General features: G+C 40.6%; 2 protein-coding genes across 3 annotated transcripts; one reads left to right on the forward strand and one right to left on the reverse strand.

Annotated features, from left to right (window-relative positions):
- Nucleotides 1–11490: 11490 nt before the first annotated feature.
- On the reverse strand, nt 11491–44496 carry cdca8 (cell division cycle associated 8). Its single transcript, XM_048557797.2, has 11 exons — nt 44369–44496; nt 40775–40880; nt 39997–40125; nt 30999–31039; nt 28957–29044; nt 27166–27248; nt 23061–23134; nt 13896–13982; nt 13531–13648; nt 13329–13415; nt 11491–12393 (listed from the first exon to the last, which is right to left on the reverse strand). The coding sequence occupies exons 2-11, from the start codon at nt 40872–40874 to the stop codon at nt 12358–12360; spliced, it is 843 nt and encodes a 280-aa protein (XP_048413754.1). The 5' UTR covers nt 40875–40880; nt 44369–44496; the 3' UTR covers nt 11491–12357.
- Nucleotides 44497–48664: 4168 nt separating this feature from the next.
- airim (AFG2 interacting ribosome maturation factor) lies at nt 48665–58318 on the forward strand. Of its 2 annotated transcripts, none has more exons than XM_048558231.2 (5): nt 48665–48766; nt 51303–51593; nt 53420–53599; nt 54963–55081; nt 57278–58318. In XM_048558231.2, the coding sequence occupies exons 2-5, from the start codon at nt 51322–51324 to the stop codon at nt 57358–57360; spliced, it is 654 nt and encodes a 217-aa protein (XP_048414188.1). In that variant the 5' UTR covers nt 48665–48766; nt 51303–51321; the 3' UTR covers nt 57361–58318. The 2 variants fall into 2 exon arrangements, with proteins under 2 accessions (XP_048414188.1, XP_059510245.1); XM_059654262.1 differs by lacking the exon at nt 48665–48766 and adding an exon at nt 48773–48960.
- Nucleotides 58319–72089: the final 13771 nt, after the last annotated feature.

Consider the following 72089-nt stretch of genomic DNA (forward strand, 5'->3'; position numbering starts at 1 on the left):
CACTGCCCTCCAACCCCACCACACCCGGCACCTTCCCCTGCAACCTCAGGAAATGCTACACTTGTCCCCACACCTCCTCCCTCACCCCTATCCCAGGCCCCAAGATGACATTCCACATTAAGCAGAGGTTCACCTGCACATCTGCCAATGTGGTATACTGCATCCACTGTACCCGGTGCGGCTTCCTCTACATTGGGGAAACCAAGCGGAGGCTTGGGGACCGCTTTGCTCAGAACACCTCCGCTCAGTTCGCAACAAACAACTGCACCTCCCAGTCGCAAACCATTTCCACTCCCCCTCCCATTCTCTAGATGACATGTCCATCATGGGCCTCCTGCACTGCCACAATGATGCCACCCGAAGGTTGCAGGAACAGCAACTCATATTCCGCCTGGAAACCCTGCAGCCATATGGTATCAATGTGGACTTCACCAGTTTCAAAATCTCCCCTTCCCCTACTGCATCCCTAAACCAGCCCAGTTTGTCCCCTGCCCCCACTGTACCACACAACCAGCCCAGCTCTTCCCCCCCACCCACTGCATCCCAAAACCAGTCCAACCTGTCTCTGCCTCCCTAACCGCTTCTTCCTCTCACCCACCCCTTCCTCCCACCCCAAGCCGCACCCCCATCTACCTACTAACCTCATCCCACCTCCTTGACCTGTCCGTCTTCCCTGGACTGACCTATCCCCTCCCTACCTCCCCACCTACACCCTCTCCACCTATCTTCTTTACTCTCCATCTTCAGTCCGCCTCCCCCTCTCTCCCTATTTATTCCAGTTCCCTCTCCCCATCCCCCTCTCTGATGAAGGGTCTAGGCCCGAAACGTCAGCTTTTGTGCTCCTGAGATGCTGCTTGGCCTGCTGTGTTCATCCAGCCTCACATTTTATTATCTCTTTATGTTTGTTGTGTCTGGTTTGAGACATGGTGAAAAGATTAAGCATTTAGCGCCATCTGCTGGCAGTTAGAAGCTGGGTAACTGTATTGCACAAACCACTTTAAATTTATTATTTGATTTTTCAATTAATTCATGCAGAATTTTTTAAAAGCAGATCCATATTTCACGACGTAAATTGAAAAGAAATATTAAGAATGTTAATGTCTTGGGTTTAATCAGTGAAGGAGACTGATACCTTTCAGAAACAGTTGGAGAAAAAAGGAGAAAAACATATATTTTCAGTGACACCACCGAACCGGTGATATATTTTGGAAGAGTAAGCAGAAAATGGCTGACATAAACAGACATAGCCTCACAAATAGTCGATGAAGTGAACAAGTTGTTAATCCTCGAGACCTTTGGCTTGGCATCCAATTGAAACTTGGAGCAATGTTCTACTCTAAAGTCTTTTAATAAAAGCAAACTGTTGTATCTATTTTAGTGGTTACAAAGTAAGAATGAATGAATCCTCTTTAGTTATATTTTATACTGGATTTTAGCTGGGTAGGCTTCTGAAAGAAACTATTTGATCATTTTTGAACTCTGACTACAAGAGATTACTTGAAAGAAATCTCCCTATGTCTGTGTGGGTTTCCTCTGGGTGATCCAATTTCCTCCCACAGTTCAAAGATACGCAGGCTGGATGGATTAACTTCAGGAAATGCGGGGTTACAGAAACAGGGTAGGGAATAGGTCTGGGTGGGATGCTCTTTGGAGGATCATTGTGAATCAGTGGGCCGAATGGCCTCCTTCCATACTGTAGGGATTCTATGAACTTGTGAAAGACTTCTCTGGGTGTTTGATTCTTGTGATCTGAGCCTATTTTCTGTTGTACATACTCCTCCTTGGGCAATATTTATTCAGAGTGACATGGGTCTAATCTGCTGACTGGTGAAAGTTCTGCGTTGATTACTTTTGGGAAGGATGCCAAGCTCAATGTGAATCAGGTAACTTACTGGGCAGAGGCAGATTCCTCCAGGACCAAAGGCCCCTCGCTGTGCTTTGCTCCACTACTGGATGCACTGAGTACTGTGAATAATGCACCCACCCGGGACCCCAGGTGCGTGTTGATAAAAGGGAGCATTGGCAACAAAAGCAAGGGCATGGCTCGTCACCATTGGACCCCAATCTCCTTGTCTGGGCTGTCTTGATTAGGAAAAGAGAGCCTTTGAACAAGGAACCCTCTGGTAATCTGCAAGCAACACTGACAAGATTTCCTTCCTGCCAAGGTGAGGTCATTAAGTGGGCATTAACTGGCAGTGAGGTAGTAGGTTGCTCAAAACTCTTCCTGCTTTGACCACCCTCTGTGTGAAAAGGTTTCCCCTTAGGTCCCTTTTACATCTTTGCTTTCTTAACTTAAACCTATGCCCTCTAGGTTTGGACTCCCGTCCTGTGCGGGGAAAAACCGTGGCTATTCACACTATCCATACTGCTTATAATTTTAAAAGCCTCTATAAACGTTCCCCCTCAATGTCCAATGCCCCAGAGAAAATAGCTCCAGCCTATTCAGCTTCTCCCTATTGCTGAAACCCGCAATCCCTGGCAACACCCTTGTAAATCCATTCTGCAACCTTTCAAGTTTCACAACATCTTTCCTGTAGCAGGAAGACTAGAACTGAACACAATATTCCAAAAGTGGCTTAACCAATGTTTTGTACAGCCACAATATGCTATCCCAGTTTCTAGACTCAATGTACTGACCAATAAAGACAAGCGTACCGAATGTCTTCTCCATTATCTTATCTACCTGTGATTCCATTTTCAAGGTCAGAAGACATACGACATCAGATTATGGTCAAACAGGTTTATTTGAAATGTCAAGCTTTCAGAACGCTGCTCCTTCATCACCAAACCAAGCAGCATCGCATCAAAAGCTTGTGATTTCAAATAAACCTGGTGTCATGTGACTTCTGAATTTGTCCACCCAGTCCAACACTGGCACCTCTACATCAAGTCTACCTTTAAGGAAATATTAACAAGCAATGTAAGGTCTCTTTGTTCAGCAACTCGCCTTGAACCCCACCAAAACTCCATCTGCCACTCCTTGCCCTACTGGCCCATCTGATTTCATCTAGGCCTTTCCTCTTTCAAGATACTTCATAAAATGTTACTATTAACCACTGCTCTTATGGAGTAGTGGGAATGCGGATGGTGGCACACCCCCATCCCACACCAAGAACTAAAACCAAAACACCCAAAGAGGAGCACCTCGCATTATAATCTGTTAACAAGGTGCGAACAGTGATGTAACAAAGTGTGGAGCTGGATGAACACTTTGTTATCGCGTGTTCTCAAGCATCTGCAGTTCCCATTATCTTTGAACAGTGATGTAACCTGCCTTTCAGGAACTTCTGGTGGTTAAATAAAACAGATCCCTGACACTCACTTTACATTCAACATGTACCAATTTATTTATCTAACTCCAAGCGTGAACAAATTAACTAAATTATTAACAAACTGAATAAACACCTTCTAACTATTCTTGAGCGCATGCTGTTCCAATAAATACAAATCATATTTAAATAAAATAAAATTTAAAATAAATAGAATTTAGTGTCACTCAGTTACAGCTAGGTCATGTGCCTTCCAGAATATTCTGTGTCTTCTCTGACAAATGTTCCGTGAGGAATTTTAGTTAGTTGTGCCATTGGTACCATTGATATAGAACATAGAACATAGAACAGTACAGCACAGAACAGGCCCTTCAGCCCACAATGTTGTGCCGACCATATAGATGGTGATTTTTCTAAAACTCAGAGAAGACTGTGAGATCCAGCGATTCTCTCGCGAGCTGAAAGCAGTTAACTCTGGCAGATTGCTCTCCCGTCTTTGCCCTTTCTTTTATACATTTGCTGACATAATCAATATTTATTGCAATAGGATTGGTCCTGCGTTGTCAAAACCATAATTAAATGTTTACAGGTTTTTTTTGGTATCTAACAAAAAAAACTGCTGCTTGGCCTGCTGAATGTACAGTTTTTTGATACAAATGTTTCAATTCAAATGCTCTCTGTGTACCTGCAAACCCACAAGCTGCAGCCCAGGCATTCATTTTGAAACTCGAAGCATAGAAAAAGCATACCATCTTTTAAAGGACCAAACACTGCTTTTACCCCAAACTTTTACAAACACCAAATTTTAACACCCTGGCTCCCAATCTGTAAATACTTCACAACAAATAACACTGCTCTAGTCACCCAGAACCACTGGGTTAATATTTCTGGGACACAGGCTCAAATATTACTGTGGCAGATTGTGAAATTTGAATTCAATGTAAGTCTGAATTTTGTAAAAAAGCTAACCCAACGATGACCTCTTAGGAAGAAAATCTGCCATCTCAACTTGTCTGACTCACGTGACTCCTGGTTCACACTAATGTTGCTGATTCTTAACTGCTCTCTGGTCATGAATGTTGTCCTTGCCAATGATACATATTCCATGAATAAATAAAAATGTTTTTTTTTCCCCAAATCTATTCTTGTGTCTGTGGAATGCTTTGGGGATTTTACGTCAAGGGTGATAATTGCAAGTTGTTTGTGGAAGGGTTCAGTTCTACATTGCTACCGATTGCTGATGGATTTGCGCTCAACTTGTTGTGACTGTGTCTTGTACTTCAACTTGCCTCACTAGCTGAATTGTCTCAATATTGAAAGCTGTTGTATTTAATGTCTAGATGGATCATCAAAGTAAATCAAGTCAGTGAACTGCGAATAAAACAGTAACACATTCAACTGGTCAGTTATACTCTACCTGTTGCAGTTCCAGGAGCAATTGCCTGTAACTTCCTAGCCCAACGTCATTTCCTGCTGCACTTGTATATGTTCACTTGGTCACTTCCTCTGAACTTATTGTTGCCATTACACTGTGCGACCGTGTATTTTAAAATAATGGCAACTTGATTAAACAGGTAAAGAACTCAATTGTTTAATTATTAATTGTCTAATTATTTGATACATTTGTATCAAAAAACTGTTTGTAGAGCATTTTCAGTAGGAAGAACATTGGTTTGTTTTATTTTGTTTAACGGCCGAAGCTAATGAACATTATTGTGAAGACACAAAGTTTATTGGCTAATCACAAGACAAATGAACTATTGCTTGTTGTGGTTGGTTGGCTTGCCGAGCTGGTTTGTTGTTCCGCAGACGTTTCATTAGGCTGTTGGGTAACATCATCAGTGCAGCCTCCGATGAAGCGCTGTTGTGTTTTCTCACCTGTTATTTAAACTCTGGTGTCTGTTGAGCTGGATTACCTCACTTACAGCTTTCCTTCCCCGTGGAGTAATATATAGGGTCTAGCTCGATATGCTTGTTGTTGGCTTTCTTAGTGGAGAACCAGGCCTCTAAGAATTCCCATGCTTGTCTCTGCTTGGCCTGTGCTTTTAAAAAGCCAATCCTTTTTAAAGTGGATGCAGCTTTTATTTTGGGCACAGTTCTGTATGTTTTAAACTGGTTTAAGTTTTGTAAATTAATTGGTTTGTGACACAAATGTTGAAGTATATGAAAGGCCTTTGGGTATGCATGTGTGCACATGTACACATTACATTGGTAGTCATTTCTGCAGTGATCATTATTATCTTGACCTTTTTAAACTGGGTTGACTGAAGACACAAAATAATACATTCAATATGCATTCTGTTATGTCTGGAATAGTCAATATGTTAAAACAGTATTTTATTGTACACATTACATCAATTTTTAATCAGCAGTAGCTTGGACTTGCCCGTTTTACTTAAACTTGTCTTAAGCACTAGATTTGTGGTCAAGTCCAACATTGATAAATGGTTCTTTCAATTAAAATATTGATGGACTTAGGGATTTCTAATAACATTAAGATGTATTTGTAAGGAGATCTGAAACTATAGTTACTATGAGTGAACATTACATGATCTAAGGCAGGCACAATTGGCACATTATCAGTATGCAAAGTCGTGACATGCCAACCTGCAGATTGACATGGACAAGCAATTACAAAGGGAACATTCTTACAAAGTGATGTGTATGTTTAAGAATGAATCAAGAGACATGCTCAGGGAGCAAGGCCAGCAAGAGATAACAGGAGGTGATTTCCATTGCTTGAGTGTACGAGAAAGAAACAAACAAAAAAAAAATCAAGATGCTTTGCCCAATCAACCAGTGTCACAAGCCGGTGTTTTGAGAAGATTGACTGAAAAACGTTGTTTTTATTAAGTGTCACGTATTTTGTACTTATGATAAATTTAATAAACTCTAAGTATGTAATATACCAGGATTATTTAAACCTCTAAATTGACTCTCTCAACTCTCTATAGCTGTAACTAAATCTTTAACAATTAAAGAGATCCTGAAAATATTATCATTGTCTTACATTGCAGCTATATTCTATAGAGTCCTATAGCACAGAAACAAGACCCTTCAGTCCAACCAACGCATACCGACCATAATCCCAAACTAAACTATTCCCATCTACCTGCACTAGGCCCATATCCCTCTAAACATTTCTTATTCAAGTATTTATCCAAATGACTTTTAAACATTGTAACTGTGCCCGCATCCACCACTCACTCTAGAAGTTCATTCCACACATGAACCACTCCGTGTAAAAAAAAAATTGCCCCTTCATGTCTCCTTAATCTTTCTCCTGTCACCTTAAAAATATGCCGCCTAGTCTTGAAATCCCCTACCCTACGATGAAGTCAGCTTGTTTATACTCCTCCATTTTATAAACCTTTTTAAGGTCACCTCTCAACCTCTTGTGCTCCAGCATCAGCTTAAATCTCAAGCTGTCTATTCCCAGAAACTTCCTGGTAAATCTTTTCTGAACCCTCTCCAGCTTAAATAACATCCTTCCAAGAAAATGGCGACTTGACTTTTTCCAACTTTACAAATTTCGATTCATATGAAATGTGACACCCCACCCTTTTTACAGCACTTACTTCAGCTCTTGCCCGATGATAGTTCTACTATTTTATTTTTCATTTAGACTTCCTTTCAAAAAAGTGTGTTAATAGTTTTGCAGTGACAGTTCCATGGTACTCTACTGCCATCTACAAGCGAAATAATGGAACAATTTAGCCCTGGGTTCCTTCAGCTCCATTCATTTCAACAGGTTTATTAAGTTTGCAACTTCTAGCTATCTGTTCCAAACTGAATGTATAGAAAAGACCATAAGACTCAGAATGAAGCCATTTGGCCCAATCTGCTCTGCCATTCAATCATGGCTGACTTATTTCTCAACACCATTCTCCTGCCTTCTACCTCATAACCATTGATCCCCCAACTAGTCAAAAATCTTTTCTATCGCTGTCTAAAATACACTCAATGACTTAGCCTTTCAAGGTTAGCACATTCTTCCTTAGATATAGGGCTCATGATATTAAAAATACGATCTGAATAGAGCCTTTTACAGCCTCAGAAGCACGTCCCTGCTTTTGTATTCTTGCCCTCTCAAAATGAATGCTAATGTTACATTTGCCTTCCTAATTGCCAACTGAACCTTCTTGAGAATCTTCTATTAACTTCTAGAGAATCCTGAATTAGGACTCTCTCAAGTTCATTTGTGCTTCAAATTTCCAAAGCCTTTCTCCATTTAGAAAATAGTCTACACCTCTTCTTACCAATGTGCATGAACTCATTGGTCTTTCCCACACTGTATTTCTCCTGCCACTTCTTTGCTCACTCTCCTAATGCAGGTTCTTCTGCAGCATCCCTGTTTCTTTAACACTACCTGTCACTCCATCTACCTTTGTATCATTCACAAACTTAGCAACAATGCCCTCAGTTCCTTCATCCTGATCATAAATAACATGAATAGTTGTGGTCCCAACACTGACCCCTGTGGAACTCCACATGTCACCAGCTGCCATTCTGAAGACGATCCCTTTACTCCCACTCTGCCATCTGCCAATCCTCTATCCATGACAGTGCCTTGGCTCTAAAACCGTGGGCTTAAGTAGCAGCCTCCTGCACAGAACCTGGTCAGAAGCCTTCTGGAAAACTAAGTAGATAGTCTCCTTTCTCTAATTTTCTTGTTACCCCTTCACAGAATTCTGAGACTTGTCATGCATGACTTTCTCTTTAATAAACCTGTGCTGACTCTATTCACATTTACTGTGCACTTTCAAGTACACCGCAATTTCATAATTAATTGAGGACTCTAAAATCTTACCAATGAATGCAGGTCAAGCTAACTGGCCTATAACTGGTAGCTAACCACCTACTTCAAGCATAACTAGGTATGGGCAATAAATACTGGCCAGCTGGTAACACCCACAGCTCACAGAGAAAAAAAATGAATATATTAAAAACAAAATCCTCTGTTCAGCCTTCCTCCCTTCTTAAACAGGTGTGTTACATTAATCATTTTCCACTCCTCCGGAACCCTTGTTAACTCATAATTCCTGAAAGAGCACCACCAATGCCTCTCCAATCTTCTCAGCCATCTCCTTCAGAGGCTTGGGGGATAGTCCATCTGGTCCAGGTAATTTAGCACCTTCTGACCTTTGAGCTTCCCCAACACATTCTTCTTGATGAACATTACATACACTTCTGCCCCGACTCTTAAAGTTCTGCTATGCTGATGTCTTCCACCATGAAGACATGCAAAGTACTTATTCAGTTCCTGTGCCATTTCTTTGTACCCCATTGCTACTTCTCCAGCCTCATTTCTTTGTACCCCATACTACTCTTCTCCTGTCAAAAAAATGGACAAATGGACTATTTGTAGAAGTAGAGTGTGTCTCTGGACATCGAAGGAAAGAGAGGCCACATTTCCAGTTTTATTCCTAGATGTTTAAGAATCTTTATGGTACAATTCCTGTTATATCTTCAGCAATTACTCTTCTGTTAAAAGTGCAAATTCATCTTTCTGTAGCAATCAACTTGGCTCAGGGAATGGAGCCACCAGATTGAATGATATTCTGTGCTATAACCATCTGTTTTGCCTGTGCAGTTTCTTCACAACAACAACATAGCTAGATTTAATCCACCATGATTTCCCCAAAGCCGTGCAAGTGAATTTTTCTTCAGGTGTTTATCCAATTTTCTTTTGAAAGCGAAACTGAATGCTCTTATTCACTGCATAGATTCCAATCATCCCCATCAGTTATATTCCTGTTGGGTTTTTTGTCATTAATTGTAAAATGGCAATCTCTGGTTCTCAAACCTTCCACTGTGGGAACAGTTCCTATGCGTGGATTCCTGAAGTTTTATCACATCTCCTTTAGACCTTCTCTGCCAAAGGAACAATCTCAACTTCTCCCGTCAATCCATCTCACTGAAGTGATTCAGATGAGGGAACTAAATATAAAATCTCCAAGCTTGCAGGCCACACAAAGCTGAATGGGGGAGTGAATTTAAGAAAGCAGAGATGCTACACTGTGATTTGACCAAGTTGACAGACAGGGTGAATCCAACAAAAGTATAAATGACAATAAACACAAGGCTGCAAAAGCTTTGGCAGCAAAAACAAGAAGGCAGCTTACCTAAAGAGTGGGAAATTAGGAAGAGGGGAGATGTGGAACACACAGTGATGGAGGCAAATGGTATATTGGTCTTCACGGTGACAGGGTTATTTTCTTGATGCAATTCTATACATCCTTTGTAAGGCCACAGTTGGAATATTGTTTGTGATTATTTTTTGTCTCCTTATTTGAGGGAAGGTAAACTAGCTATGGACAGAGTGCATTGAAGGTTTATTAGACTAACTCCTGGTATGGCAAGACTGATGTATGAAGACTCTGGATTGGGTAGGACTATTCATTGAAGCTTAGAAGAATTAGAGAAAAGTTCTCACAGAAACCATAAAATTCTAACAGGACTAGACAGGGTAAGTACAAGACAGATGGTCCCAATGACCAGGCTTGTCCACAACCAGGGTTCATGGTCTAAGAATACAGGCGGGCCATTTAGGACTGAGATAAGGAGAGAGAGTAGTCAGCCTGTGGAATTCTCTGCCATAGAAAGCAGTTGAAACCAAAACATTGAATGTTTTCAATAACGTTAGATATGCTTGCTTGGACGAAAGGCAATAGGGAGAAAGCAGGAATAGGGGACAGAGTTGGACGATCAGCTATGATCATAGCGTAAGGCAGAACAGGCTTGAAGGGCTGAATGGTCTGCTCCTAATTTCTAATGTTGTTAAGTCTCATCTCTCTGGAACCATTCTTTCAAATCCTCATCCTGTCGAACTTTCAGATCCTCCTCAAAGTGCAGAGAACAAGACTGGGGTCAATTGTCCAGTTGATGCCAAATCTGTGTTTTCTGAAGATTCTTCACAACTTGTATTTTTGTAATTGAGTCCTCTATCCTTGCTGCAGGAAGGATGTTGTTGAAATTAAAAGAGCATGGGTTGGAGGGTTTGAGCTCAAGGGAGGCGCTGAATAGGCTGGGGCCATTTTCCCTGGAGCATGGAGGCTGAAGGGTGGCCTTGTGGAAATTTATAAGGTCATGGAAGGGCAATGGATAGGGTGAACAGCCAAGGCCTTTATCTCAGGGTCAGGGGAGCCCAAAGCCAGACGGCATGGGTTTAAGGTGAGAGGAGAAAGATTTAAAGGGGACCTAAGGGGCAACTTTGTCATGGAGAGGTGCATGTATGGAATGAGTCGCTACAGGAAGTGGTGGAGGCTAGCATGATTATAATATTTAAAAGGCATCTGCACGGGTACATGAATAGGAAGAGTTTAGAAGGATATGGGCCAAATGGGACTAAATTAATTTTGGATATCTGGGCAGTATGAACTAGTTGGACCGAAAAGTCAGTTTCTGTGCTGTACAACTCTATGACTCTTTAAAATAAAAATCACTTTTCAACCTTGCCAGATATCTTCAAAGACTAATGAATAAATAACCCCTCTGCACAAATACTCCTTTAGAAATATCTTTGATTTTCTAATGCTTCCCCTCATGCTTTGTACCAAAACATATCACTTCTCTGTATTGAACTGTCTCTGCACGTGCCCATCCATTCCCTCTAGGTTAATCACTGTCCTTCACCATATCTCTAAAATGTTATGCGCACATTTTGAAATTACGTCCAACGCATGAGTCTAGACAATATTAACAGAAACTGTGGTCTTTGTGCAGATGCCTGGTGAACTATATTCCAGGAAGGTTTTTCTACTGCACAGACCTCTGAGGATAATGAGCAGCGATATCCCGAGTTGGAAATCAACGGACTGTCACGTTCATAGGGATATGGAAACCTCTTTGAGGCTGTGTAGCTAAGAGGGAGCATTGCAGATTGATCTCAACGTACCTTCATCCAGTCTGAAATCACTGCTTCTCTAGTACACAGTTTCTTGTCAGTCAACCACCCTGCGAGCCTCATTTCTTTTGTTTCACTTATCTGATATGCCATTTTATTAAACATTCTTTGGGAGTTTGTATACACCATATCAGCGCTCTCTATTCACTTATCAAAATTCTCATTCAAGTTTGTTAAATGCATGTGGCCTGCAACAAATCATGCTGGCTTTCCCTAATTAATCCACACTTATTTTATTCGAGTGACTGCAAATTTTATTGCTGGAGTATCACCCCAAAGTTTTCCCACAATCAAGGTTAAAGAGACAAGTCTCTAGCTTCAGGGTAACGCCAGCTTGTACATGCCTTTGAACAACCGTACAACATTCAGTTCTCCTATCTTCTGGCACCAGTCCTGTTCCTCAAGGCAATTGCAATTTTATGGTCAGTTCCTCTGCAGTTCTTACCCATACCTCCCTCAGTATCTTCAGAAACATCTCATCTATTCCAGGGGAACCTTTAATTACAAGTGGTCTTACTAATGCTTCCTCCAAAAAGTGAGGAAATAGAATGCATACAAAAATTGAAGACTTTGTATCTTAATTATTTTACTCACAGGAGAAAATCCAGGGAGCAATGCGTCACTGGATTAACATTCTAGAGACTGACTTCAATTCGCACCATTGGTTCAAAATTTGACTTTGATAGGGAATGAAACTTGCCACCATTGCCCAGTCAGGGTTATATGCAATATAATACTGTAAAAAGACAGCATATTCTAAATTGCTCAGAGAAGTGGCCTAGAAAGAAAGTATAAAAAGATCAAACTACTAAGTACCTTCACCACTTGGATTGGTGGTGTGGGAAAATTCCCACAATCACCTTTCTAAATGAGGCACGGACAATGAATTCTGGTATTTAGAATAATGTACATTGAATCCTTAATTGCTATGAATTTAGACAAAGCTTTGCACCATAGTGAACACATGAACCAGTCAGAACATAGATATGGCTTGAAATTCAGAGACACAAACAGTTTCTTTGCGCAGTAGTGGAACCAGTAGTGGGCAGTTTGATTATGTAAAAAAAAAGGATTATTTATTAACAAATACAGTTTTAACAAAAAAAAAGACAGCTTTAATCACTAAGTACATGTAAATGGTATACTACTTAAAACCAGTATGGAAGGCTGGCACTTGAGCTTTCATCTTCGTGTCTTCAACACTTCATTGAGCTGACGCTACAGGGTAAAAGCAAATGCAAATTAGATTACTGCACATTTATTCCACACCTCTTCCCCAAAGCCCACCTGTGCACTCAACAATACTGAAATTAAGAGAAATCTGAGTAACATCATTCAATTATATAAGCAATGATTCAAGTTGTTCATTCTTTAATACATACATGTTATAATGGATTTCAGCACCCTACATTAGTCAATTTGCCGGAACTGGTAAGAATGGAAAAGAAAAGGAGGAAATCTTCATGGTTCTAGTATCTGGCCTCTTAAGTTCCTATTCTTCAAGGATATATTTTGATACATAACAATCAGGTGTTTTAAAAGCAAGGTCCAATTGCGGAAATTGGTAAGTTCATGGCCAGGTGCATGCAAACTCAGAAGCAGTATTTCTTTATATGAGGAGAGAAAGAGTTGCTAATGGGTCAACCTGTTTATCTCAGAATTCCCCAAGTGTGGAAAGAACTAACCTTACAGGCATGCACTTAGAAAAATATTTATTTTCTCAGGCACTTTAACTTCAACAAAGCAGACAGTTAGTATTAAAGACAAAACTGTTGAAACCCAAAACACTGGTAACTCAACAAACTACAGTGTAAGTTTGTTAGAATGTGGTTACAGGCGTCTGGAAGACAAGGCCATGTCATCAATGAACAATGGATGAATAAATGCAAGAATAGTGAGCCAAAAGGTACATTGGGGTCGGGGGAGGGGGTTGGTGGTGGGAAAACAAGAGGACCCAACAGCCAACGAGCGAGAGAGAGAGAGAGGAGAGAGAGCACGCGAGAGCGAAGTTGAGGATAAAAGGTAAGGACTCCGCCTCCCAATGGGGGCATCATGTTAGTAACATTTGCCCTCATCTGGGAGCTATAAAGATCCACATGCTACAAGAAAATTCACGGTAAGCCATAAAACCCACGTGAAAAAAAAATACTTACAGATAGTTGCTCAAAACTTTTAAATGTCCTGTCATCCAGTTGAGTAAAATCTGTATTGTTTATTTTGCTGGCCAGAAGTTGAATATTCTAAGTCATAGGAAAAATTTGATTCAATCTTCACTAGATCTCTAAAAATCTAATTTGCACATTGAGAAACTGCTAGAGAAATGATAAAGAAAGTAAGCAAGTCTGCTCAGCTCACCTGTCCATCCTGAGTTGGAATATTGATGGTCATTTCTTTGGGTTCAGATAGTGGGCTTCCAGAAAAACTATATACACGCTCCCCCACTTTTCGTAAACGCATTGTCGTCTTTGGCAGTCTGTGAACCATTTACCAAGCAGATGGTCTCAGCTACATAATTATGTTTTTGAATGCTTTTGTACTAAAACAGATCTAACAGGGAGGGAGGTAGAGGGATATTTCACATCTTACAATTAAATTAATAGCTCAAAAAAAAACTTTTCACACCAAATGTTTCTGTTCAGATACCAGAATATAAAGTTTCTTCAGCTTGCAATTCATAGAAACTTCAATGTTACTATCAAATAAGCTCTTAATAAGCCGACCTTGAATCAAATTTAGGCGTTATCAGTGGTGTGGGTCCCCATATATCACTGTTGCTTGTAGAATGTAGGCCCTTGGTTCGGCTATTCCTGTATAATTGAACAAACAATAATTTGTGAAAAGTCAGACGGGAAAAACTTATTTACCCATTTTCAGATACCAGATCAAATCTAGTGCCTGACAGATGTATACATACAGGAAATTAAATTTTTCAGACTATAATTCAATTTTACTGAGCTTTTCAAAGCTGTATCTTTTGTTTGGAAAATTTCAGAAAAAAAATCAGCAGTTCGCTAACACGACCGAGTACTGCCACAAAGGTGCGTATTCCCTTATCAAAGTAAATCAAAGCAGGTGTCAGTTAAAAGACAGAATCATTCTATTGTCCAATATGATCAGAGCCAAACAGTTATACTACTACAATTCTTCAATTTTGTTACTGCCCAAAAATCTATAAGCATTAGTTTTGGGTATAATTAAATCAACAGTCAGTTGTCTTCAGAAATTCCTGGCCTTGGAATGAAGAAATTTCTCATCAGTCCAAAATAGCTGACACTTAAACCCTGAAATGAAAACCCCTTGCTCTAGGATGCTACAGCCAGTGGAAATAGCTTATAAGCATCTACTTACCATCCGGAGGAGATTATTGTCAATAATAAAGTGGACATCACAGCTTTGAAACAAACCTGCCGAGCATGTGATGGTACATTTTCTCTAAAGAAAACCCTGTCACCCCTCCAATTTGATTATGTATTCCATCTATTTGCCCCTCAGACTATTATGGGACTGCTGTGGTGATAATCTTTAAATCATCATCATCAGAGTTCAACCTTCCTCTTGATTTATTATATTCCGAGTTTATTGTACTATCTTAATCTCTCCCATCACCAGAGCTTCCCAACACACAATCATGGCCATCAACTTTGAACTTGCCATCACACATTGCCTAGTTCTTCCTCCCCCTTCCCAACCTTTGTTTTCTGCCCTGGAAAAATCATTTAACTCACTTACAACCATAGTTTCAAAATTTCTAAGTGCCCAGCCTTTTGTCCGCCATTCACAATTTCTTCAACTACTGATCTTGTGTACTACATTCTCCCTTCCACCTCAGATGCCAGTCCCCAGTTAAACTATTACCCTGGCTATTCCACTTGGTAGTTTTCATTTGTAACCACAAATGCAAGGGATGCAGACTTCAACAGATTTGATGTGGAGGGCAATTGGTTTAGTCACTCAGATCTGGCTGGACTATATTAAGTATGATTGGATCTTGTTGTTATCAGCCAAAACTGCTCAATATTCCAGGATCATCTCAGAATGCCAAAGTTGAGACCATTTAGTCAACTGTTATTATTGCTTTCCTTCCGCCTTTTCCCTCACTCTCAGCCACACTTCATGATGTGCCTGCCAACCCTACTCATGAACTCAATCATCCTCTAGGTTTTCCCATATTTCTTTGTCGTCTTAGAGTTCAGATTACTCATACTATAACTGGCCTACTGCCAAGCATCCCTTTCTGGTACCAGCATTAGTTGATATTGTGAACAGCTCTCTCCTCTAAGGTACTATCTTCTCTTTCATATCTGTTATTGTCATGTTTCCCCTTTGGTATACCAAAGTTTTTTTTGAAAATTAATACTCCACATCCAATGTTCTTTTTGTCTTCAAAGCTCTTGATTGTGTTATCACCTCTAAATCTTTCCTTCCCTTATCGCAGTCCATGTTTCAAATCAGACTTGCATTACCGCAACAATTTCAAGAAGGCTCTTAACTTGTGTGGCTCTGATAAAATCAAACTATCTCCCAAGTTCTTCACATCCTTTCTGCAGACCTTGATATAATCAACACTAGCTTTATCTTCAGTTTTATTCCATTGTCTCAGTGACGTTACAGCAGGATAATTTTGCAGTCTTCTGTAACTAATCCTAGGTGCATCTTACCTTCCTGCTTCTGCAGGAGTAATTTATTCTTGTAAACTTCTGACTGGCCTTGCACATCCTACTCTTTTTACAACTCTGTTTCAGCCAAAACTCCATTACCCTTATCCCAACTCACATCTTTTCCACTGATCTCTAATCTTCTCTAGGACTACACCTCACAGCTGTACATCTCCATTTCCAGCCTTAAACACTTGGATTTGAATTGTCTCACTGCTGTTGACGATGCTTTCTATTGTCAAGTTCCCAAGAACTGGAATTCCCGTTTTCCCCCCCTTTTAATCTGCCCAGGTTTCAACTGGGAATATGTTTCAAAAAGCGATTCATTAGCTATTTAAGCATTTAATGTCCATTTATGAAAAAACTATGCAAAGGCAAATTTTTCGGTAAGATGGCTTTTAAAACATACAAACAATGCAAATGGTATGTTGAAATTTATTGCAAGAGGCTTAAGGGCTGGGGTAAAGATGCCTTGCTTCAATTGTATAGAAACTTAGACAGCATCCAGAGTACTTTACAATTTTGGCCTCCTAACATAAGATGTATTAGCTACAGAGCTGTAAAGTGAGATTCATCAGACAAATTCCTGAGGTAATGGGATTACCTAAGGAGAAGTGATTGAGGAAACTGGGCCTGTATTCTAAATAGTTTGGAAAAATGAGAAATCATCTCAATAAAACTGACAAAATTCTTTAAAGGCTATACAAGAAGCAATGGTGGTTTCCCTGGGTGGGTGGACGAGGGGATTCCAGAACTAAAGGATACAGTCTCAAAATAAGCATATAGGACTCAGATAAAGAGGAACTTCTTTAGAGGCTCTTTGGAATTCTCAATCCTGGAAAGCTGTGAAAGTTCAGTCATCAAGTATGCTCTAGATAGACATTGACAAATTGCCAGAAACTGACGTGCAAGATATAGGGATAACACAAGAAAATAGTATGGAGGTAGATGATCAATTTTGAGCTAGAATGTCAGTGTAGACCACAGGGGACTAATGGCTTACTTACATTCCTACGCACCTTTTTGAAGCCACATGCCCTAAAATCTCACATGGCTTGGTCCCAAGTTTTGTTTTGCAGTGCCTCAGAGCATTTTATTACATCAAAAAAGTTATATAAAAGGAGATACAAATACAAGTTGATTTTCTCCTTGGAGTTATTGCTTGCACATCATGGAAAAAACATTGGATTTATGAGGAAAAACTGCACAACCAATCATGTCTCAGAACTTGAAACTAGTTGGATACAGTTTTCTGATATTTATTAACCCTACCAGTTTATCATTCCACATCATCAAGATTCATAGTACAGACATTGTGAACTGCCTTTAGGAGCTTTTCACTACTTTAAAGTTATGAAAATTGAAGAGGTTCCAACAAAGGTGAAGTATCTCTGTTGCCAGATGCTGGAGCGTAACAACTAGATCTTAGGGACTGATCTTATTTACATCTTTATAAACATCCTTCTTGTCATCTACTATTATCTTTGTAGATGTATATTTAGCTAATAGCAGGGAATTTTTCCTACATATCTATAGTAGTTTTGAACTAAACTAACCTTCATTTTGTTTAAGTATAAGGCCGTGCTGCTGGTTATTTTTAAAATTGAAATAGTCAAATCCATGATAGGTTGGTGCAAAGGAATGGACGTGTGATAGGTAAAATGTACTGCAGTCAGCCATAGCTCAGTTGATTGCACACTCAGCCAGTGAATCACAAGGATTCAGGTTCAAGCCCCACTAAATGGCTTCAGCATAAAAATAAGCCTGACATTCCAGTGATTTATTAAGGTCGTGTTGTATTGTCAGAGGCGCAGTCTTTTGATAAGATATTAAACAGCGGCCTCATCTGATTACAAGATGTTGCAAAAGATGGCACTACTACCAGGGCCCAGCACAGTCAATGATCAATCTGAGTGCAGACACCTTCCTCACTCCTCCAAGTGAGACAAAGGCCAAATGAGAAAAGCTGGGAATTTAGTTCAAAGCTGGCAACTAGTCAAAGGGAGATAGAGGTGCTTTAACAAAGGTTTACTGCAAGCAGCAAACTCTCCAGAGGCAGGGGAGTGGGAGAGGGTTAAAAAATTGCAGATCCATTACAACCACGATGTGATCAATGCTCCCTTTGGGTTACACAAATGCTGCCTCTCCAAGCAGCTGACATGTAGACACACTGACTTTCAATTCTAGAAGGCATCTCCACGTGTGGATCTTGAAGATCTGTGCAGCAGCAAGAAAAGTTAGAGAGAATGTAGAACATGGTACAAATGCAGGAAAAGCAGCTGACTGGCAAGCAGAATTGATGAATCATTCTAGTTTCAAAAGTAAGACCCCAACTTCTGACTAAGTTTCTGATCTATTTTCAAAAATAGCTTAAGTACAACATTTAATTATATATTTAAAAAGAACTAAAATTGTAAAGAGCAAGGAATCTAGAGCAATGATTATATAAACTCAAATAGGACAGTGATGGCAGGACAGATGATGTGCTGCTGCTGCAGTGGGTGGAAACTGCTGGACACATCTGTATGAAGTATTCGCAGCTTGAGGAAATTCAGATCTGAGTCAAGGACCTGGAGTTGCATTGCAGATATTGCGCCACTTCAAGGAAGTAGCAAGTTACCTGGACACTTTGCTCTGGGGAGGTCACTTCCTTCAAAAAAGATAACTGAAATCTAGTCTTTGATGAAGCAAAAAAAAGTGACCAGACGGGAGGCAGGAATGGGGACCCGGGGAGCACGTGAAGAGCCTTGGCCCCCGCAATTGAGTCATAGAGCCACACAGCATGCAAACAGGCTCTTCAGTCCAACTAGTCCATGCCAACCATGCTCTAGAACTAAGCTAGAGACTGCAGAGAGGATGAACAAACTGACCATGGCACCAGGAGCTGAAGGGACAAAAATTGGAACGTAGTAACAGTACGGGCACAGTATAATTGAGGGAATAAGCCTGTTCTCTGTAACCATGAATGCCAGTCCCAAAGTCTGTGCTGTCTGTTAAGTGCCAGGGTAAGGACATTTCCTCAGGGTTGGGTGGGGGGGGGGGGGGGGAAAGAGTCGTGTTAATCCATTTTGGTACTAATGAAATTGATGTGCCAAGAAAGAGATTGATGGTACCATCAAATTGAAAGAAAAAAAGCAGATGGTAACGAGTTGTGGAAAGCCAAAGGTTGGGATATTTTAAAAAAAGCCAAAGGATGAACAAAAAAATATACCGGGGTAAGAAAATAAACTTTGAGGGTAAACTTGCCAGTAACGTTGGGATAGACATATATTCTTTAAATATATATGAAGGAAGAGCGACAAAGTGAACATGGGTCTCTTAGAGAATAAGGAACCAGAAAATAGCAGAGGAATTGAATGAATACAAAACAAGGGACATAAACGGTAGGGGGAAAATAAACAATCATCACTAGAGAAACAAATTGGACTGTAAGTTGAGGAGTTCTGTAGAGCTGTGGAATGCATCCTAGGGTGCGAAAGGATGTAACTTTAGAGATAGTGGATGCACTCGTAGTGACCTTCAGAGAATCCTCAGATTCTGGCAAATTCCATTGGATTGAAAAACTGCTAACGTAACATTTTCGTTTAAAACTGAAGGGAATCAAAACTGGCAATTTTCGGCCACTATAAGTCAATTATATGCCTGTTGTAGAGAAAATGCTGGAAATGTATTATAAACTGTGATTGCAGAGCATTAGAAATACTCAACATAATTACGCAGAGTATAAACAATGTCTTCAAGAAGGGTAAATCATGCTTGACAAATTTATCAGAATTTTGTGTTTTATTTATTCTGCTTGTTACCTCTTCAATCAGTGGTTGTAATATTTGGATTTCCAGAAGTTAATCCATTAAAAGGTACCCACATGCTAGGCTATGTTAGACAAGATCTATGCTGGGGTCAGTATTAGAATGGTTTGAGGATTGTCTGCCATTAGCTAGACAGAGTCGGGGCAAAGAAGCATTTTCAAGATAACAACTTAGAATTCGTAGAGTGCCTCAGGGACCACTGCTGGGGTCATATTATTTATGATTTACAGATGAATAACTTGGATAGTAACTTGTAATTTGTGGTGCACCACAGGTATCAATGCTGGGGCAACAATTATTTACAATATATATCAATGACCTAGATTAGGAAAGTGAATGTACTACAGCCAAGTTTGAAGAGGAGAAAAATAGGTAGGAAGGTAAGTGGTGCAGATGACATAGAATCTGCATTGGGATACAGACAGGTTGGACGAGTGGGCAAAAGGAAAATGATGTGCTGAAACGTGAGGTTATGCATTTTGGCAGGAAGACGAGATGAATACTTTTTAAACGGAGGAAGACTGTAGAAAACTATGAAACCGAGGAATTTGTGAATCCTTGTCATGCCTCACAAAATGCTAGTGTCCAATTTCAGCAGGCAAAAAAAGGAAGGCAAGTGGAATGTTGGCCTTTATTTCAAAACGGAATAAAAAGTCAGGAAATTTTGCTAAAACTATACAAGTCATTAATTCAACCATAACTGGGATAATGAACAATTTTGGACCTTTTATCTAATAGAAGTTGTACTGACTTTGAAGATATCCTGGCAAGGCTCACGAAACTGGTAACAGGTCTGGAGGGATAGTATGTTTGTGTGTGGGCACGGTGCGGGGGGGAGGGGGGCGTGGATCAGGCCTGTACTCAAAAGTTAACCTAGTCGAAACGTATAACATTGTTAGGAGACTAACCGGGTAAATGCAGAGAAGTTATTTCCCCACTTGAGGGAGGGTGAAGGACCAGAGCGGACAGGCTCAGAATAAGGAATGCCCATTTAAAACAGAGGAGGAGGAATTTCCTCCTTAAAATGTACTGGTCCTGTGGAATTCTTTAATGCAGAGGGCTGTTGAGGCATGTCATTGGAAATATTTGTCTCAGCTTTGAATTTACTTAACCAGTAAAAGGGAATCAAGGATTATGGGGAAAAGCCAGAAAGTGGAATTAAGAATTATCAGACCAACCACCTTATTGAATGGGAGAGCAGATTTAATGGGCTAAATGGCCTCCTCTTCTTCCTGCCAAAGCTCAACACATTTAGGTGCAGAAGAGAAGAGCCAAATATTATCTAAAAGGAGAAAGATTGAGAAAACTGCTAAACAGAAGGATATGGCCTCATGCATTTCTCAAAAAAAACTTAGCACACAAGTTTAACAGTTAATAGGGAAGGCAAATGGGTCTTTGGCTTTCATTTCAAAGGGAATAGAGTATAAAAATAGGGAATTCTTGCTAAAAAAAAATAAAAGTTAATATTCTAGGTGTAGCCTAACTAGTATGAACAATTTTGGTTCCTGTGTCAAAGCAAGAATTACTGGAATTGGAGGCAGTTCAGAAGTGTTTCATTTGATTGGTTCTGGGTATTTAGAGGCTTTGAAAAACTGTAACAGCCTGTAATGATTTGAAGAATGAGAAGCAATTTTTTCGAAACATACAGCAAACACTTTATTAAGTGACACCTATGGGACCAGATTGTACCGGTTGATCAAATATTCCAGATAATTGAGAGATATGCATAACTTCAGTAAATCCTGACCAAGCGAAGCTTTGAGACATCGACATACTCAAAAAGATCTATGTAAAAACATCAACACGCCTCCTAAAAATCAATGTAAAAACACTGTACATTACAGAAACATAATGCTGAGATATACACAGTTACACTTTATTTACAGTATAAATACTTATACATCATGATAGATTGCAGTATTTGAGGTATATAATTATTGTTGGTTTATCAAGAGTGCTGGTTAAAGCAAGGTTTGCTGTACAAGGTTTTGCAGAAGTTGTTTCCCCTTGTGGGAGTGTCTAGGACCCCAGGGAATAATTTCAGAGTAAGGAATTGCCTGGTTAGAGTAGAGTAGAGATGAGGAGGAATGCTTTTCCCCCCCGCCTCAGACTGTAATGTGGAATTCTTTACCACAGAGAGCTAAAGAGTCTGGGTTGTTCAACACATTTAAGGCAGAGACAAATTTTTAAAATCAGTAAGGGAATCAAAGGTAATGGGCAATAAAGACAAGAAGGTAGTGTTGAAGCTTATTAGGTCAGCCATGATCTTACTAAATACTGGTGCAGACTCAATGGGTCAAATTGTGTACATTTGCTTGTATATATTATGGTGCAAGTAGTAAAGGGACTTATTGCTGGTGTCCTGACTAACAGCTATCATTTAAATCAAGATTGCACCAAAAAAAAACCCAGTCTGTTTGTGAGACCTCATGCATAAATTAGTGGCCATATGTAAAAACACAATACTTCAAAAATGTACTAATTGGGTGCAAAGCATTTACTGTAAAATGTTGTGCCCACGCAATAAAAAAAGTCTACAAGTCTTTCTTCCCTTTCTCGTTCAGGGGGTGAAGTAATTCATTTAGGTAAGAAAAAGGAGGGCCAGTAATTTTAAAAGAAGTGCAAGAGCAGAAGGTACTGGGGCGATGTGTAAAAGCAGTCAAAGGTGGAAGAGCGGATTAAAAAATCTAAGATCCTAGGATAGCTTTATAAATAGACACAAAACAAAAAGCAAAAAAAAAAGTTATGATAAACCAATGTAAAGTATGGCTCAGCCTCAATGTTCTGTTCAGTTTGGGACATAACACTTTCAGAAGGATGAGAAGGTATTAGAGTGGGTGCAGATAACAAGAATAGTTTCAGGGATGAGGTTCTTCAGTTGCTTATTGGATTTGAGAAGTTAGGTCTAAAATCTTTTAAAAAGGAGAAGATTTTCTCTTGGTACTCAAAATCACAAGGATCTTGTACAGGGTAGGTGGAAAGAAACCGAAGAAAAACCAAAAAGCACAGTATAGGCAAAAAGGTGCAAGGGTGAGAGGAGTCACCATATTTTTACATAGCGAGTAGGTAGTACCCAGAATAGACTGCCCGTGAGTCTGATGTAGGTAGATTCAATTGTGACAAAGGAGAATGAGATTATCCAAAAAGGAAAGGAAAACTGCAGGGCTACTCAGATAAAGAGCAGAATGGCACTCGAAGAACTGCTCTTGCCAAGAACCAGCACTGACACACAGGGCCAAATGGCCTTTCAATTGTTGACTATTCCATGACCAACACTGCCATAAAGCAGTAACAAGGTTATAGAAGTGACAAAATTTTCGAAATGCACTATGATTATGTAAACTCTCAGGTGTACTGATCAGAGCATGAAGTTATTAACGTTATGTACCAGGAATAAGCATTTTTGGAGACAAGTGCTTACCTTCTAGTGCGAGTACCTGTGGCGCATGCTGATGGAGGCCTACTTTTAACTGACAGGGTTACAGTTTTTTTACTCTGTTAGGAGAATAACAACAGAAAATGTTAGTTTCGATCAACATTCCAGTCATACTTGGGAAAACTGCAGAAAAATGATCATCTTCAAATGCAATTCTGCTACCTTCAATACCACCACTGTGATAGTAATCACCTCAGACTAAATGTTTAACTGCAGCATCATGTTAATGCTATTATCAATAAAAGCACAACAGAAACTGGGTATTATGAGACTCATGGCTCATCTTCTGATCCTTCCAAGACACTTGAGCATCTACAAATTTCAAACCAGGAGTCAAAATCAAATACCCACCAGGATGGCTACAGTCCCTAATATTTAAAGGTACTATCCCATTCTCAATGAATCAGTCAACTTGACTGGATTTCCTATCATTGAATGCATTATCCACTTACCACTAAGATCATAGCTGCAGCTTTACTTACAGGACACCACTGCAACATATTTCTATTCCGGTCAACAGCCTGAAATTCCATACCTAATGCTATTCTGGAAGCTCTTATAGCGCACAAGGTCTGTAGGAGTTCAAGGTGGCCTTCAGAGGATGACTAGGGTTGATGAATAAATTGATCTTTAGCAGGACTGACAACAAACCTTTAAAGTTTGTAATTTTTAATCCTCATTATTCCAGAATTACTAATACAGCTAACTTTAAAATTGTAAGCGTTGTTAGTAAGAAAATGAAATTAAGTCAATAGCAAGATGTGCTAAGACTCGGAAGGTGTAGAATCTGTGTGGGTAGAGTTGAGGAACTGCAAAGGAGAAAAAGACCCTGATGATAGTCGTGTGGAAGCCTTCTAGCAGTAGCCAGAATGTGAAGAAAAAAAAATCTGGAGTTAGAAAAGGCATGTAAGAAAGGCGCCATTACAATAATCATGGGCAACTTCAATATGCAGGTAGAATGAGAAAAATCAGGTTGGTAGAAGATTGAAAAAAGGAATTTGTGGAGTGTCTACAAAATAGTTTCTTGCAGCAGCTTGAGGTAGAGCCCATGAGAGAACAGGCAATTCAGGATCTGGTCATGCGAAATGAAGAAAACTGATTAGAGAGCTTAAGCTAAAGAAATCCCTAGGGAGCAGTGACCATAATATGATAGAATTCATCCTACAGTTCGAGGGGAAAGAAACTGGAATCAGATGTAACAGTACTACAATTGAGTAAAGGTAACTAGAAAGGCATGAAGGGGGATTTGGCCAGAGTTGATTGGAAGGGGAATGCAGTGGGAAGATAGTGGAGTAGCAATGCCAGGAATTTCTGGGCGGAATTTGGGAGGCATAGCAGAAATTCATCCCAAGGGACAAGCAGCATACTAAGGGAAGGATGAGGCAACCATGGCTGATAAGGGAGGTCAGAGACAATATGAAAGTAAGATAAAAAGCATACAATGTGAAGATTAGTGGGAAGCTTAGAGGATGGTGGAGGCTTTAAAAACCAACAAAAGAAAACAAGAAAAGCAATGAGGGTGGCCAGGTTTGGGGGGGGGGTAGATGATGCAATACGAGGGTAAGCTAGCTAGTAATAAACAGAAGAAGACTGCAAGAATTTTTTCAGATATCTAAAAAAGGTATTAGAGGGGCAAGAACAGACATTGTCAGACAATTAGACGAGAGAAGTAGAAAAGGGAGAAAAATGGTGGAGGAACTGAATAAGTACTTTGCATCAGTTTTCACAGTGGAAGACACTAGCAGTATATTAGAACTTTGAACCAGATGGCAGGGGTAAGTGCGGTGGCCATCGGTAAGTAGACGCAGCTGAAAAAGGTCTGAACGTGGATAAATCACCTGGAACAGATGGACTAAACCAAGTTCAGAGAGAGATTGTCAAGGCATTGTCAAGATCTTTTAGAAAGTACTGGAGTCAGGGAGTGTGCCAGAGCACTCAAAACTGGCTAATGTAACACCTGTTTTAGAAGGGAGAGAGGAAGAAGATAGGAAACTATATGCTGATTAGCTTGACTTAGTCATTGGTAAGATTTTATAATCTATTAGGGGTGAGACCGCAAAGTCCTTGGAAGTGGATGGTAAAATAAGGCTGAATCAACACAGATTCAGTGGAGGTCATGCCGACAAGCCTGTTAGAATTCTTTGAGGAGGTAGTGAGCAAGTTAAAGGAGAGTCAGTGGATGCGATCTATTTGGATTTCTAGAAGCCCTTTGACATATAGGAAGCTGCTAAATAAGAAAACAACCCATAGTGTTAGGGACAAGGTAGTGGCATTGACAGATGACAGAAAGCAGAATCTTTTTCAGGATGACGGCAAGGGACTAGTGGCGTTCTGCAGAGTCCATGTTGGGACACAATTATTGAAGTTATTCATTCATGATCTGGATGAAGGAACTGAGGGCAACATTGTTAAGTTTGCCGATGACATGAAGGTCAGTGGAGGGATAGGTAGACTTGAGGAAATGGGGAGGCTGCAGAAGGACTTGGGCAGACTGGGAAAATGGGCAAAGATGGGGCAGATGGAATTCAGTGTGGGAAAGCATGACGGTATGCACTTTGGTAGGAAACAAAAAAGAGGCACAGACAATTTTCTCAGTGGGAAAAGGCTTTGGAAATCTGAATCACAAAAGGGACTTTGTAGCCCTAGTTCAGGATTCTCAAGTTTAATATGCAGGTTCAATTGGTGGTTAGGAAGGCAAATGTAATTTTAGTATTCTTTTTGAGAGCGCTAGAATACAAAAGCAGGGATGTACTGCTGAGGTTCTATAGGGCTACAGTCAGACTATATTTAGAGAATATTGCGACCAGTTTTCAGCCCCGTATAGAAGGAAGGAATGCGCTGCTTTAGAGGGAGTCCACAGGAAGTTTACAAGAATGATCTGGGGGACCAAGAGCTCATCACATGAGAAACAGTTGAGGCCTCTGGTTCTGTACTCAATGGAGTTTAGAAGGATGAGAGGGAAATCTCATTGAAGCTTACTGAATACTGACAGGCCTGGATAGTGTATACATGGAGATATTTCCACGAGGAGAGATTGGATCTAAGAGCACAGCTTCAGAGTGAATGGACAACACTTTAGAACTGAGATGACAAGCAATTTCTTCAGCCAGAGGGTGTGAATCTGTGGAACTCATTGCCACAGGAGGGCTGTGGAGGCCATGTCATTGAGAGTATTCAAGGCACAATTAGATAGGTTCTTGATTAGTGAGGGGACCAAGGGTCATGGAGAGAAAGCAGGAGAATGGATTTGACAAATTTATCAGCCATGATTGAATAATGAAACAGACTCTGAGCCGAACGGCCTAATTCTGCTTCTGAATCTTCTGGTCTTAGGTTGAGAGAAATTTAAAACAGGCGAAAATAGAAATTGAATTAAGCACAGAGTACGATGCTCCGAAAGAAACAGAAGAATACCTCTCATTTCTTCTTAGTACCGGGTCAAAGAAGCCAGAATGTTTGTGGACACAAACGTATTAGGAAAAGAGATCATCTTTCTTTGAAAACCCACACAGTAGGAAGTTATAAGCTAGCTGTTACTACAAACATTTTAAGATTAGAAGTGAAATAAGTGATGCCTTTTAATTTATATCTGGATATATAAAGAGCACAGCTGTGACAGAGGCAGAACTGTTGTACCAGTATAGTAAATAGAATTTCTTTGTGCAGTGAGTTTATATCCCCTAGTTTCTGTTTGACTAGCCCAACCAAAATTTATTAAACTGTCTCCAGTATATAGCAGAGGAAAACAACGACATCAAAACAGATCAAATCCAGGAAAAAAAAACATTTATTTGAAAGAGGCAATTATACGAAGGCAGATCACAATGTGTTCAACTTTAGGTTTTAGCTGACCATTAGTACTAATACAGCTAGAGTAGTGAACACAAGGAAAGTGCAAATCTTTCTCCAGTGTCCCTCTCAATCTTCTAGTTAAGGTAACCAGAATTGTGGACATGTGTTTGTGCAAGATGAGATTTTTAGTTGTAGTGCTCCTGGCTCACTTACGTTGTGCAGATTTTCACCCACTTACTGACTACAATTTATCTGTTAAACAAAAAAAAAAGTACAAGATGTTTTTAAATACACTAACCTTTCGGAACATCTTGGTCGAAGGAGCAAGATTTTCATCCTCACTTACGACTCCATCACCATCATTCCTTGCCTTGATTTTACCTGCAGCGAGAACTTTTCAAATTAATTGCAACATTTGCTTTGGAGAGGGTTCAGAGGAGGTTTACCAGGATGCTGCCTGGACTGGAGGGCTTATCTTATGAAGAGAGGTTGACTGAGCTTGGACTATTTTCATTGGAGAAAAGGAGGAGGAGAGGGGACCTAATTGAGGTATACAAGATAATGAGAGGCATAGATAGAGTTGATAGCCAGAGACTATTTCCCAGGGCAGAAATGGCTAGCACGAGGGGTCATAGTTTTAAGCTGGTTGGAGGAAAGTATAGAGGGGATGTCAGAGGCAGGTTCTTTACGCAGAGAGTTGTGAGAGCATGGAATGCGTTGCCAGCAGCAGTTGTGGAAGCTAGGTCATTGGGGTCATTTAAGAGACTGCTGGACATGCATATGGTCACAGAAATTTGAGGGTGCATACATGAGGATCAATGGTCGGCACAACATTGTGGGCTGAAGGGCCTGTTCTGTGCTGTACTGTTCTATGTTCTATTTATTAGCATCTGCTTACTTACATACAGAGAGGAGAAGAAAGCATAGCTGGGCCTAAACATTGGCACCACTTCTAGCTCTTGAAATGCTAATTATTGCGGGAGACCGAGGTAAACTACCAAGCCATCCTGCAAAGTGAGGTTTGTATTATGGTTAATGTAATACAGTCAATTTATATTATAGTTATTTCCTGGGGTTAGTCCTATTTGGGACACTTGAAGGTTTGGAACGAATAATTTTCCCTCATTACATTGAAGTCCAAAATTTATACACTAAAAAGGTGTTAGTAAGCAAATTGATCCCTGAAGATTAAGAACAACGTGTGGCCCAAGATTCACCAGTACATAAGATTTTTTGCTGACCAAGTAGATAACTTCAGACGTCCTTGATTCAAGGGTATGGCGGGTTACACATTCACTTTTTAACAGGCCCAGAAGCAACATGTTACATTTCCGTTGACATTTTGATTACTATTACTGTCAAGTTCCTTTGCATGACATTCTTCTGTGATTCCTAATCACTCAAAAGGCAAAGAGAAAGATTGGTAATCTACAAGGAAGTCAAGGGTGACGACAGCATACGCTTAAGTGGAGGTAAAGCCATAAGATCTGTTATCTTTTTGCATGGCAATACAGGCTAGAGGAGTCAAATGGGCCAATGCTGCTTTCATTTCTTATGATCATAAGCATTACAGATGCAAGAATTACACAAGGGATTTTCATTTAAATAACAAAGCATTGCCAGAGAAAGTCCAAAACGAGGAGCCTGATGGGAGGTTATTTGGTCATCTGCTTTTCACACAGAAAAATAACCTTACTGCAAGTGTGCAAAGAACTATAACTATAACACCACACTGGGTCAACGGGGCATTTAAAACTCATTTCTTTGTCTTTCTTTCTGAAAAATAGAGCGTAAAAGTCACCCATATACCGTTATCACAATATTCTAGCCCATTCTTTAAATTAGTAGTCTGAAGTGGTAAGCATTTTAGGCAAGATATGATTTAATATTTAGCACCAGGCCTCCTGCTTTCCAAAGTGCAGAAGGCAACAGAAACAGTGACTGATGGTGCATCCCCATTCATTTATAAAATCTGAAAATACAGAAGGTCATTGACATATTTATAGATTTAAAATTTTCAAATAAATATCAAAATACATTTAACAGTAGACAGTTCAATCATTTTGGCATCAGCAAGTTCTTAACTTACGTTTCTTAGTTATCTTTAACAGTGCAGCATCTTTCAAGATTTCAGATTCTATGGCTTCAATTTCCAAACAGGCAGCATCAATTCGTTTCTGTAACAAAGAAACTCAGTAGGTACAAGAGAAAATTATCCAATTTCTATATTCCTCGTCAAGTCTAGGAGATGATTGGACACAACATTAAAATTACTCCCCAGCAGACAAAATATTAAAGATAGACTAACTATTGTTATTTTGAAATAGGTCAGTGGGCATTATTTAAAAGACTAAACTTAGAATGAATTTTGTTTTAAATACAGTTTTTCCCCCAAATAGAAAGAATACGTACATACATTGCATTGGCTTCAAGTGAACAAAATAGGCAACAGTCCCCCTCTGGTTTGTTCTTCAATGCCTTAACCATTCAAAGGCAACTTGCTTGGTTAAAACGTAAACCAAGTATTGCAGTCAAATGGTTATTCATCATGTAACTCATGCATACTCCATGGCAATGTTTTGACCCGAGTGCACTTGCCTGCCATCCAACCAGGACTTCTCATACAGCATGAAAATGTTGTTCTCGCTTACACTGACATTCTTACGAGGTGTCCTGATAATGGCAAGGTGAAAAGATTTGACAAAATGCATCTTTTGTCAGCCACACACCTTTCAAGAAACTTCAAACCATTCTGGGTCAAACACTGCATCCAACAACTTAAAACAGACACTCCCACCACTCCCAATACACAGAGGTAGCAGGATGTTGCATTCGCAAGATACATTGCTCCTTTGACAGCAAACTTGCAACGGCTGCCACCTAGAAGCATAAGGGCAGCAGATATATGGGAGTTACACCAGCCACAAGTTCACCCAAAAACCTGACTTAAAACCACTCCTTCACAATTGCCAGTTCAAAATCCTGAAGTTTGTGCTATTAGCATAGAAAAATGAATTGTACCAATTCATCACCACTTTCTTGGGGGCAGTTAAGGATGGAAAACAAATGTGAGTACTGTCAGCAACACCGGTATATAATAAATGACTTCAATCCAAAAATAGACAGGTTTAAACACTTCAATTTCACATAACTTCCCAACTGGTCAACATATATAAATATAGGTTTTTGCAACCTGCATGCCTTTCCATGTCAGTTTCCACACCTCTGGGGAATCTGCATCACCTCCAAGATAACAACATCCCATAAAAGCTTTAAGGCTCAATGTTAAACTTTTACTCCAGACAGAGTCTGTTAAGATACTGCATAACTTCACCTTCTGACACAAGAAACAATAAAAAAGGTGATCATTTCACAACTTAATGATTGGAGGGACAAATTGTATCATTAATTACGATAGGACTTCTAATTCAGCAATAGTAGCACACATTCTGCTTCTTGCCAATGGTAGGCACAGGTGGACACAGCAAGCTGGATGCTGTATTGCAGAAACTGCTGAATTGGTGTGATGACTGCCATTCATAAAAATCTAAACTTTCAAATGAAAATGTCATCTGAGCTGTCACTTGCAGACTGTCACATTTTCACAGAAAATAACAAAAACTTTAGTTCTGTTCAGGGGATGGTAAGAGCTGCCGATGCTGGAGTCAGATAACAGTGTGGATCTGGAGGAACACAACAGACTAGGCAGCAGAGTAGCAGGAATGGTCCTAAACCAAAATGTCAACTTTCCTGCTTCTCTGATGCTGCCTGGCCTGCTATGTTCCTCCAGCTCCATACTGAGTTACATCTAGTTTTGTTGTTGGCTTGTGTGCATATCAAAACAGTTCACTCACAACAGCATGCTGCAAATCTGGAATACTTCTCAAGCATTGTCTGTAAGGTATAATACCAAACTAAGAAGAATTGTTTACTTAGTAGTGCACCTGAGTCTTTAAAACGTTCCTTTTCTCAAAAGGCATGACAATGCATTCAGATTTCAGTTCATTGCTAGCACCCAAAAGGTTGATGTGACATACGGTACCATTTTGTGGGCAATTAGGAACAGGAAATAAATGTTCACTTCCCAGTGATACCTACAACCCATGAGCAAGTTAAAACAAAAATCCTTACCTGTTCAACTTCAGCCACGGCCTTTGCGCTTCCACCCATGGCTTTAAAGAGAACAAAAAATGACAAACATAGTGAAACCTGTATAGAGACTTACTAACAGTCCCAAATAACTGATGTAAACTTTCCCTTGATATCAGACACTTACTGTTTTTCTGTCTGCCTTTGATTATTTCCAAGTCCATTCTTAATATTAGACATGCAAGGAAGTACGAGGCAGCAGTGGGCAAAAATAGTTGAGTGCCATCAGGTTTCTTTTTTGAGTATGCAAAAATAGCCTAAAAAGTTGTGGGGATAAGTTAACAGTAATGGTATATCCCTGGTGGTTAACAGCTATTTTTATTTGACATTTTCATGTCTCCTTTCTGTTTAGCCTGTTTCCATAAGTGTAGTTTTGCCAGGTATGAATGAGGAACATTGGGAACCTCATTCATACATGCCACAAAATTAAGACAAATGTTTGGCTATTAATACTACACATTGAAGCAAATTTCCTTGGGCAATATTAATGTGGTTACTCCAGAAAGTCAAACTTGATGACTGGCCCAGCTAAGCAGTTGAGTGGGTGTGACTGGACTAGAGGATAATGTCACGTGGGAAGGGACTATAACTTTAATCTACTTAAAATCTTGGCCAGAATTTTATTAAACATTGGGATTTACTCACTTCAGAAATAGAGCCAGAGCTATTGGTCATATAGTTATTTGATAAAACATAGTCTCCAATGTTACCACAGGTACAGGGCAATGTTACAAATGTAGCTAACATCTATTCTAATTTAATAATGTGCAGAGAAAACCTCATTAGTCTAACTGAGGAGACATCTACCGTGGTAACAATTAGAAACGTTTTGACATCTTATCCAATTATCACTTAAAAGCTCTTAACGTGCTGTTCAATTAAGAGTACTTGAAAACTTCAATCTTCTTCACAATGGCCCAAGTCTTCTGGTCAGGGTTAGCACCTAGTGCCTTGTCACTACACATAAAATTACAAGGGTTTCAAAATCTTTATCTTCAGAACCTGAAGTTTCAAAAGGGTCAACAGTCATGTCTGGAGGAAGCTGTTTGGTGCGAGGCATCCTCTTTTCACCAGGGTAGTTGCCACATACAGGCAACTTTCTAACAACGTCCAAGTCTTTCAGTAAATGAGCTTGTGAATAGATGAATTGATGAATGGGTAAATGCACAGTTAGCAAAGACTGCGTGTAGGAAGGGCTGTCAAGTGGTCAGTTGAGTTTGGTAGGGTCACCTGGAAGTAGTTCGGTTGGCTGAGACAACAGATTAGGAACAGCAGCTAAATCTATTAGTTGAGTCACATTGGTTAGAGCTTGCTAGTTACCTGCTCAACCTAAATCTAAGCTCAATCTAATCTAATATTAAATGAATTTATATTTAGAGCAGAAGCAGGTACTTTGGCCCCTAACCTTTGCTCCACTATTCAATAAAATCATACCTGATCTGTTTGCTTCGAGTTTCACATTTCCATTTACTCCCATTAAGCTTTGATTCCTTTGTCGATCAAAAATCTCCTTGGCCTCAAAAATATTCAATTACCCTCTCTTCACTATTCTGAGGTAGAGAGTTGCATAAAAGCATGGCCTAATTTTTAAATGGCGTCCTCTAATTCCAGACTTGGCCACAAGTGAAAACATCATTGCCACTTCCATCTTGTCAAGACCCTTCAGGCTTTCATTTGATTCAATCAAGATGCTTCAACCAGCTTCTAAATGGTAATGAAAACAAGACTCACCTGTACAATCTTTCCTCATAACATCCCGTTCATCTTATATCAATCCAGCAAACCTCCTGAATCGCCTCTAATACAATTCATTTACATTCTACAAGGAATTAAAAATGCCTTGCATGACTGAAGTGCAGTATCCTTTTGCAGCATAGGATCGTATTCCATAGCCTTGTTAAATGTTGCATATACATACTAACGTTGTGACTCCAGCATTGAAAATATTTATCTATCAGCTTCGCAGGATTCTGCGCTTTTCTATTTAAGTAGAAGTTCGATTTTTCATTCTTCCTGCCAAATGAAGATCGTCACATTTTACCACATGCTTCCAGATTTCATGTGTACTCACTGCACCTGTATATTGTCTTCACAATTTAGGATCTGTCACATGCAAACTTAGGTTCCATGCTACTGATCCCCTTATCTGGATACTTTTAATAATCTTGCTCAGAGATGTTATGACAAATACGTGGAGAATGTAGGACTTGAGCCCAGCACTGCTGGCTCAGAGGTATGGACACTACCATTGTGTCATAAGAGTTCCTTGCTCATCTCAACTACGTCATTGAAATAAATTGCAAAAAGTTGAAGCGCCAGAAGAGTCCTGGCAGGATTTTGACAGCGAAGCCTGCAATCAGAAAAAGACCCATTTATGCATAGTTTCCAATCTTCTGTCCAGGCTGATGTGTTACCCCCTATACCATGGGCTCCTACTCTGTGCAATAAACTTTTGTGGCACTTTGTCAAATGCCCTTTGGAAGTCCAAATCTACAGACTCTCCATCTTCGGTTCACGCTACTCCATCGTAGAATTCATGCTGCTGGAACCATGCTGATTCTTCCCAAACCCCTAAAAATTTTCAAAGTGCCTCATTATAATTTGCTGAATAGGTGATTCTAACACCTTCCCTATGAAGAAAGTCAAAGTAACTGACCTTACATTTCCTGTTTTCTACCTTTCTTCCCAACTGAGGAGTTATATTTGCTACTTTGCAGTCTAATGAAGCCCTTCTGGAGTCTTGACAATTTTGGAGAATTAACACCAACACATCTACTACCTCAGTAGCCATCTCTTTTAAAGTTCTCGCATGAAGTACATCATGAGGACTGGGGAACAAGACAGTTTGTAACTCTGTCGATTTGCTCAGAACCTGGTGATATAATTAATGGATAGGTATGCAAGTAAATCCTCTGTTTCTGGTCAAAGTTTTGCCGAGCTCAAGGTTTTCAGACATTCACAGAGGGTCAGAGAAAATGAAATCAGAGCATCAAGTGTTTAACCTTCCCTATCAATTTCAGCATACGTCTGTGCACCAGGGCCTAAATAGTTTCCTGACATACATCTCCAAACTTACATCCTCCATTAAACTAAAGACTGGAAAATTTATATTTACCATGTTAACTCAAAATTATACCTAGCAGAGTTTCACCTAAAATAGAAACTATAATTTTGGCAAAATGTTATTAATCCATAAATTGCAAGTATTATCACTCACTGGGAAAGGTATATATTGGATCATACAGTACAGGATTTAGGGTTTAAAAAAAATGCTGGTTAAGGGAACCCAATTGCCTGAAGTTTTGGGCAGTCCTCAGTATTTGAGATTTACCTATTTTCATTTTAGATTATCTGTGGTATTTTTAAAAACTTTAATGCCTTGTTTTAGTTTTTAATGTTTCTATACTCCAGCTTTCTTGAGATCCCTTCCATAACTGAGCCATTTTAGCACGGGACGTTGGATTTTTTTTCCCCCAATATTACATTTGTGCATCCCATAATGGCTGAAAGATGCCTTTTCTTAAAAATAAATTCTGGGATGTAGATGTAGATGTGGCTGGCTAAGCCAGCATTGATTGTTTATCCCTAAATGCCTTGGAGACATTGGTGGGGAGCTATCTTCTGGCACAGGGTGTAGGTACACTAACGGTTATGAAGACATTTCCAGAATTTTGTCCCAGTAGTTAAGGAGTAATGAAGTTTCAATCAGGAGTGTGTGGGACTTTCAGGGAACTTGAAGTTGGAGATGTTCTGTTCATCCGCTACCCTCATCCTTCAAGTTAGAGGTCACAGGTTTAGAAGACGTTGTTAGAGGAGCCAACGTACATCGCTTCCACTGTGTGGAAGTGAAGATGGGAACGTGCTGGATGGGATGTCAATCAAACAGACTGGACAGTGTTGATCGTAGAGTATTGTTAGATCGGAATGAGTGCAACATACTTAATAAAGTAAATGAATTAGTAGAAGATAGAAATAAATAGTTTTAACCAGATAAACACCAGAGCGACAAGGTAGCCAGGTGACCAGGGCTGGGATCTGAACATTGAAAGGTATATGATTTTTTGAACAGACAAGAAGCTGGGATATAATTGGTGGAGCAGCTCTGCTAATTAGGGTCATTTTGAAATCACAAGCTTCTTCAGCGCTTGGAAAGCTTGTGATTTCAAATAAACCTGTAGTAGTGTGACTTCTGACCTTGCCCACCCAAGACCAACACCAGCACCTCCACATAATGGCCAGTACAACAGTGAGATATCCTGAGGTCAACACACCATGTAGAATGAAGTCTAAAAACAAGGGTACACAGTTTAGGAATAAGAGATCTCCCTTTTAAGATGGGGATGAGGAGAACCTTTTCTCCCAAAGGGATGCCTGTCTGTAGAATTCACTACCCCAGATAGTGAAGATGGTGTCACTAAATTTTTTCAAAACAGACCTAGACAGATTTTAAAAATATATTGGCTAAGGAGTCAAGCGGTGAAAGGGCTGGCAGGAAAGTCGGCTTGAAATCACAACTAGATCATTCATGACCTCAGTAAATAATGGAGCAAGGTCAAAAGAATGAATGGCCTAATTCTGTTCCTAAATATTATGTTTCAAATTTCCAAAAGCTTTTTAAGTTATTCTGTTCAGTGTGATTGACGTTTCACAGTTCCCATTATATATTTTGCACCTCCAAGTGATGCAGAAGCCACACTAAATGTGTAACAGGTTTTACTCAATGCTTTGCCTTGCCTGCTTCAAGTTAATGTTAGCTTGCAGGTCTTCCTATGGCTGTTTATCTTACTCTGTTCATACCCAAGCTTAATGCTTTAAGCTGTGAGCATCAATAGTCAATACACTCAAATGAACAAATAAACTTGACAAAACTTGAGAAAAAAATGGTAGTAGGTTTATTGATATAATGTGGGTTTAAAGTTCAACTTCTGAGATTGTATACTAACTTGATTGCTTTTCTCCCCATAAATCAAATTAAGCCCTGAACATTTGTTCTATTCCTTCAGAGTTATGTACTCAATTCTTTTGCTGACAGGAGATCATTTGCTTCTACGGATGATTGGACTGTCTTGTTCTTCATTAACTTAAAGAACTTTTTAAAAACAAAAAAATTTTCAACACTAGTTTCCACAGAATGACTCGAGTTTTTCCTAAATTACCCCAATAAAAAGGAAGCACACAAAAACAAGTATGTTTGTCTTCAAAAATCTTGAAGATACTTTTAATCTAGACACTGAAGCCAAAGTAAAGGACACAAAGGGTGGTTTGGTTTGTCCACTTTTTTGAGGAATATCAAGTCCATATTATTTTTGGATGCTTGAATAACTGTTGTAGGATTGGAACACATTTTTGATCAAATTAATGGCTTAATTATTTTCATAATATTTGCTTGGTATCCCAGCTGAGTTGGACTTGACTAGATCGCATTTTTTGTAATCACTTGTCAAGAAGTGGGGAGTACGGACCTATTATTATGGCTCCATTTGACATTTTTGTTGACATTTTTGAGACGCTCCATGCCCCCTTATTTAGAGGTTATATGCTACCTTATAGTTTGTTTAAACAAAAAATTAACAAAGTATTGTTCCCATTTGAAGGAAGTGTAGGGAATTAGTAACGGAGGGTAGAGAAAAGACCGATGAATTGAAGATATGTGTCGGTCTTCACTACAGATGAAAAAGTAACATCCCAAGTATGGCTGTAAATTAAGAACCGGGAGGGAGGAATTCAAAGAAAAATTATTACCAGAAAGTAGTACTGAGTAAGTTGTTGGAACTGAGTTGCTAATTCCCTAGGTTCTGATGGATTTGATCCTAAGCTTTCAAAAGTAGTAAATGAAATAGTTGACACATTGGTTTTTAATTTTACAAGATGCATTCAATTCAGGGAAGGTTTATTAATGTTGGAAAATAGTTAATGTTGGATAATAGCTTATTAGCTAATCCTTTGATCACTGAGATAACAAGGTGTGGAGCTGGATGAACACAGCAGGCCAAGCAGCATCAGAGGAGCAGGAAAGCTAACATTTCGGGCCTAGACCCTTCTTCAGAAAAATTATCTCCTTAGATTACTAACTTTATTCAAAAAGGGAGGGGAGGCAGAAAGCAGGAAACTACACGCAAACTAACATCAGTCATAGAGAAAACATTAGAAACTATTAAAGGCATTATAACAGGGTTCATGCGTAAGTTTAAAGTAATCAGGCACAGCTAATCAAGTTTCGTCAGAGGGAAATCATGCTTGACTAATTATTGGAGTTTACAAAGTAGTAATCTGTGTTTTGGATTAAGCAAATGGGTAGATGTGTCAAAGGCTATTGTAGGGAATAAAAGCTGATGGCTTTGGCGTAACTTATTGGTATGGATAAAAGATTAGCTATCTAATGGAAAGCAGAGAGTAGGAATAAGTGGGTGTTTTTCCGATTGATAGAATGTCATCAGTGGCGTGCTACAGCGGTCAGTGCTGAAGCCTCAACACTTTACAACTTATAAGAATTAATTTAGGTGAAGGGATCAAAAGGTACAGTAACTAAAAACTGCTGATGGCATAAAGATAGCAAGGAAGGTGAATTGTGAAGAGGACAGAAGAAGCTTACAAAGAGATATGGATAGATTAAACAAGTGAGAAAAGATCTAGTAAAATGCAGCACAATGCGAAAAAGTGTGAAATTGTCCCCTTTTATTCTTTTGGCCAAAATGTTGCATATTGTCTAAATGATGAGAGGTTGCAAAGCTCCGAAATGCAGAGACATCTGGGTATCCAGGTGAATGAATCTCAGGTTAGTACGCAGATACAACAAGGAATCTGTGTAGCCAGAAGAATGTTCTGGTTGATTGCGAGGAGAATTGAATACAAGAGTAGGAAAGCTATGCTGCAATTAGATAGGGCAGTGGTGACACTGCATCTGGAGTATTATGTAATGCCATGGTCACTGTGCATACAGAAGAATGTTAAAGCATTGAAAGCAGTTCAGGGAACGTTTACTTGACTACTACATGGAATGAGCAGTTTGCCTCACAAGGCTGGACAGGCTAAGCCTGGATCTTCTGGAGTTTTAAAGAGTCTGAGATAACTTAATCAAGTCATACGATCCCGAGGGGACTTGATCAGGTGAATGTTGGAAGGAGGTCTCCTCATGTGGGAACATGTAGAATTAAGAGTCATAATTTTAAACTAAGGGGGCACTCATTTAAAAAAGATGATGAAACACTTTTTCTTTCAGATGGTTGAGACTTTGGAATTCTCTTCCTCAAAATGCAGTAGATGCAGAATCTTCAAGTAATTTTAAGTTAGATGGTTAGGTTCTTGATTACAAGGAGATTAAAGATTAGGGAAGATATACAAGAGTGTAGAGTTGAGGTTAAAATCTGATCAGTCATAATCTCACTGAATGGCAGAGAAGGCCCAAAGGGCGAGGGGCCTACATTCCTCCTTAGTCTCATGTTGTTTAGAACATCTAAACTGTGAGCTCTAAAGCACAAGGGCAACAGTTTAGGTGATCCGGTGAATCAAGTTCTCTCAGTCTTTCTGACCTTCAAGGAAAGGACTGTCAGTTTGACACACTGTCCTTTTTCATCTCATCCAGGGTGGATTTAACTTCAGTCTCACATTTATTTCATAGGCATTACTGTTTGCTATTTGAATGAATCTTCAACTTATTAACGTTGCTTGGTTTCTCTAATCAAACTAGAAGTATATACAGACTACCCGTCTCATACATCAGGCACTACTGGGTTAACCATCTCCTTTCCACTACCCTCAAAGCAAACATGAATAGCTGCAGCACCGGGAAAAAGGAGGGTTTTGGACAGGGGTCTGCATGGCATGAGCTTCCTCCAATTAGATAAGCACCATCTGTTCATAGCTAGCTACATTGTCAACATAGTAGATACCAGGAGCAGGGCAACCCTGCCATCAATAGAAGCGGATAATGAATTAGGAACCCGAATGAAGCAAAAACAACTTGGACTCACACCCTGCTGGTAGGGGCACAATTAAAGACATTGAATCCCTGGTGAAGAGTGAAAAAAATGTGGCAGGGGACTTAGTTAATATTGAATATTACGCTTATCTGGATTACTGCACAAATGATGCCCATTTTTAAAATGAGCTGTTCCAAATTAGATATTGTTGAAACTACAGTCAAGCAAAGGTCCCTTTGTTTCTGCAAGTTACTGGCCTTCCAGACAAAGTCCAAATAAAACTCAAAATTGAAGGAATCAGCAATTCTGGGTCTTAAGTTTTTTTTAAAATCATCTTAAAATCGGTACAACCAATTTACTTTCAGGACATTTCTGAACATCTCGAAAAAATAATAATGAACTATGTTCCCGGGAAAACATGGAAGCTCACCAACAGACTCGGTCAAGGGATGATATAAACTTCTCTCCTGAAGAACTCCCCTAGCCTTTAAATAGTACTATGAATGCTCAGACAGCCTTCAATACATCTAAAGAAGTCACTCTCTCAATACTGCATCGTAGCGACATCACAGATAGCATGCTCCAGTCATGAAGCAAGGTTGGCGGCTTGTTGAATGCATGATTACCAAATGTTGTTCTCCTCAATATTTCAACATGTTGCAATGACACTGCAGCAAATACCAGAAAATCTAGCAGTAATGCATTAGATTATAAAAGATTAGAATTAACTCAGGCAATTTTATAGCTTCAGAAGAATAGACATGCGTTGATAATAAAGATTTAATTCTTAATTGTTGCATTTTTGTAAATGCTTAACAAAGAAAAACAAATTTTGCTGATTTATGAACTTATAGCACAATGTTCAATGTTTAATAAACATTAGCCTGAACCAGATCTCCAAAGTGGGGTTGAGCTTTCCAAAGCTGACATGGAATTTCGATTCAGCTAGAACTATTGTACTGCTGATTCAACAAGCTCCTGTCCTTAAAGCATCTCACCCCTCCACCACAGCCAACACCACCAAAAGCAGTTCGTAGCAGATAGTGGGAGCAACATCTTACCGAGGTAGTCAAGGAAATCCATTTGTCTAACAGCCAGTGGGAGTTTCATAATTGCACGACTGTAATAGGCATCTACTGTGATGAGAAGATTGTTCATTGCTTTTTCCATCTCCCTCTTCCGGCGTTCAACTGTACAAGGAAAGTTACAGTTCAGACTGGCAAACAGTAAGTGAGTGACAATTTTACTATTTACATTCAGAAGTCAGTTATCAAGGCAAGGAACCTTGGCAGAAAATAAAAGAAGAACAGAATGAGAGGTAACCTTATTGAAGCATACAAGGTTATTAGCAGGCTTGACAGGGTAGATAATAGAGAGGCTATTTCCTCTTGAGGGGATCTGGGACTAGAAGGCACAATTTCAGGAGTAAGGGATCATCCATTTTGGACACAGATGAGAAGCAAATTCACCTGAGGGTAACGAATTTGTGGAATGTTTTACAGCAGAAAACTACAGATTCTGGGTCACTAATATATTCAAGGTAAAGTTAAGGCCGATTTTAAATTGGTAAGGGAATCTAGGACTACAGGAAAAAGTCAGAATGGATTGGGGATCATCAGATCAGTTATGACTTCACTGAAAAGCGGAGCAAATTGCATGGGCTGAATGGTCTGCTTGTGCTCCGGTGTCTTATGATCAAAGAGAAATAATAACTACAAGAAAGAAAGAAAGAATACAGATTAACTAGTTTAAACAAAGCGAAGTCAGGGAGAACTGAAAAAATAATCTGTACAGACTTTGTGGCTGAAATGACATCATGTAGTTAACTCAGCTTACTACCTTCAATGTCAAAATCCTTCAGGAAGGCTTGAAGCTTTTCATATTTCTTTAATTCCAGGGCATTCTTTTTGCGACCAGTTGCTTTCCTTCTTGAAGGCATTGTTTCCTGAAAAGGAAAAGAATGGCCATTGCTCATTTAAGAATAACCGCTTCCACTAAAAACAAAGTGTACTTTGGAGAAAAAGAAAAGACTCCGATTTACCTCCCTCCCCACCATCCAGCACACAGAGTTTTAATTTCAAAATTTTAAGACAGTAGGCCTTCTACTTTAACTAAGGGTTTTGAAACATTAGCAACATTATGACTGGTTGACAAAAATTAACAGTTTTTACAATTCATTAACTTTATATGATTTAGTTACATCCCATTAAATGTTTTTGGAACAATGGATACATGAGCTTCTTCCTTTTTGGACCAAAGTAAGTTCAAAATTAAGCTTACTAGATCAATAAGTAACAATGAAGAACCAATATCATTATATACTGGTACAAAAGAATCTCAATGGTAAAGGCTCCAAACACATTCTTGCCTTGATGAAAAATAAACATTACCAAAAAATAACCAGAATGCACAGTCTTAGCGCATTTGCAACATGGTTACTTTTTCCCAGCATTCGGCACCTCAAACCTGCAAAATAGCCAACTCACTGCGGCAATAGTCTTTTTACAATTCCATAATTTTCTTAGGATGAGACAGAGATGATTCCAAAATATTTCCCACTGTCAATCAGACTATGGATCACTTTGTCGAGTCTTGACCTTGGGTGCTGTACATGGCACACCAGGCAGCGTGGAATGCTACCCTGCCCTGGTTTGTACATGTACCCAGTCAATCTTTCTCTGCTGGGTAGATCAAGGCCAAGCTGCTTCGCCACTGAAGAGAATGTAATTGTAGCATCATCACCACCAAGCTTTCCAATTGTCGATTGAGGGTGAACTCTCTTGTCCCAAATACTCTTCATATTCTGCCTAGATTCACCTTTCCCTGATATAGATTAGGAGTGTCACTCTGTTGTTTATCCAGCAACTCAGATAGGAACTAACTTTACAAGGTATGGCATTTTGTTCTTTTTCTGAGCCCAGTGGTTCCACCAAAGACTTCAGCCCATACAAGCTGTGGTCAAGTAGATTGAGCTTATATTCACTAGAGAGTTTAGAAAAAAAGGAGTGGCAGTTTTAGATCGTAGTCATACAGCACCGAAACAGCTCTCTCAGTCCAATCCAGCCCCACCAATCGGCTATCCTAAGCTTATCCAATCCCATTTGCCAGCATTTAGCCCATATCCCTCTAAGTCTTTCCTATTTATATACCCCTCCAGATACCTTTTTAAAAGTTGTAACTATACCAGCCTCAAGCACTTCCTCTGGCCGCTTAATCCATACACACACCACCACCATCTCTGCATGAAAAGATACCCTTCAGGTCAGTTTTAAAATCTTTCCCCCTCACCTTAAACATCTGTCCTATAGTTTTGGGCTTCCCCTACCTTGGGGAAAAGGCCTTGGCTATTCACGCTATCCATGCCCATCATGATTTTATAAATCTCTAGAAGGTCACCCCATTCAGCCTCCTAAGCTCCAGGGGTAAAACAGTCACAGCCTATTCAGTCTCTCCCTATAGCTCAATCGCTCCAGTCCTGGCAACATCCTTGGAAGGGTTTTCTGCACCCTCTCAAGTTTAACGATATCCTTCCCATAGAAAGGTGACCAGGATTATACAACAAGGTCATTCATCAATCTCTAACGCACCACGGTGGAGCTTGAAATAACTCCCAATTTTTTAGTCAATAGTAAAATAACTCCCAGCCAAGACTTACTTTAGTCAGATACCTCACCCCACTTTCCCAGAAGCCCCGGACCCTGTCAAAATAATTTTAAACTGCAGTGGCCCCTGCATCTCCACCATCACCACAAAAGACACAGGATAACCCATCTTCCAGTTCAGGTGATTAGTTATAAATCCTACACATTCACTTCTAACCTTTCATCCAGTGGCTTCATACACAAGCTGTGGTACTCTACAAAGAATCATAGACCATAGAATCCCTACAGTCTGAAAACAGGCCCTTGGCTCAACAAGTCCACACCGACCTTCAGATCATCCCACCCAGCTCCATCGGCCTATAACCCGCTGAAACTACATATTCCTGAACACTATGGACAATTTAGCATGGAAAATCCACCCAGCCTGCACATTTTTGGGCTGTGGAATGAAACCCACGCAGACACAGGGAGAACATGCAAACTCCACAGACTGTCACCCAAGGGTGGAATCAAACCAGAATCCCTCACTGTGAGGCAGCAGTGCTAACCACTGAGCCACCATGCGACACAGGATGAAAAGTCCAAGATGAAAAATAAAAAGAATGTCACACATTTGCTCTTACCCAGTTACAATGTGATCTTTAAGGTCAGCTAGCTGTACTCTGGTAGACTCATGAAAGCATCTCTCAATCTAGGGGCATGGCATTATTTTCAGCAAGAAGGTGGTGGCCTGGAACAAAGCATGGCATGGTCATACCATAAGCAATGTATCCACCTCAAGGTCTCCACACTGGAGTCCAGCAGTGATACAATGGGCCCATGGTGCGATAACTTCTGTTTCAGAGACTTAGACCACTGAGAGAACAAAGGATTAAAATCTGCCCAGATGGAATATTTTGATTGTGGAATTAAGAGCTCGTGGATGCGATGCCAAGGGGGTTTGTTATTAAATGCAGGATGGCGATGAACTAAAATTCTAGAGAACCTGTACCACACTAGGTGACTCATTCGCCTGTCAGCTCACTTACAAATTCAAAGGACTACACAGTAGGGCTGGAAACAAAGGTGAGGAAGAATCAGGGCATCTTTGGGAGCTATGTTACCTTAGGTGACATACAGTATTTACTCTCTCAAACATAACACCTTTTACAGAGAAGCATGAACCCCCTCCACTTAAAATGTTCTGAAGGCAGCTCACTGGACTCAAAATGCTCTGCTTCCTCTCCACAGATACAGCCAGTCCTTCCTCCAGCAATTTGTTCCCCCCCTTTCCTTCCACTTGAGGTCTGGAAACATTTGCATCAACTGCAAATCCTGTGAAAGAACCTTACCAACTCTAACAATGTTTCCAGGCACTGGAGGGTCATGCTGACAGCAGAGGTGGGAATCACAATCACAAGTTGAACTTCCTGGAGTGGATCATAGCAGGTCTGCTCTCCGTCTTCCTTGCAAACCCTTTCTTTCCCTTCCCCCCCACCCACGTCATGCCGGTATAAACATCCTTCCCCAACGGGGAGGGGTAGAACCTCAATGACGGTGACAGTCGGTGTTTGTGCCCGAAGGATGGACATGGACACGGACACACACAAAGGTGTCCATCGGGGTGGGGGCGGCGATGAGTGGGGCGATGTCCTCCCCTCCTCTCTCTCCTTCTGCAAGGATCAGGGGCATGTGTCACTCTGGGGGCCGAGCCGCAGTGAGTGAATCCTTCCGGAGTGACCCCTCTCAGCCGCTCCTGTACCACCACCGCCAGCCCAAGGCCGTTCAGACTGACCCACAACTCCGTATCGCACACTCCGGCTCACGACGAGCCGGCGGAGCCACAACTCACCCCGAACTCTCACTCTCAGTCAGTCAGGCGGTCAGATCCCGCTCCCGCTCCAGCTCCAGCTCCAGCGCTCCGCGCCCTGACAACAGTTAAATTTCAAACCCCCGCGGACAGCCAATCAAAGCCCAGGCCACACCCGCCGAACACATCGCATCCAATCATAGGCTATTCCACGCCCATGAAACGAACGTCAGCCAATCAGAGCTCGGGCTACGTACACACTCTACAGCCACAGTAGGAACTGCGAATGCTGGAGAATCTGAGAAAATCAGGTGTAGAGCTGGGTGAACACAGCGGAGCAAGCGGCATCAGGGAAGCAGGAAAGTTAGACGTTTCGGGTCGAGACCCTTCTTCAACAAAAAAAACCTTCACTCGGTTCGCAATAAACAACTGCACCTCCCAGTCGTGAACCATTTTAACTCCCCCTCCCATTCTTTAGACATGTCCATCCTGGGCCTCCTGCAGTGCCACAATGACGCCACCCGAAGGTTGCAGGAACAGCAACTCATATTCCGCTTGGGAACCCTGCAGCCTAATGGTATCAATGTGGACTTCACAAGCTTCAAAATCTCCCCTCCCCCAACCACATTCCAAAAGCATCCCAGCTCGTACTCGCTTCCGTAACGTGTTCTCCCATCTATCCACTCCACCCACCTCAAACCCCGCCCCCATCTCCTACCCACCAGCCTCATTCCCACCTCCTTGACCTGTCCGTCCTCCCTGGACCGACCTATCCCCTCCCTAACTCCCCACCTACATACACTTTTACTGGCTCCAACCCTAGCTTGACTTATCTGTCTCATCTCCACCGATCTCCTCCTTCATCCATCTTCTATCCACCTCCCCCTTTCTCCCTGCTTATTTCAGAATCCCCTTCCCCTCCCCCATTTCTGAAGAAGGGTCTAGACCTAAAAAGACAGCTTTTCTGCTCCTCTGGTGCTGCTTGACCTGCTGTGTTCATCCAGTTCGACACTTTGTTGTCTCAGATTCTGCAGCATCTGCAGTTCCTACTATCTCCAGAGTCAATCAGTCGGCTGATCTACGGCTTCTTTCCAATGAATAAGCCTTCTGACTACAACAATCAATGCTGTTCCTCCAGCAGTGCATATAGCATCCCATGCATATACTATGGGAATTGGCTTTGTCTGAAATCACACTTTCTGTCTTTTGTCAATTGCTTTGCCTTGATCTCAATCCCTTCTGGAGTGAGAATAGATCCATCCTCACCGTAGCAAGCACAAAATCATGAAGAAACTCAGCAGATCTGGCAATATTAGTGGAGGGAGAAACAGGATTAGCATTTTAAGTCCAGAATGATCATTCTAACTGCAGAACTGAAAGGTGTTGGGAAATGTTGCTTTATACTTTTGACCTTTAATAAGTGCAGATGATGGCCTAATGGTATTATTGCTGGGCTGTTAATTTGATAGAAGGAAAGTAGATGGACAGAATTGAGAAAAGAGGAGGGGGAAGGAGATAAAATGGGAAAAGGGATTCAAAGAATCACATACGTTGCCTTTTTAACAAATCAAATTCTTCTAAATAGTAACTGTTACCCATAATACACACTGAATCATCTTCAAACGAGCATGTCCGATCAAAGCATTTTGACAAATTGGCCAAAAGAAGTGTAGAAAGTGTAATTAACTGCGCGGAAAATCTCACTGTCCCAGTGAGCAACATTTGATTGGGGAATGATAGGTAACCTTAGGGACCTGCTTATCAGTGAAAGATCTAAATGAGTTTGCTTATATAGCAAACAGAAAATGGTCTGAACACCAGTTTTAAGAGAAGATCATAGCCCTGTGTTTACTTGTTGGAGAGTTTGTCATAGACTAGTGCCGAGCTGAAGTCGCCTCTGAAAAGGAAGGATTGAATGGCACAGGCTGGATGGAGTTTAGCAACTGTGTCATCAGTTGTCTTGGTCCCAAGCACAGATATTCCAACATTTAACCTCTTGGAAGGCGTCTCTAAAATGTACTGCTTTGATCAGTTTTGTTAGACATCTGTACTAATGCGTTATGTGTCTCAGTGTCAACTTTTCATAAAATATTATACTATAAAAGGGTCATTTAATCTAAACTTCCCATTTTATTCCTACTCGCAAGTTCAACCCTCCACTGCATAAAATTTTTACTTTACAAATATGCATTCAATTGCCTTTAGAAAGCTCCTGTGGAATTTAGTTCACCGAGTCTTTCACATTGTGCATTCTAGATCCAAACTGTAAAAGTGAAAACAACTGTCTACTTTTTAGCCAATTTTAAACATGGAGCTCTGATTACCAAACTATCTTGATTTGATTTGATTTATTATTGGTCAACGTAGCGAGATAGTGAAAGTATTGCATTACGTACGAACCAGACAAGTCATATTGTACACAACTACATCAGGGTAATAGAACAGAATGCAGAACATAGTGTTACAGCTGTAGAGAACGCACAGAGAAAGATCAACTCTGATATATGACAGGTTTCTTCTCAAGTTTGACAACAGCAGGGAAGAAGCTGTTCTTAAATATGAGTATGTGTTTTCAAACTTTCGTATCTTCTTCCCAATGGAAGAGGGTGGAAGAGAATATAACCAAGATGGCAGGGGTATTTGATTATACTGGCTGCTTTCCTGAGGAAATGAGAAGTGTACACGGAGATAATGGAAGGAGGGCTGATTTTCATGATGGGCTGTGTTCACAAATGTCTTTAATTTCTTGTGGTCTTGGCCAAAGCAGTTGTCATACCAAGCTGTGATGCATCCAAATACGATGCTTTCTATGGTGCATCTATAAAAATTGATAAGAATCATTGTGGATATGCCAAATTTTCTTAGCCTTCTGAGGAAGATGAGGCATTGGTGTTCTTCCTGAATGGTAGCATGACATGAATGGACCAGGGCAGGTTATTGTTGTATTTATTCCTAGGAACATGAAGATCTTGACTGCTGCCACCTCAGCATCATTGATACAGACAGGGGCATGGCCTCCATTCCGCTTCCTGAAATTGATATAATTGGTCACTCTCTTCTTCACTGTAACTTGGTCAAAACTCTTGAACTCTTTCCATAATTCCACTGTCGGTGTAACTACACCACATGGACTGCAATGGTTTATTAAGGTACTTCACCATCATTTTTGCAATTATGGGTGGTTAACAAAGGGTGGTTGAGGTAATGATGGTGTTCAAAGCCATTTAGTGTTTTGATGAAATGTAAACAAGGACAATCCACAGGAGACAACACTGTGTAAAGCTGGATGCACACAGCAGGCCAGGCAGCATCAGAGGACCGGACAAGCTGACGATTCCGGTCTGGACCCTTCTTCAGAAATGATTCACATGACACTGGTTTAAGGCATTGTTACAAAATAACTGTACAATACATGAGATAATAAAATCTGAGGCTGGATGAACATAGTAGGCCCAGCAGCATCCCAGGAGCACAAAAGCTGACGTTTTGGGCCTAGACCCTTCATCAGAGGCATTTCAGAGGCTCGAGGGGGGCACGGTACGCCAGAGTGACTCCGCGAGGAGCTCGACCAGTTAAGCGATTCAACACGCCCAAGCGGGTGAGAAAGATAAAGTAATACATGAGTGCCAGTTCTGATTTGAAAAGATAGCTGTGATGTGTCCAGATAGGATGCTTTCTATGGTGCATCTATACAAATTGGTAAGACTCATTGTGGCCATGCCAAATTTTCTTAGCCTTCTGAGGAAGTAGAGACATTGGGTGTCAGGGATAATGGGAACTGCAGATGCTGGAGAATCCAAGATAACAAAGTGTGGAGCTGGACGAACACAACAGGGCAAAGCTTTTGTGCTCCTGAGACGCTACTTAGCCTGCTGTACTCATCCAACTCCACACTTCGTTACCTCAGAGACATTGGGTGTGCTTTTTTAACGGTAGCATGACGTCGGTGGGCCGGGGCAGATTGCTTCACCGTGTCCAACCAATCATAGCACAACTGCGCCAGGTATCAACCAATCACAGCAAGGCCTGTCCAGGACACAGCCAATCGCAGCACAGCTATCCCAGATATCAGCCATTCACAGCACGAACTGTCCAGGATATGCCCAATCGCAGCGTGGCTGGCCCAAAACCTATCCAATCGCCCATCATGGTGGGATGTCACTTCACAGAGCAACCGTCCAAAATTCAACTTGCAGCAACTAAATCATTTTTAAACTCCAAGGAGGAACAGAGCACGAAAATAACCAAGTGTGTCTGTGTCTTCTCAGTAATATTCATATTCTTGCGAGATGGATACCAAAAAATTTTTACTGCGCGCGGAGCATCATGGGGGTTGTAGTCCTGGTGGTTGGGTGAGATGTGCGCAGGCGCGGATAAAGGCGTGTGGTAGGGACGTTTGGTATTAAAGTGCTGTGGAGTTTCTCTCGCTGCCGTTGACATGTGAGTACGTTGGTCGGGCCGGGGTATTATTTTATTTTTCTCACCCGTTTGGGCGTGTTGAATCGCTTAACTGGTCGAGCTCCTCGCGGCGTCACTCTCGCCCACCGCGCCTCTGAAAACTTGAACCGAAAGCAGAAATTGTTGGAGGAAGAGACAGTAGGAACTGCAGATGCTGGAGAATCCGAGATAACAAGGTGCGGAGCTGGATGAACACAGCAGGCCAAGCAGCATCTCAGGAGCACAAAAGCTGACGTTTCGGGCCTAGGCCTGAAACGTCAACTTTCTCGCTCCTAAATCCTGCTTGGCCTGCTGTGTTGTTGGAGGAATCTCCGCAGGCCAGTCAGCATATATGTGGAGAACGAAACTGGGGTTAACGCTGTGGGTCGGCTGACCCTTCTCCAGCACATTCTTCGAAAAGTGTCAGCAGCAACGTTCTGTGAGGAGGCTTTTTCATGGGGCTTTGTTGCCGACATGTTGTAGTTCATTTCCATTGCTTCCATGAGGCCGCCTCAAGGCGGTCAGTTCACAGGAGCACAGTGATTCCATCGCCCATGTGAGATATTAATCGGAGGTCCCACATGCCTGCTCAGATGCCCCTAACAAATCCCATAGGCGCCATTTCCAGAGAGTGTGGTCTCTGGTGAACTGGCCAGTATCTGTTCTCAATTGTGGACCATCATGCTGTTAACTACTTATGTAAATGTCACTGGGATAGAGGTGTTATTTTTGGTCAGTACCACGCAAGATTGTAATCAGAAATTCTCACTTGAGTTACGGAAGGGACAAGTTTACGTGGAAGACTTAAAACTCAAAAAGATGTCTTTGGTTTGATTGGATAGAATCAACTTCTGTTTGTTTTCTTGATATGCTACTGCACAGATCAGTACTGTGTGTATTATATTTATTTATAATACACAAGATATTTTTAATGAATAAAGTGTATTTTTGAAATTAATAAGAAACTTAAAATTCAGAATTGGGTTTTAAGTTGAAGGGGTCAGTTGAAGGAGGAATTCCACATCTGCAGGCAACATCTTTTTTTAGGAAGGGATTGAGGAATTTAAACACTTTATGCTTCAACCTACTGAGATTTGGAAGCAAATGCAGATCAGCAAACACAATAACTGCAATAGTGTGTGGGTACAACAACATTTTGTTGGAAATTAGGATACAGATAACAGGGTTTTGGATGAGCTCAAGACTAAAAAGGATGAGAGGCATGAAATATTCTGGTCTGGAAAACATGGTTGACATTTTCAAAACAAGCAGGGGCTGAAATAGGTAGTCTTCATGATTTAAACAAAAATGATGTAACAGGAAAAGAAAAGATGGATAAACTATTTTCACTGGTTGGGAATCCTCAAACTAGGGGACACAGTTTGAGAATTAGGGCCAGACAATTCAGGAGAGATGTTAGGAAGCACGTCTGCACACAAGCTGGTAGATGTTTGGAACACTGTTCCACAAACAGCAGTGGATGCTGGTTCAGTTGTTGGTTTTATGAACCCTTTAAAAAAATTAACTCTCCCTTAACAAAGCTATGTTGATTCTATGAGATTAACTTGAATTTTTTCAAAGTGCTTTTGTCTTTGACAGTAGCTTTTAACATCTGGTTATGGCTGAGTTCCTGCTTTAAGTCTGATTTGAAAAGAATTGTGCCATTTTCACTTTCTTCCGGTGTAACAAAACTCCTTTGATCCATGTGCAGGATGTGGCATTGCCCAGATGACATTTACTGCCCAGAGAGCACAGAAGAGTCAACCACATTTCTGACAGTCTGAAGTCACATTTATGTCAGACCAGAGAGAGAGATTATCTTCCATAAAGTACATGAATGAACCAGATTTATTTTAACAGTGGTGATTACATGGCCACCACTAGCTAGCTTTTTATTGAGGTTTCACCATCTGCCATGAGGGATTCAAACCCATGTTTGATTCCATGTCCCCCATTAATAGTCTAGTGACATGACTACTCCACCTTGCCTCTATTTTCTCCAAATTGAGGAAATTTTGGAAAATTAAAAGCACCCATCTCACAAGTCACTTCACTTAAGGTTATAGGATGAAGTCCGTGTGGACCCGGGGATCTGCCAGCCTACAGCTCCAAGAATTTACTCAGTACCAATCTCCTGGTTATTGTGGTAACCATGGTAATTAAGGGAAAAAATAAATATAGCATCAGTTTTATAGGGAGATAATTGTACAGGTCAGAAGATTGTCATTCTGTACTGGTTTTATATTCTGTTCAAAGGTTGACAAGGAGGGAAAAAATTAGAGCCCAAGATCAAGATAAAGCTAATATGAAATTTAATTGTAAGAATGACCAGATATTTTCAGAGTGTTTTTGTTTAAATACCTGCAGTTTTAAAGAACATTGTTTGCTAAGTCATATATTTAAAAAAAAATCTCTTAATAGTCTAATCACTTCCACAAATCAAACACTTGCTTTACCTTTTTTATTTCTTTGGATATTTGTACTTCACTGGATATTTTTCTTGTCAATTGGATTCATTTGCTTGTGATTTTCTTTTTAGGTTATTGTAGCAGAAAGTCATGGCTCAGAGACAAGCCTTGCTGGCTGTTCATCAAGTTTTGGAGAAATGTTTCCATGTTATTGAGCAGCAACAAAATTTGTGGGCAAGTACACTGACGGAATGTATCCCAATCCTGAGTTCGCTGAGTAACTTGGCAGAGCAACTGCAAGCGTGCAACAAAGTTGTGTTTATGAATACCCCCTTTCGAGTGTTCCCTGATTTGCAGTGCCGTCTGAAATACAAACTCACTCGGGCTATCGAAATCAATTTGGAAAGCCTTGGTGAGAAAATGTAGGTTCCAGCATCGCTCATCTATTGATAATTAAGCCTGAAGTACTGTCTCCTGACACTTATTTGTACAACCATCGAGTCGTTTATTGTTAAAGTCAGGCTACACTTGGCACTAAATGTGCAATTGTTTTTCTAGAAATGCCGATGGCATCTACAGGAATGTTGGCTCAGTGATCCAGATTTCTGCAGAAAATGGATAGAATTATCCTAGACTCTCATTTGTTAATTCTTGTGCTTATTATAATACTGTGGTTTTGGAGAATACAACACTTGCCAGTTCAGACGCACTGACTTGATAAATCCGAGGTCAGAGTAAGGCCTTTGTGACAGAGATGTGTTTATAGCCTAGCTTCAGTTGCTGAACTTCCCACTCACAATCAGCTCAGTTTTGATTCATTTATTCACATTTTTCTCTCCATGGTAGTAATTGTGATTGGTAGTGTAATTTCTGAAAACCTGGAGAAAAGTAGAATAATATTGGCTATTTTCTCACCTGGCACTGACTTCTGCTAGGCTTTAATTTCTCAGGAGCTGTACAGCCTTTGATATTTAGTCTGGAAAAGGTGTTTTCAACATCTGACACTAGGTCATTGTTTTAGTTTTGTTTGTCAGTTTGTCTTTGAAAATGACAAATGGTAACTCTCTTTGCTAGCTCTGCCAAGTGTTTCCAGCACTTTCTATTACTGCTATCAATCTCCAATTCTGTACCCATCTCTCTTCTCTATGGATCTTATTACTTGTTTGCTTTGTTTTGTGACACCTGTGATTTCTAATCTCCCCTACTTTCTAACCTTCCCTGACCTATCCTTATGTTTCATATAAAACTTGTCTTTTCAATCTCACTCTTCAGTTCTGAAGAAGTTAATTTTGGACTAAGAGCATTGACTCTTGTTTCTCTTTCCACAAATGCCACCAGTTCGATTTCTCCAGGTACTCCCTGTTTTTATTCCTCTTTGGTTTCTTACCTGCCCAACAGTTTGATTCTGAAGCCAATTACTGGGTGTTGGCTGACCTCACAGGTAAGGTCAGCAAGCTTTAGGCAATTTGTGAAATTAAATGGGGATGAGCTATTTGGTCTGTGTGGGTTGGCTGCACGTTGATCATATTGATAAAACTTCATATTGATAAAACTTCACATTGAAGTCTTGTATGTAAGTTATGTTGGATTGAGTAAACTGTTGCCTCTTTGTTAATTCTCTTGTTGCTCAGTCAGAACTCTGAAAGATAATTTCTTCCGGAGAAGAGTTGTACTCAGAAACGAATTAAAGCATTTATGCTAAAAGTATATTGTTGCAAGTAACTGCCATCTATTTGGCACTTGGCAGTAGCAGTAAACCAAATGGACAAACTTGGGTCCCATAAATAACAAATTGTTTCTGGTGGCTGAAATAAAATTCTTGGCTTGGCCACTGTAAACATTTCCCGATCTTTAAATTGTGTTGCTGATATTAAATCAAACTTGTTGAGCATCTGATGGAAAGTATAGCACTCAGTTGTAGTGCAGCGTTCTTTTATTAAACTGGATCATCACTTTCGACTCACATAAATGAACTAAGCTGATTTTGCTGTTAGTTTGCTATCTTAAGTTCATTAGGTGCACAGATGCTGATTTGAAAATTAACATTCTTGTATTACTACTAAAATTGATTTGTAGTCCCGTGAAATTATACCTAAATTGTGGTCACAGTTACTACTCCGAAAGAGGTTTCATAGGAAGCCAGGAGGAATGTGTCTTTAAAATTTTTTTTGTCTTGTGGCTAAACTTGAATGTGTTTTGTTACTCAACGCTCATCGATCTAATGGTTTCTTTTTTAACATCTGTCAAGGAGTGTCTTGAAAAAGGTGCGAGACACAGCGACTAACCAAGTGACAGCATGCTTCCAAATGTATGAGAAACATGCTAATACCGTTGGGTTGACTGCTGTTCTGGAGCGCACATGTCTCTGCCCTTCTGTAGCTGATATGCTGGAGTGGCTTCAGGATGTCCAGCGGTTTTACAGAAGGCAGTATCCTTTAATGTTGGCCCCTCCACCTCCTTGCTTGTGTCACTCAACTATAACCTCACTGGAAGTGTAGGGCCAGTAATGGGGTATGTTGATTCAGGGTAACGAACAAGAGGGGTAGTGGGATTGGAAAAGCTTTTGTATCAGCAGCTTCTGATCTGAAATGGAGATTGGCAGGTGTGATTTGTAATGTAAAGTACTTCTTTACTAGTTTTCTAACTGAATTGATTGAGGAAGCAGGTCTTCCATTCTGGACAGTCTGTCAGAGTTGACTACCTTGTACCTGGCCCCTCAGTTCCTGCTCACATTGTCTGCCCTTTCAGTTCCATTCAATGCAGTCCGTGTTTCTTATGAGCTATTGCTGGCAGAGCATTCATCTACCTTATGACCACATCCAAATGTTGGCATGAGTTGTTGCTCAGAGCATAATCTAAATGGCAAACTTCAGGAGAAGGCCTGACATACTTTAATTGGAATAAACAAAAATGTAATTACTGGAGAAACTCAGTAAGTCTGGCAGCACCTATGAAGTGAGAAACAATTATCATTTTGAGTCCAGTGACCCTTCTTGAGAAATTCTGAAGAAAGGTCGCTGGACTTGAAATGCTAACTCTGTTTCACTTACCACAGATACTCCACCAATTTTTTTTCCCGTCGTTTCACACCTCCAGCATCTGCTGTTCTTGGTTATACTTTACTTTAATTGGACCTCACTTTCGGGCTGGCAGTCTGTGACAGGCAATCAAACATGCCAAGAAAGATAGCTAGGAACTGACCATCTGAACTTCTGGCTGGATCCTACAGGCCTGAGGAGGATGGGTGGGGATATCCATAAAGGGAGTGAGAGCAGTAAGGGGAACTTACCTGGTAACTTTTAAAAAAAAAAAAAATGCAGCTGGAATCCTGTTTACGTCAGCGGATCCTTGAATAGACTTTATGAAAGACTGCTGTCTATTTTCCTCAATGGAGGGGGGAGTGTGTGGCTCTAGCTACAGACCAACAGGCTGGGTGAATGTGCTGCAACTGTAGTGACATTGGCAAGGGATAACTGGCCATCATTTCAAGGTACAGCACTGTTTTAGCCCCCCTGAAAATGAGCCCCCTTTTTTTCCTCTAATTCCCACCCTTTCTCCACCTCCAAACAAACCCCTGTTATATTCAAAATCTCAGCAATCTCCTTTGATTTTCATGCTTTGTGGATTGGACTTCCAACACTCTGTCTTGGAATGTACTGATAGAGTTGAGGCACTATGTAAATGCAAGCTGTCAGTTATAGGAGGTTACAAGCAACTGGCAGTTAAAGGTTCATCTGACCCTTGAACTTGTTGTCACTCCATAACTAAATATTTGTTAACAAATGTTCAAGATATCTGTCCAGAAAACTCTTACTGCTCAACATCGGCCCTGCTAATCTACCAAATCTTCAGGCTCTCCCTCAATCCTGGAGCAGTGTGTCAGAGCAGGTGGATCAGGACTTGGTTCCAGGTAATTTGTCATTTCTTTAATGTCCTGTTCATAGCTTGCCTTGACCGTTTATCTCCAGTAGGTTAACAGAATGACAATTTGGGTGATTTACTGCTTCTTGGATGTGTGGAACCATAACCTAATTAGTGCCTTTTTGGGGGTAAAGGAAGAAAGAGCAAAATTAGGAGGAGGACTAGGAATTTTAAAATCTGGAGCAAGTTTCACAGACTTCTATAATACTTTTATTTGAATCAGGACAGGGTTTCGGAAGAAAAGTCAGACTGGACTTGAAACCTTAACACTTTGTCTCAACACAAGCAGCCAGACCTGTAGAATTTCTCCAACATCCTGTTTGTTTCAGATTTCCAGCATCTGCAGAATTTTGCCTTAAATGGATTTGTTAAAGGGAGAATGCAACAGATGCTTTCTCTAAGGATTTTAATAAGTTTTTTTAACAAAGTACCTGATAATAAACTGGTTAATAAAATTGATGTTCATAGAACAGGATGATTTAAAACATTGGCTTAGGTGACAAATGTTGTAAATAGTTATTTTTCAGTGAAAGATAGTATATTGTGGTATTTCTCAAAATTCAGTAGTGGAACCACTCTTTATTGAGACAGAATTTTGGATGTTAGGACATTAGGTGCATTTGGAAAACTTACCGATGATTCCCCACTTAAAGATATGGAAGTCTATAGGGGTGATTAACAATTGTTTGGAGCAGGATTACAACTGGCTAGCAGGGTAAGTAGAGAAATGGTGGGAGTTTAATGCAAGAAATGTGAGGTGATGCCTTTTGATAAAAGGGATGGAGGAAATCCAAGTGTGATGGCAACATTCTAAAGTGTGCAAGGATAAAGAAATTTTTGCAGTTAATAAACAGATCTTTGAAAGCTGTTTGACACTGTAAGAGTAGTTAACAAATCAAGAGTTCTTTGGGTTCATAAATTGAGGTATTATTTGCAAAGGAATTGAAACTATGCTGATCCTCTAGAAAGCTCTGCTTAATCCAAAACTGGAGTATTGAGCCCATTTTTGGTCACTATACTTATAGAAATGTGAAAATCCTGAAACGGAGATTCGCAAGAATTGTTTCAGTAATGAGGGAATTTAGCTCCAAAGTTAGTCTTAAACGTCATGACATTTTCAGATGTCTTTAGAAAATCACTTGAAAATGTCTTGGCACACAATGTCATGTATCAAGTACTGAAAAATGGGATTGGAATAGATAGTTGCTTGATGACTGGCATAGGGTATGTTGGGGGCTTTTTTCTGTTCTGTAAAACTTTGGCTGCACTGGGATTGTTCTTGGAACAGAGGTGATAAAGGAAGATTTGAAAGTGCAGTACAAAGATTATGATAAACTTGAGTAATAGACAAAGAAAAGTTTGTGATAAAATCCATTTTTATGCAGCAAGTGGTAATGAGCTTAAACTTGCAGCCTTTGAGGGTGGTGTGAGTCAAAACAATTGCAGAAGGAAATTGGATAGACAGCTGAGGGAGATAATTTATCACAGCTACAAAGAATGGAATGGACTCAGCAGGCCAAATGACCTTTCTTTGCTGTATTGACTCTGACTAAAAAGCTGACATCAATTTTAAAAAGTACAAATTAACAATTGGTTTGCAATCTGATTGACTTTAGGAAAAGTGACATGACCTTCTAATCCAGTGGATGTGGTTAAAAACTGAAAGAACTGTGCATGCAGTAAATCAGGAACAAAATCAAGTTGCTGGAAAAGCTCAGCAGGCTTGGCAGCATCTGTGAAGGAAGAAACAGTTAACGTTTCAGATCTGGTGACCCTTCCTCAGAACTGCTGGTGGCTGGGAAAAGTCAGTTTTTATATGCAGAAAAAAAGGGAGGGGATTGAAGTAGGGACTAAATGATAGGATAGAGAGCAGAACTTCAAGATGGGCATGCCGGGAAGAGATGTGGCAGTGAGTTAAATAATAACTGCAGTTGTGATTCACTCTTAACTGTCCTCTGAACAGCCCTAGCAAGCCACTCACTTATGACAATAAAGATTGGGTAATAAAAATCAACCTTTGCAATGATGTTCAGATCCTGAAAATGAAAACACAATCAGTTGCACAAATGATACTCTTCCACTAAATCTAAATTGCTGGATCATTTGTTTATACTTGTATTCATGAAAGTTGTTTGTCTGTGGTATTCATAGGATCACTAATGTTCTCTCTGTTTTTCTGATGCAGATACTTTACTGAAAGTGACATACTTCATGGAAACTAGCCACAGCTCCTTGAATAGCCCTTCACTGGAACTGTCAGGAGTTTGATTTTTACTTGCACCTATTTGATCTGATGAAAGTGGTTGTTCATTACATCCTGATGTGGAATGTAGTTCAGGGATAAAATCACCTACCCCTTGCATACTATGAATGCAGCCTAACTGGATCTCAAGTGTAGACTAATTGGTATTTCTACTTCATTTTTATTTAGATGCATCCTTTTTGAATTAAAGTGCAGATGCAGCCCTGTTCTAACATTGGAGCTGCAGCAAAAATCTGTCCATGAGCACCAACTTGGAAGTTTTGTACCTCAGCCATACACTTCCACAGAAAGTGAGTGAATAATAGAATGGGAAATTATCTCTCATATTGCTACTTTCAAAAAAAAGCTAGTGACTGTGTTTCCACATCTTACAAAGGCCCAGGAGTTTCTAGTGAAGTAGGGAATGCAGTTGGGAAGGAAGGGGAGGGACTGTTAAGGTCAAGTTGGACCGGAACACTTGTCTGTTGCTTGAGACATTGACTCATTCAGAAATATGCTGTGGACGTTTGGCTTTGTTAATGGTGCGTACAACTGAGGCACCCACCTGAGGAGGAGTGAATGTCTCTGATGTGGCATGTTACTAAAGTATAAAGGAATCCTGGTAACCTGAGATTCGTTTCTTTGTGGCACCAGTTTTGACAGTGCAACTGTTTTGTCCAGTCTGGTTTCTGGTGGGCTGGGTGGGGCTGCAAAGGGAAAGAATCCTTTGTGGCTTCAGATCCTGAAGCACCTGTTCCCCAAGACATCTTCAGTCCTAACCGCCACTGCCACCACCACCATCTCAACTTGGAAAACCTGACCTTGGACAGTTGGAGGCAGGGCCTCTCACCTGCTTTAGAAAACCAGCACAACATGAATTTCAGAAATTCTTATGTAGTGCAAAATACCTGCAATTCAATTAAGAACTTTGAACAGCTTTGCAAGCTAGCTCTGCAGTGAAATAAACTAACTTATGATTGAAAACCTTTTCTGTGTTTTTATAAATAGATCTATTTCAATCATGTTTCAAAATAGAATTTTTCTTTTTAACATTGCATTTGTGTGGGATCCTAGCAGTCACTTTGTTTTAGTTATCACAGCAACTGATCTAGTAAAAGTATGCAATCATCGCTAGCAAAATGTGAGGGCATTAGGTCAAGGGGGCAGTAATTCTTCAGTAAGTTTGTTTTGATTGAAAACCAAGTAGAAACCACTTCAAAAAGGCTGCTGGCATTTGTGTTTTGAAAATAATCAGTTTACAGTAAATTGCTGTGGGCCTTTGGTGAGTTTCAGGAATGCAATGTTTTGATTTGAGAACTTTGCAAAAGACATGACACCTTTTAAATTTTACCAATGGAAATCTGTCATACAGGATGGAAACAGACCCTTTGGTCCACCCAGTCCATGCTGATCATATTCGCAAACTAAACTAATCCCACCTGCCTGTGCATGGCCTATACCCCTCTAAACATTTCTTATTCATGCACTTGTGAGCAAAGAAAATTACGGAACAGGAACAGGTCCTTCGGCCCTCCAAGCCTGCACCGATTGAGATCCTCTGTCTAAACCTGTCATCTGTTTTCTAAGGGTCTGTATTCCTTTGCTCCCTGCCCATCCATGTACCTGTCCAGATACATCTTAAACGACACTCGTGTCTGTGTCTACCAACTCTGCTGGCAACATGTTCTAGGCACGCACCACCCTCTGTGTAAAGAACTTTCCATGCTTAGCTCCCATAAGCTTTCCTCCTCTCACTTTGATCTTCAAATGTTATAACTGTACCCACATCCACCACTTCCTGTGGAAGTTCATTGCGAGTATGAACCACTCTGTGTAAAGAAAAAAAAAATCCCTGGTCTTTTTAAAATCTTCCTCCTCTTCCCCATCCTAGGTGGAGAAAAGCGTCTGATCTATTCAGCCTGTCTGAAAGTTATGACGTCTCATGGTGCTGAAAGTCATTGCCTCACCCATCACCACGCAGTCCCCTTGGAGAGGTGAAAAACCTGATTTTTAGAGAAAACCCGGGGAGAGCTAAGGATGGGCACGACTTGTGGATATGAGATGGGTAGAAAGAATTTTTAAAGGTTCACTCTATCCTTTCTTTAACCAAATGGGAAACTAGTCCAAGAGAGCTATGTTGATGCTGATCTGCATTGTAGGACGCCAATTTCTTGCACTATACGCTCGTGCACCCAAGCAGAAATGGACACTCCTCGCTCACATATTAGTAAATCAGATATTCACTGCAGGCCAGATTAAACAGGAAAGGTGCAGGAAGCTGTAAAAATTTACAACTTGTTAGAGGGTTTCATACATATTGGTCCATCGAGGTAAAGATCGCCACCCAGAAATTCCCTGACAATAGACCAAAGCCAATGTGTGTGAATATTGCAGGTACTGAGCAGTGATTTTAAAGATGTGCTTATGTTGCATCACAAGCAGGAAATTTAATTGGGGATTGCTGTGAAGTATCTGTGTTCAGTTTAGTTTTAATAAGCGTGACTTCTTGCCGGCTATGATCACAGCTTCCCTTTTTAAACCCCACCTTTGTCAATTGAATCACATTTCTTTCATTTTTACAAGATAGTTATTACACTTCAGTTGAAACTGTCCACTAGATCTGTTTAACTAAGTTTATTACCCAGTGCCCTGAGGAAGATAAAATGCAGCAACAAACAGCTGACAGTGATGTTCCAAGACTGTGAGCATCATATGCTTGTTTGTCAAGCACATTGTGGGGGAAGACTGTTGTCATAACAAGCGCAGCAGCATCATCAGCTTCTGGGAGACTCAGGCTGCTGCTGCCCAGCAGCATCAAAGAGCACAAAGGCAGCTACCAAGTACTCCAGCTCCAAGTGAAATACCACATTGTGCTGAAAAAAGAACAAACAACAAGCAGACACAAATACCAGGAAGGAGCTTCCTGAGAAATGGGGCATGCATTGCCTTTTACAGATGGGAAGGTAAAAGCTAATACAGTCAGATCATAAGAATCCCTTGGATTGTGAGGATGAAAGGATCCGAGTTTGGCTTCTTTGCTAATCTCCTGCTGCTTCCGCAGTGAAGTTAGGAGATCTTATTTCTCATGAATGTCAATTTTTACCAGTTGAGTTTGTACTGGTGCTGGATTCTGCAATTCAAAGAGAAAAGCTTGTTGCTTTCTCTCTCATTTTGCTTAAAGGATGCTGCTGATGTACAATTCTTTTGTGAATTCTAATTTCTTTGTCATTGTTTCATATCATAGGCAACCTTTTAATCTTGCAATGTGTGCGGTTATCATAGAATCCCTACAGTGTGGAAACAGACCATTTGGCCCATTGAGTGCACACCAACCCTCCAAAGAGCATCCCATCCAGCCCCACCCCTGTAACCCTGTCTTTCCCATAGCTAACCCATCTAGCCTGCACAGCCCTGGACACTATGGCAAATTAGCATGGTTAATCCACCTAACTTGCACATCTTTGCACTGAGGAAACCGGAGCACCCGAAGGAAATCCATGCGGACACAGGGAGAACATACAAACGCCGCACTGACAAGTGCCTGAGATGGTGTTGAATGTGGGTCCCTGAGGCTGTGAGGCAGCACTATTAGCCACTGAGCCACAGTGCTGCCTTGCAAGTATGCACAAAACAAGAAATGTGAATTTCATGAGTCCTTGCTGAATTCCATGATCTGCCTTTTGCTTAAAATGGTACATTCCAAGACAGCAAGTTTGTGACATCTAGCTTGTCAGGTGATCACAGCAGCCCTTTTACATCCGCAGTGCCTTTTTTAAAATCACTTTTAGCCCATAGAAGTCTTGAGTATTAAAGTCAAAAGATGATATTGATAGTCCATTTTCACTATAATCATAACAAACCTGACTCTCAGTCTGGTATTCTGTTTGAAAACTAGCAGAAGGCTTGTCTGCTGTAGCAAATGAGTGCAATCCTATCTGAACAATGGTATGTTGTCAGTTACTAAATTCACACTTTGGTTAGTGTGAAGGCTGGAGGGTTGTCAACGGAAATGATGGCTAGTACAAAACACCATTTGAAATACATAGTGACAAATGAGGAATTGCAATATTGGGGGCTTACCTAGTGTGAGACTTTAGAGAAAATGTTATCTCTACAGTGGCAGAACTTACAGTTTGGCACAAAAATGGAAAAGCAACAGTGAAGCAGAGGGATCTGAGTATGCTAGGTAAGAATTTCAAAGCTAGCACATAGGTACAGCAATTAATTATGAAAGCTAATAAAATGTTATTTTCCAAAGGGAGTTGAATGCAAAAGTAAGTTCACATCTGGCATGCATCATGTATTGTTGGTGTCCTTAATTAAAGAAAGGCATAAATGCATTGGAAATAGTTCAGAGAAGATTTACTAGACCAATGTCAAGAAAGGGCAGTTTATCTTATGAGGAAAGATTGGACAGGATAGTCTTGTGTCTCATGGAGTTTAGAAGAGTAAAAGACAACCTAATTTAACATAAGATCCAAGGATGTCTCCTGTTATGAGATGATCTCGAGCTAGGGGTTGCTGGTTGAATACGAGGGTTTGCTTAATTAAGGTGCTAATGAGGAGAATTGTTTCCCTCAGAGGGACATGAGTCTTTGGAAATTTGGTAGAAGCAGAGTTTTTGAATATTCCTATTCCTTTTGAACATGGGAGTGAAAGGTTATTGGGGTAGCTGGGAATGTGGAGTAATCAGATGAGCCACAATCTTATTGACTGGCACAGTGGACCTCAGTGGCCTGCTCTTACTCTTAGTGCATGTGTTAGTGTGTTTTTGGAACATTGCCACAATTTGACTGTTTGGCCTCATTTAACACCAGTTACCCACTAAAACTACATAATTGGCTGCAAAACCCTTTGTGTTGACCTTAGGTTACAAAAGAAACTAAAAAAATCTTTCTATTTAAACAATGAATTTATAGATGTGAGTCCTGCAGCATTGTTAGGGTCTCTTTTTTTGGAATGTAAATTTCATCTGGATGCTATTGCAAACAGTTTAGAATATTTGAAATCAAATGAAGTTACAAAACTTTTTTTTCATTTTATTTAAATGGTTCCTTGTTTTATCGATTGAAAGTAGGAAGTTTGAGGGTGCTTACACTTAAGAATCATCTAATTGGCTAATGAAAATTCTATTTATTTATCACGTGGGTCTGGAAGACTGTTGGACAAGCAGGTAGGAGTGGAGGCAGATAGTGACGGGATGCCATGAGCTGACCTTTCTTTTGGAAGATATCACAAATGAGATTGTTAACAAACAAATAGAACAGGAGGCAAACGTAATGGTTTACTGGCAAGGGAAGAGCCAGCCTTGAAGAGGATTATTCAATATAGCCAACAATTTATAGCAACAAACGGCAAGTCAGGTTAATGCTAAGGTAGTTGTTTTCAAGCTGTTGAGCATTCTGCTCAGCCTCCATCTTGATTAGTGCATCAACTGGCTCAGTAGCAGGACTCCTGCACCAATGATGAAATATTGAACCACTTGCCCTCTCTGATGGACATCAAAGAACCTATATGTTGGAAGCTGATCTGGAAAGCTGTTCCTAATTTTTTGACCAATACAAATCCCTCCAGCATTGCCAGTATATATCTGGTTAGTATTGCATGGCTTTGTGGGATTTTGCCAGCCATATCTCTGAGAGTATAAGGTGATTGCACTTAAACAGTGCCTGAGGTTATAAAAATGCAATTTATTAAGGTAAATTTAGATCAAACATTAATATGATTTACACAAAAGGACGTAGTAAAGAAATAGATGAGACCTTTGAGTAGAAGAGGTGAACTTCTTTGATTTATAATGGGTGGAATTGAACAATTGTTTAGATTGAATAAGCCAAGATATGTCAAATATCTCAAGAAATGGATGAGAAAAGATATTCAACGCAGCTCATTACAGAGAGTCCAAAGATGTGTGGGATAGGTGGATTAGCCTTGGGAAATGCAGGGTTACGGGATAGTATATGGGGGTAATTCTGGGTTCAGTGCATCAGTGTGAACTCGATGGGCCGAATGGCCTGATTCCACAGCTTAGGGATTCTGTGAGAGCTGTATATAGCTCAATCCCGTTTTCATGGACTCTCATTCCACAATTTTCTCTCAAGTTCCTGTTCTGTTCTCCCTAATCTTGGAATATATTTTAAATACACCTGACTTTGAATCACATGCATCTGTGGTTCCACTGCAAAAAATAAACAATTCAGTTTGCTGACTGTGTGATTGGGATATTCCACCACAAGGATGCAACAAATGGATAACTTTTTGACCATTAATTTAACAATAATAGCAGGCGCACTTCAATATAGTGAGATAGCAAGAGCGCTAGCAGTGCAATGATAGTGATCCTGCCTCTGAACCAGGAGGTCGTGGATTCAAGTGCCACCTGCTATCTACCAGAGCTGTCTACTGACAGGTTGATCGCACAATATCTGCAGCAATACAGTCCTGTCCATCTCATTGTCCCTTCAGGATTATGTCCAGGTGGATCCTTGTGTGTATAAGTGTGGCAAGTATTAGGTACCTGGAACAATCAGAGTGCCTTCAACTCAAACGTCCCACCTTTTTGGCAAGTTGGCTCATTAGTCACTGCAACAACATAGCACTTGAATGTCTATCATTTGAATTACAAAGCCTCAGGGGAAATCATGGCTGTTCATTTTGGATGTATTTTTGTGTGATAAATTCTGAATGCAGGGTGTTATAAAATAGTAACAATATCTATTCAGCTGTTTAACTATCATTAACGCCCCACTTGATTGATGCCAAGTCAGTTTCAAACACGGCCACAGTATTTGTGTTCATATCATTACATTGTCGTTAGCTTTTCATTTGATTTTCTTTTTTGAAACACTAAGTGTCCTGACAGGAAATGAATGGTTGCCACTGGTGCTATTATTTATTTTTGAAGGTTTGTGGAAACTGTCTTCCAAGAAATTGAGTTTATCCATCTATCATGCTGAGACCTAGTAGCACTGTTGGGAAAATAAAAGCCAGTGTTTTATGTTTAAGCAAAAAAAAACGAAGGAGGCCTCAATGGGATTTTTCATGGATGGGTACAGGAAGAATTTATATTTATTAAGCGCTTTTCATGACCTTGGGATCTCCTATTGACTTTGTAAATGTGTTGAACTTGCTACAGTTAGAAGTGATTAGGTACCCAAGTGAGAGACAAAGGAAGGGTGTGTTAATGAGGGGGGTGGGATAAGGTGCATGTGAGCCTAATCATCAAACTGCATCTGAATGGTCTCTTTCTGTACTGAAAATACTGTGTATTTCAAACAGCAAAGATGTTTTTGTAGAGTCGAGATTTGTAATACAGGGAGGCAAAGCATCTGACTTGGGCGTGAAAAGATGTACAAAACGTATTGAGATAAATGAGCAGATTAGGCATAGCTGTTAGTTAAGGGACAAATTTAGGCCAAGGCACTAGTAGCAATCTCCAGGCCTGTGTGCGATGCTGCAGGGTCTTTTCAGATTAACCCCTTAACACGGAACCTCCGAGAATATAGCCCTCTCTCATACCTCACTGGGAATGTTTGCGTGTGCTCAAGCAAAACCTGAGTATTTTAGATGCTGGGAATCTGAAATGTAAGCAGAATATCTGTGAAATACTCAGTAGGTCAAGCAGCATCTATGGAGAGCGAAGCAAAGGTAACTTTTTAGATTGGTCAGCCTTCTGGTATAAATTGTGACCTGCTGATGATGTGGCCACAGATTTCTTGATTTCTGCTTCCTTAGCACATCTCAACCTGTTGCATTTCTGCTTTCAGTAAGACATGCCACCTGACCACCAGTGTAGCCCCATTCTGAAGGAGGAGAATCTGGTCTTTGAAAGAGCATTTTGTTGAACTAGTAATCACAGCCCAAGCATGACCATGACATTGAGTCACCGGATACTAGGGAGCTGCAGGTCGGGTGAGATACAAAGGATAGTTTGTACACCAAAGGTCCCAGATGCTTCCTGATATTAGTGATGGGCTATTTACAGCAGAATTCTGATGGCCCTGTACAGAGGTTCATGCACTGAAAGCCCTGCCAGTTTCTGGAAAGGAACTGGCTTCATTTGTCACTGGGTTTTGGACGGAGCTTGGAGTCCAGCCCTGCCGTCGTGGAACTGGTGACCAACTCCATGACAGCACTTGCAGATCCACATGTGGTTCAATGTATCCTAGCTGATGTCCCAGCTCCTGATACAGCACAAGGACGTTGACCCACTGTCCGGGTGTTGTAATGGAAGCTCAGACTGCGATCTCTGCTTGATTCAGCTTGGTTGATCTGCAGGGGCAGGCTTTTGCCATTATAGTTGTGCTTATACCTGTGCTGTCCAGCAACTTCTGCTATCACAGGTTAGAAGGTGCACTAAGGCACCACTGCGGCTGAGTGGCAGTGTTTCCATGAAGCATATATCTACTGTTGACTTCTAGAATGAACATACTTACATTGGTAGTGCAGGCACTTCACCAGATCCACAGGTATTGCCTTTAGCAAGACCAGCACGGAATGGCATTGATGTCATGCTGAGGGTCTGTGAGGTTCAGGTCTAGTCACCCTGAAAGACTATCTAGAGTCTTGCCCAATGAGAGCCAGAAAAGTTGCCAATTTATAGATTTCATTCACATTTGCTATGTGCTTGATGGTGTGTCTTGTCATTGTGATTCATGCTTACACGAGTACAAAGTTTCAGCAAATTGAGTGCCTGTGTGATGCACAGATCAAGTAGTGCTACACAGTACCAGGAATTCTGACAGACAAAATGTTTGTCATAAACCATTTTATATATCTATATAAAGTGCTGCTGATGCTGCAGATCTGAAATGTAAATATAAAATGGAGAAACATAACAGATCTGGTAAAGAGAAATCTGTGAAGTGAAAATCAGCATTAATGTTTTGACTCCAATATGACTTTTTCGGAGCTAAATATCTTAGATGTATACGTATCACACATACAGAAGCTTCTGTTTACAAAGCTAAGGGATGTATATGTGTTTTTTTTAATGACTTGTCCACTCCTCTTCAAAAGTCTCATAAATATGAAACTCCAAGTGTTATAATCCAACTCAGCCCTTGATATAAAGTGGAGGGAGAAAAAAATCACGAGAGTTTTCTATTTGTTTATTAATTCATGGAATGTGGGCATCACCTGCTTGACCAGCATTTGTTGCTCAGGGGGCACTTGAGAGGCAGCCATGTTGCTATGGTTCCAAAGTCAAATGTAGTGGCAGGCCAATTAAGTTCTGTATTCAGTTCTGGTCATCCTGTTATAGGAAGGTAATTACTAAGTTGAAAAGGGTTCAGAATAGATTTACCAGTTATTGCCAGGAACGGAGGATTTGAATTATTTGGACAGGCTGGGACTTTTATTTTCGCAATGGGGGGCTTTGAGTTACTAGGAAAGGCTGCATAGCCTGGGACCTTTTTTCACTGGAGTGTAGGAGTTTGAAGGGTGACCTTAACAAGGGTTTATAAAATCATGAAAGGTATAGGTAAGGTGAATGATGAGTATCTTTTCTCTAGGATGGGGATTTTCAAGACTGGAGGGCATATTTTCAAGTTGAGAGGAGAAAGATTTCAAAAAAGACATGAGGGACAATCTTTTTTTACAGTGGTCCATGTGTGGAATGAACTTCCAGAGGAGGTGGTGAGTGTGGGTATGATTCAGCGTTCAAAAGATAATTGGATAAGTACATGAGTAAGAAATGTTTGGTGGAATATGGGCAAAGCACAGGTAGGTGGGACTAGTTTAGTTTGGGACGATGCTTGCATGGACTGGTTAGATCATAGGGTCTTTTTCCATGCTCTATGACTGACTATATGGCAGATTTCCTTCTCTAAAGAATATAAATAAACCAGATGGAGTTTAATGACAATGAACAGTGATTCCATGTCACCATTAGACTAGCTCATTTTTCTTGGATCCCAATTTCACCATCTGCCGTGGTGGGATTCAAACTCGTCATCAGAATGTTACGAACAAAATCAGGAATGTCTGGGGAAACTCAGCAGGTCTTGCTGCATTTGTGAAGAGAAAACAAGAGTCAAGATTTTGAGTCCAGTGACCCTTCCTCGGAGCCGACTGGTCACTGGGCTTGAAACATTGACTCTGCTTTGTCTGCACAGATGCTGCCAGGCCTGCTGAGTCTCTCCAGCACATCCTGCTTTTTTGTTTCCAATTTCCAGCATCTGCAGTTCTTTGTTTTGTTTTATCCTCAGAACATTAGCCTGGATTTCCGGGTGATGAATCTAGTGACGCTGGGCTGGTTTTGGCATGTGGTCGGGGGAGGGGACCTTCACTGGCTCTAACCTCGCCTCTTTGACCTGTTTGTCTCCTCACCCTATCTTCTCCTTTATCCATCTTCTATCTGCCTCCCCGCCTCCCTATTTAGTTGGTCAGAGGGGAAATTGAAATGGTTCGCGACTGGGAGGTGAAGTTGTTTGTTGCAAACAGAGCGTAGGTGTTCCGCAAAGCGGTCCCCAAGCCTCCGTTTGGTTTCCCCGATATTGAGGAGGCCACAATGGGAACAGTGGATATAGTATATAACATTGACAGATATGCAGGTGAACATCTATTTGATGTGAAAAGTCTTCCTAGGGCCTGGGATGGGGTGTGAGGGGAGAGGTATGGGGCAGGTGTAGCACTTGCTTCGGTTGCAGGGAAAAGTGCCTGGGGTGGTGGGGCTGGAGTGGGATCAGCCCAGCTAGTCCCCACCTCCCTAACCATTTCTCCCACCTCAAGCCCCACCCCCATCCCCAACCCACTAATCTCATCCCGTACCCCTGACCTGTCTGTCCTCCCTGGACTGACCTATACCCTCCTAACTCCCCACCTACACTCACCGCTGGCTCTCACCCCACCTCTTTGCCCTGTCTGTCTCCTCTCCACCTATCTTCTCCTTTATCCATCTTCTATCCGCCTCCCCCCCTCCCTATTTATTTCAGAATCCCCTTCCCCTCCCCCATTTCTGAAGAAAGGTTCCGACCCGAAACGTCAAGCTTTCCTGCTCCTCTGATGCTGCTTGGCCTGCTGTGTTCATCCAGCTTTACACCGTGTTAACTCAGATTCTCCAGCATCTGCAGTTCCTGCTATCTCTGTGACACTTTGAAATGAGTTATTCAGTCAGGACAGTAGAATTCAGAAATCAAAAATGCAATGAAGACAATAATCTAAATATCAATTAAGTAGCAAATATGCTTTTTCAAAATATGCCACATGAAATATTTAATGTCAAAAATACTTGAGTAGTTATCCAATTCCACTACAGTTTCATTAAGGATTTTATCTGTTGCTTAGTTTACATTCATATTTGAATAAAGTTGATTTTTTGAAACGTTTATGATCTATGAACATATTTATTCTCTCTAATGCTGCAATATTGATAAGCAGCAGATGGCGCCAATGTATCATGTTAGCATGCACCAAGCTCAAGGTAATAACCTTCCCATTCTGTTTGAATAAGAAGCCATTCAAAAAATACTTTGGGGAAAAATCCATTCGGATTTACTTAGCATAGTGTTACTCAAACCTTTTTACCTACAAACCACCTAGTTCAATTCTACCCACTTTCTCTTCTCACAAATTATTAATGTTTTGCAGATTTTTGGCACTAAATATAATAAATTTGTGTGCATTGTTTAATTAAACAAAAACAAATTATTAATGCATGCCAGAAAATAAGGTACAGATATTTTCACGCAATAAACATTCATGCTATGTAGCTCCATGATTACTTCAAACATTCCAAGGTATGTACTAAGATCATCATCATCATCATTTTCTAAGAAAAACTAATACTGATCTTGGATATATATCAATCAAACAAATTGACAATAATATAAATCTTGCTTATAAATTCACTCGAAAGTACGATGATACATGAGATGCAAGTGGGAACCGGTTTGTTTGAGCAGTTTATGTGACCTCTGGTGAGCAGTGAACTTGTTCTCTATTAGATACTCATCCATGTTGTTATAGATCAGAGACTTGCCTTTCAGATTGCCTGGACTACCCCCCGGCCCATATTTGTGTCATTCGTCTGACCTTTCGCAGCTTGACTATCCTCTGAGTGGGGACCTTACAGAGGTTATCAAGCCATGAGGGGCATGGATAGGATGAATAGACAGTGTCTATTCCCAGGATAGGAGAGTCCAAAACTAGAGTGCGTAGAATTAAGGTGAGAGAGGAAAGACACCTGAGGGGCAGCCTTTTCATGCAGAGAGTAGTGCACAAATGGAATGAACTGCCAGAGGGAGTGGTGGAGACTGCTACAATTCCAACATTTAATAGGCATCTGGATGGGTACGTGAATGGGAAGGGTTTAGAGGGATATGAGCCAAATGCTGGCAAATGGGACTAGTTCAGTTTAGGATATCTGGTTGGCATGTACAAGTTGGATAGAGTGGCCTATTTCTGCGCTGTAGGACTCTGACTCTGAAGAGAGATTGGGCAAATTGGACCTATATTCTCCATAATTTGAAAGAATTAGAGGTGATTTCATTGAAACTTAGTAAATACTTAATGAGATGGACAGAGTAGATTCGGGTAAAATGTTTCCCCTCTCAGGGGAGTCTTGAAGCAGGAAGCACAGTTTTAAAATAAAAGGGGATTTCGGTTTAAGATCAAGGTAAGGAGGAATTCTTTTCCTGAGAGGGTGGTGGATCTTTGGGATTCTCTAGCCCTTTGAGTATATTTAAAGGAGAAGTTGATAAATTTTTGATTATCCATAATAAATAAATATCAATTCAATCAATATTGCTTCTAAACTGATCATTCACACAGTGGATTTATATTGAATGTATTCAATACAAATATCCACCTAAAGTGTTATGGGGATAGAGTGAGTCAAAGAAGTGTACAGCTAGCCATGATCATATTAAATAATAGAGCAGGCTGAATGGTCTACTTCTGTTCCTTGCTCTAGGCACTAATGAAGCATTTTTGAAGTGTTGTTCATGTGGCATTGTAGGCAATGAAGCAGAGGAAACTCCATGTTACCAGGACCACAAGGAGAACAGGTGGGACTGCTGTTTACATGAACCTACTGATCACACAAAAAATTCTGTGATCATCTGGGCATCGGAGCTTAGCACCACTAAGTTCAAAGTGGCAGAAGAATGGCCAATTCCCTTTGAAACTTTTGCCAGTTGCATGAGAATTCCAGATGCTTGTGTACTGGATAATGGCAAGTTTACTGTTCTATAGTCATCTTGTGGCAATACAAGATCTAAAGGGCAAATGTTTGTGGCCAGGACACTGGGGAAATGTGACCTCCTTTTTCATTGATTTGGGATCTATACAGCCCAAAGGAGAAGCTGAAGTTTAACATCATATCTGAAAGTTGGCACTCCTGACAATTTAGCTCACCCTGGAGATGCCAAGGTGCATTGCACAGACTCCTGCAAATGTGAGTGTGAGTATCCTACCAGTTCCCCACGTACCATCTGCTGCATCCTTTGACATGGCCTGATTGTCTCACAGTCAGGATCTTAGATGTAAAAGTAACTAGCTACCTAGTAAGAGATAGTAAGAACTGCTGATGCTGGTTTCTGAAATAACACAATGTGGAAATGGAGGAACACAGCAGGCCAGACAGCATCAGAGGTGCAGGAAAGCTGATGTTTCAGGTTGGGACCCTTCTTCAGAAGTGTTCCCAAAACATCAGCTTTCCTGCTCCTCTGATGCTGCCTGGCCTACTGTGTTGCTCCAGCTCCACACTGCATTAGCTACCAAGTAATATGTGATTAAATTTTACTGTTTAACTAAGGCAGAGCCTGTCTTTTGCCTAAGATGTAATGTGGGTATAATTCTTCTCAAGGCACCAATAACTTTGGTAAGGCAATTCAGGGTAGGATGTAGACACATGATAGTAAGGTCCAGTGGAGTGTTGATGAACAAAGAGACCTTGGAGTGCAGATTCATAGTTCCTTGAAAGAGGAATTGCAGGTAGACAGGATAATGAAGAAGGCTTTCAGTATACTTGCTTTTATTGATCAGCGCATCGGAGTCGGGATCATGTTGCAGCTGTACTGGACATTGGTTCGGCCACTTTTGGAATACTGCTTTCAATTCTGGTCTCCCAGCTATAGGAAAGTTGTTGTGAAACTTGAAAGCATTCAAAAAAGATTTGCAAGGATGTTGCCAGCGTTAGAGGGTTTGAGCTAAAGGGACAGGCTGAATAGGCTAGGGCTATTTTCCCGAGTGTGCCCGAGGCTGAGAAGTGACATTGTAGAGGTTTATAAAACCATGAGGGAGCATGGATAGGGTAAATAGCCAAGGACTTTTCCCCAGGCTAGGGGAACCCAGAACTAGTGGGCATAGGTTTAAGGTGAGAGGGGCAAGATTTAAAAGGGCACTAAAGGGCAACGTTTTCACACCGAGTGTATGGAACAAGCTGCCAGACAAAGTGATCAAGGTTGGTACAATTACTACGCTTACAAGGCATCTGATTGGAAGGGTTTAGAGGGATATGGGCCAAATGCTGGCAAGTGGGACTATATCAGTTTAGTATATCTGGTTGGCATGGGCATGTTGTTTCCATGCTGTACAGCTCTATGACTCTATAACTCAACTAATAGCAACAAGAAAGGTTAGGGGGTGGTGTATCTCCCCAGGATATATTGGTAAGTGTGTGCCTAAGATGGTAGCATCTGCAAATTTCATTTTTAGCTGTACTTTACAATATAGAAAACTTTGAAGTTACCAGTTAGTGCTTGGTGAGCTTGACAGACAGTGAGTATGTTAACAGTAAGAGCAGACCCATGCA

The sequence above is a fragment of the Stegostoma tigrinum genome, chromosome 24 (assembly GCF_030684315.1).
Source record: "Stegostoma tigrinum isolate sSteTig4 chromosome 24, sSteTig4.hap1, whole genome shotgun sequence".
Taxonomy (NCBI): Eukaryota; Metazoa; Chordata; class Chondrichthyes; order Orectolobiformes; family Stegostomatidae; genus Stegostoma; species Stegostoma tigrinum.

What these genes read in the sequence shown, in the direction of transcription:
- cdca8 (XM_048557797.2), bottom strand. Translation starts at nt 40,874, where the DNA reads ATGCCTTCAAGAAGGAAAGCAACTGGTCGCAAAAAGAATGCCCTGGAA. An exon ending in GGATTTCCTTGACTACCTCG is followed by an intron (nt 31,040 to 39,996) that starts GTAAGATGTTGC and finishes TTCTCTTTAAAG; the next exon opens with CCATGGGTGGAAGCGCAAAG. An exon ending in GTTAAAGATAACTAAGAAAC is followed by an intron (nt 27,249 to 28,956) that starts GTAAGTTAAGAA and finishes TTCTCGCTGCAG; the next exon opens with GTAAAATCAAGGCAAGGAAT.
- airim (XM_048558231.2), top strand. Translation starts at nt 51,322, where the DNA reads ATGGCTCAGAGACAAGCCTTGCTGGCTGTTCATCAAGTTTTGGAGAAA. An exon ending in GAAAGCCTTGGTGAGAAAAT is followed by an intron (nt 51,594 to 53,419) that starts GTAGGTTCCAGC and finishes ACATCTGTCAAG; the next exon opens with GAGTGTCTTGAAAAAGGTGC. An exon ending in GGATCAGGACTTGGTTCCAG is followed by an intron (nt 55,082 to 57,277) that starts GTAATTTGTCAT and finishes TTTCTGATGCAG; the next exon opens with ATACTTTACTGAAAGTGACA.